Source organism: Eleutherodactylus coqui, chromosome 1, assembly GCF_035609145.1.
Source record: "Eleutherodactylus coqui strain aEleCoq1 chromosome 1, aEleCoq1.hap1, whole genome shotgun sequence".
Lineage (NCBI taxonomy): Eukaryota > Metazoa > Chordata > Amphibia > Anura > Eleutherodactylidae > Eleutherodactylus > Eleutherodactylus coqui.
Window position 1 is genome coordinate 314,401,057 of NC_089837.1, and position 72,089 is coordinate 314,473,145.

Here is a 72,089-nt window from a genome sequence, read left to right on the forward strand (position 1 = left end):
AAAATACAATTTCTTTTCTCTCTGGGTCCACTCAGCGCCTGCCGGATCTTCTTTCCTCAGCATTGCGGATGCTTCTGGGAGCACCGGCCAGTGTTCCCAACGCAAGCTCAGTGCTATCTTTTTATTTTAAACCTCCTGCTCTCCCGCATATCCGCGGCCTAGTACAAAAACAGCTGCGGCTATGCCATGGGTACAATGGGAGCCGTCCGTACGGGAGACCCGCAGGAAAATGAAGCATGCTGCGAATTCTTTCTGTGCGTGCGAGGAGCACGCCGGGAGAAATGACATCTGCATGCTTTTAGCTGCCCTACAGATGCTAATGCATCCCTATGGGAAGCAAGACGCACGGAACTCCCGTGCAGGGGCCACGCGCAGATTTTATAATTAAAATCCTCACATCGACATTGGGCCTTAGGCTGCCTTCACACGGGCAACAAAAATCATGCAAGATTTGTGCATTGCGAGGCACACAAATCTCACACAAATATGAACTCCACTCTTTTGAATAGGGTCATACACATGAGTGATGTTTTCCCGCATGGCTCCACGATGCAATGAAGAAAACAAATGTTCTTTCTTGTGCGTGCCCTCGAAACGCAGCGTCCATTGTTTTCAATGGGGCCAGCGGCAGCATCAAACCATGTGCCAGGTGTTATGTTAGTAACCCACGATCCCTTTGCAGCAGCTGACAGCTGTGGCGGAGGTTCCCTTCATCCCCGAAGTGATGCAAGGCTGTTTTGACATGAAAACGCCTCACATCCACGGGGAAGTCACATGGTGGGTGCGCCCTATGGGGGCGGGGTTGACAGCTCCATATCACGCTTAACAGTGTGAAGTTAGGTTTAAGGATGCGACAATTTGGGGGAGATTTTACTCACTGCTTTTCAACAGCCATAGTTTTTTTTTATTTCTCTAACATCATAGCCATAGGAGGCTTGTTCATTGCGTGGAGGGCTGTACCTTTTATTGGTACCATTTTGGGGTACATACATGTGTATCTTTTATTAATTTATGGGGGGTTACGGTGAAAGCGCACAAATTCTATCATTTTTTCTTCACAGTGTTCAGTATGCGATATAAGTGAATTTTTTTGGCTGCAGGTGGGTATGATTACAATGATAGCAATATGAATACACACATACTATATATATATATATATATATATATATATATATATATATATATATATATATATATATATATATATATATAATGTGTGTGTATGTTCTTCCACTATTGAACAATAAAAAGCCTTTTTTTGGAAAAATAATGTTTGGGCATCAGTGCGTTCAAAGACTAACATAGTAACACAGTGTGTAAATCCAAAAAAAGGAATATGACCGTCCACTTCAGCTTATTACCCCTATTGATCGTGAGAAAGGCAAAAAAAAACCAATTAGGTGGAAGCCAATTTTTCCAATTTAAGGGGAAAAAATTCCTTCTCGACTCCAATACGACAATCGGAATAATCACAGACACTAATGAAGTAATTAGTGACTTTAACATATAATATTGCATGGCTGAAAAAATACGTCCAGGCCCCTCTTACACTATTATTGAATTCCTCATCACCACGTCCTCAGACAAAACAAAGCAGGTTCTAGCAGCACAGCACACAAAACCCCAACCTTCCTAGGAGAGTCTTAGAGGTGCACGCTCCAATGGATCCTGAACTTCACAGATCCTCCAAAGTAATGTCCAAAGCATATAGATAGAGCAGCACACAGGGATTCTTTAAAAATTATTAAATCTCCATAAAAAGCATAGTCAATAGAGATGAGCGAGCACGCTCGTTTAAGGCTGCTGCTCGATCGAGTAGCAGTCTTATCGAGTAACTGTGTACTCGCCGAGCAGCATGCGGGGGGTGGGGGTGGGGGGGGGTGGGAAGGGGCGAGAAAGTATTACTACTGGGGCCACTGTGGGTGGTCACTATTACTACTGGGGCCACTGTTGGTGGTCATTATTACTGCTGGGGTCACTGTGGGTGGTTACTATTACTACTGGAGCCACTGTGGGTAGTCACTATTACTACTGGGGCCACTGTGGGTGGTCAGTACTACCCAGAGGAGCATGGATGGGCTTATAAGTCTCCTCACTCACCTTCTTGGTGTTCGCCCTAATGAGTGATGTTACACCTTCCAACCCATGTCATAGGTCTTTCACTAGCCAAGCCAGGATCTAATGAGGGACAAAAAAACCCAAAACAGCTGTGTGTGTATGGATTTTGACTTGGCTTTCAATTCTCAATCATTGTTCTACACACCTGTATAAATGGTCAAGCATTTATTTGAAGAAATACTGCCACCCAATAGATGGCGCTGCAGAGGTATTGTTCCATCTCCCTTATTTGCATATTACTCAGAGGAGCATGGATGGCCTTATAAGTCTTCTCACTCATTTTCTTGGTGCTCTCCTTAAGGAGTGATGTTACCCCTCCCGCTCTACTGGCTAACATGGTACCAAACTTTTTTTGTTTTACCTAATGAGGGATACCAGAATGTACTGTGCACAAATGGAACTGTAACCTCTTCTAAAGAAATTGGCACAACTGGACAGCAACATTTTCTTTTTAAGCAGATAATTAAGTATTCACAAGTGATCCCTCATCTATCGCGGGGGTTACATTCCAGAGACCTCAGCGATACGTGAAAATACGCAAAATAGTGGCGTTATATTTACACAAATGAATCTGTCGGGTGAACAAAGAGACCGATGCTACGATCGATGAGCCAATCAGTGCCCAGGATACAGAACACATTCCATCAGGCAATAGTGTGCCGTATACAATCTTGCATTTGCAAGCGCTAGTGGCGTACTGTATTTCCTGTATGTACTGCAAAATTCCACGATATAGCAAAACTCAACAAAAACAGAATTATATATGGTCTATCTAAAATCCGCAATGCACTGAAGCCGCAACCATTGAACCACGATATAGCGAGGGATCACTGTATTCCTCTACTCATCCTATTCTAGTATTTTTTAAGCGCAAATTAATCACACCATGTCTGTTCCTTTCCATATGTGTATAGATAGATAGATAGAACCTCTTTGAATTTATTCCATTTACCCTGAAGAAGAACCCTAAGTAGGTTGAAAGCTTGCTATAACATCATGTATTTTTGTTAGTCATTAATAGGTATCATATCTACAAAATTACGTAGTTTCTCTTACTGAGAACAATCACATGCAGAAAACATAACACACGGCATGCAATGTGCACGTGAGTGAAATGCGAGGTTTTCTTTTGTAAACAACCTCCGCCTCGCATCTGCCGATACATCGCATGTGCACTAGCACGAGTTTCACAGCCTGATCGCGCTCGTCCGCAGTACAAAAGTTAAATTGCCGTGTTGACACTTTGCGAAAAATGAGTGGGTTTTGGGTTGCAGTTTTGGCACTCTGTCTCTTTAAGGCTCGCCATCACTGTTCCAGGTGCTCTCCTAAAGGAGAGATGATACCCTTCCTGACCCAATGTGATGTGTAATACGGCTGTACCTTGGGGTGCTGTATAAAGGCCCATTTAGACACAAGCAACTTTTGAGCGATAATCATTATGTCATTCACAGAGCAAGATGATCGCTTAAGATGAGCGATCACCCTGCGCTGCCAGCTGTTCCCCGCTCCGAGCGCCCGACAAGCAGGGTGTCCCCGCTAAAAAACAACGATGAGCGATGGCTTAACGAAAACTGCAGGAAAATGGTAGAAAGAAAAATGACCCCAGCGCTCGCTGGAGAAAAATTCCAATATGTATGGAAATAACTAGTTTATTTTGCAACGGTTTCCATACATATTGGAATTTTTCTCCAGCGAGCGCTGGGGTCATTTTCCTTTCTACCATTTTCCTGAATTTATTGGGTCTCCTCCTTGGGGCACTCAAGGAACCCTGCAGCTCTGCCGGGGCAGAGCCACAGTTCTGTCTCTTCCGTTAGGAGGCTTGCCCCCTCCGGGGACTGGGGCGCAGGAGATGCCTCCCAGGAGTTGGTGTGGGAGTGCAAGTACAGCACGTCCCTCGCTGAACAGCATCCAGTGGGGAAGCGCAAAAAACAGTTACAGCTAGCAGTAGAAGTAAGAGTGTTTGAAAGGCCATGTAATACAGGAGTGGCTGCCCCAAGAAAGTGCCCATCAGATAACAGCCACTGAGGATATGTGTGCCTTGGGAAAAAGAACTCTCTGTTGTCAACTGTGTTTGGAAAGGTACAGTTCAGAAGCATTTATTTTCATGTAGAAAATTACAAGTAATTGACTGTATTGGAAAATCAAAGTCGAATCGTGAGTAAAAAGAAACTGCGTGTGCCTGGTTTTGAAAATCATTATGTTTGTGGATTCATTTATTCATTGCGAGTGACTTGTTGGTTGCCTTGGGACAGTGGCGTCACAACAATAATCTAGGACTGATCTGTGGTAATCAAGTCTGCTGAAACCTTATCTCCCTTGCTAGTGGCTGAGGTGGGCTATACTTCAGCCTTTTGGAAAAGGAGATGGTAGGGCCATCATAAACCTCTGCCATCTTGTACCCCGCTGTCTCCCGGCTGAAGGCCTGGTTTTTGGTTGCTGCAATGTGACCAGAAACCACTCACCACGGCCATTGGTCACTGCTCCAGGCTCTCGGCTACCTTTAGTAGCCAGGAGCATGAATATTTAAAATTTTCTGGACCCTCCCCAGCCTCTGCGCTTGCATCCACTATTTCGCTGACGGGCGCATGCGCAGAAGCTGGGGAAAGGTCCGCGGATAAAGATCCCATCAAAGGCCTTAGGTAAGTAATTTCACCTCTCCTCACGGATCAGATGCATGACGGGAGGTGAAACTTTAACTTTTTTTTTACTTTTACCGCGGCCCCCAGTGAAATCGCCAGATTATCAGACACTTTTGGTAGGCAGGAACAGGAAGATTTTAAATTTCCCTGGCAATCCTCCGCGTTTGCGCATGTGGCCGCCATTCTGCCGATCCGCGCATGCACAGAAGGCGGGGTAAGGTCGGCGGATAAATCCGGGGGCCTTAGGTACGTAATTTCATCTTACCTCACAGAAACTTTTTTTTTTACTTTACATGATCGCCGTTATCCATTGGATAATAGCAATCACGTGATCGGGGACATATCTCTTCTCTGGGGTACCTTTGTGAGCCAGATGATTTTAAATCTCCTGTGTTCCCCGGCCCTCTGCGCATGCGCCTGACATCTTACGTCTGGTACGCATGCGCAGAAGACGACGTTGGGTCCTTGCAGGACAAGAACACTGCGGGGCATCGCAGAGGATGGAGGTGAGTAGTTTCAGCTCCCCTCACAGATCCAATCCGTGAGGAGAGATGAAACTTTGTTTATTTAATTTTTTTTAGCTTTTATGTGATCGCCGTTATCCATTGGATAACGGATATTGCGCCACTGGGTGGCCCACACCACGACCCCCAATGACAGCTCCAGGCTCTCGACTACCTCAGTTCCCTGCTATCGGGTGCCGATCACATGAAGATACCCTGGGCTTTAGTCCACAGGGCGAGTTTGTTTTTATGGCCCTGTGGATTAAAGCCCAAACACGTACGGGTGGTCACTAAGGGGTTAAAATGGTCCTTTTGGGGGGGAAGCTCCCATGCTACTGGGTACTTCAGAGGCTCTGCAATACAACATTGTGTCCAAAAATGTTTCCAGCAAAACTGCGCTCTTTTCCTCTTGAGCCTTGCAGTGCTCCAGTTTGTCTTACATGAGAGGCCTTACTCTGGAGAAATTAAATATTACTTTTTGTGGTACTTTTCCTCATATAGCCCCATGTGAAAATGGCAAAATTGGCACCTTATACTTTAAAAAAATCTCTTTATTTATCATTTATACAAAATCAATGGGTTCTATTCAATGCGTATTGTGCCTGCAAATACAGTAATGTGAATCTGAGTTTAGGCAAGCTTCACACAAGCATAAGCGCAGGGGCGTAACTATAGAGGATGCAGGGGACGCGGTTGCACCTGGGCCCAGGAGCCTTAGGGGGCCCATAAGGCCTCTCTTCTCCATATGGGGAACCCAATACTATGAGTAAAGCATAATAGTTGAAGGCCCCGTTACAGGTTTTGCATTGGGGGCCAGAACCTTCAAGTTACGCCTCTGCATAAGCGTATACCTGAACGCTGTATTTTTATGAAATGAACTATGCTTTTTGCATGCACCTCGGCATACTTTACTGCGCTTTTTGCCACTACATGTTCATTTGTGTATGGCAAATACACCGATTGAAATGGCTAGTTCCAGATGTGTTCTTTTTCCAATGCAATTACTCAGTGGTTCACACCTCCCCTTGTTTATTGCACGCTCATTTGCACATCCTTAATTGACTTTTATGGAAACCTTTGGTGCCCAAACACGCAGAAAAATAAATTATATATATAAATATATTAATGCCTTCATGACGCGGCCCTATTTTTTTCCCCTATTTTTGTTGTTTCCTCTCCCTTTTAAAAAAGCGTAGCTCCTTTATTTATCCATCAACGTCGCTGCATGAGGGCTTGTTTTTTGCATGAGTTGTATTTTTCAATGGTGCTATTTAATGTACCAAATAATGTACTGAAAAACTTTTAATAAATTCTAAGTGGAGTAAAATGAAAAAAAAAAACTGACATTCCGCCATCTTTCAGTGCGTTTTGTTTCTACAGCACACAAACTGCAACAAAAATGACATAACTGTATTCTATGGGTCAGTACGATTGCTATGATACCAAACTTGTATAGTTTTTTTTTTTGCTGTATTTTTTTTTCTCAAAATATTTAATTTTTGAAAATTATTTTCTGCCATCAGCTTTTTTTATATTTCCATCTACATAGTTGTGCGATTACTTTTTTTTTGTAAAACGTCCTGTAGTTTGCATTGGTAACATTTTGGAATACATACGACTTTTTGATCAATTTTTATTGCATTTTTTTCTTGGAGACAAACTGACCAATAAAGGGCATTTCTGGTGTTATTTTTTTTTCGGACGACATTCACTGTGCGGGGTAAATAATGCGTTACTTCGCTAGATCTGACTTTTACGGATGCAGCAATACCAAATATGTTTTTTTGTTTTATTATGTAAAATCTTTTATTACAAACATGGCAAAAGCTTTGTTTCTCTTTTATTACTTTAAAAAAATGATTAGTAAAACTTTATTGTTCTTATTTTTCCTTTTTTTGATGCTTTGATCGCTCCTGCAGTATAATGTAATGCCCCAGCATTACATCATACTGCTATTGGGCAGTCACCCCACAGGGATGGCTTGATAGGCAGGGGCGTAACTATAGAGGATGCAGGGGATGCGGTTGCACCCGGGCCCAGGAGCCTTAGGGGGCCCATAAGGCCTCTCTTCTTTATATAGGGAACCCAGTACTTTAGGTAAAGCATTATAGTTGGGGGCCCGGGAGCTTCAAGTTACGTCTCTGCAGCCGGCTACCATGACACCTGCACAGCTCCCTGCGCTCTCATCAGGATTTGAAGGGTTAACAGCTCTCATAAGCAGTGCAGCTTATTGGAGCTATTGCTGGTGGGTGCCGGGTGTAAGAAACAGCCGGCGCCTGCGTTGTATGGAGGGAGATCGACGCATGATCTGTCTTCATACATACCCTGACGCTGCCGGACATAAACATACATTCTATAGCGTTAGGGAGTTACGCTTTTTTTCCCTGTGCGACTGAAATTTGTGCGCAAAATACATTACAATGAATGAACCCATTGAAATCAATGGGTCCTATTCTCTGCATATTGTGTACGAAAGTACGCCCGTGTGAAGCTGGCCTTAGGATCATGTCGACTAAGGTGCAGCGCACACCATTCATAGCAACTTTCCAGAATGCTCCTTGAACCATTGGGTCTAAGCAAGTCACCTGAGGTTACACCCCGTTATCCCATGACTTTTGGCATGCAAGGTGTGAACATTCATGCGGTATACTGCTTTATGCATTAAGGTCCCCTATAGTGATATGACAGGCGGCATGTCTGCCCACCACCACAGCGGTGCTTGGCTCCACATATGAGGTACCGCAGACGCTAGCGCCCGCCTCTCCCGGGTCACGTGTCCTGCGGCGCCCGTTGCCTGGCGACAGTACCGGCCGCCTCTGAGTAGGAAGTGGCGTAGTGCTCAAACTGGAAGGAGCTGGAAAAAAGCGGATGTGAACGCCGCCTGCGTGTCGCGACACGCGTGACGGGTCTGTCGTGACAGAAGAGGCGCTGAGGGAGCTTCGTGGTATTTGGACGGGAAGCAGCGGTATGTGGGGCCGGAAAGCTATCCGGTGTTGGGGAGTGGCGCCCCCACATGACCCGATAGAGCTGAGAGCGGCTCTTAGCTCGGCGTTGGCTTGCGGGGGTCTCTGCAGCGCACGCTACCCGCACAACTGCGCATGTCCTCCGTATACACTGGGGGGTCCTCCACACAGTAGTCTGCAGCCCCCTCATGTAACACATGGCATAGTGGAGCCGCAGGGGGATTACATCCCACCAAGTCCTCCTGGCACTGTTGAACACACCTCTTCTTGCTGGCAGTGAGTGGAAACCTTCATTGATGCCCATCCTGGCCCGCTGCATCGCATGTAACGGCACCGCATAGAAGTAAATCTCGCCATTGGGTCCGACAATATGAGGTCATCTTTGCGGAGTTGACATCTTTAGGGCTCCTGGCATCAGTCCCTCCCCCGCATCGGTTTACACTTTCCATACGCGCTGCCAGCAGAGACCGCGTGTGGCACTGTGCATGCCTGCAAATCACACGCTCAAAGGCGTGCACAGTGTCATATAGTTTACAATTCCCCGCACGGAATGCGTATAACGCTGCCCGTACGCACTGTAGTATATATCAGCAGCCCATACAAGTGTATACGGCTCCTGCTGCGTACGTCTGTATTTCTCTTGTGCATTGCTGCATTTTCACACGCCGGCGTGCATGGAGCGATCATAGTCCATAGGCTTTCATTGACTATTGACCGCGTATCACGTGGTCATGCAGCGGACGCGTGATGCACGGCCGTGGGCGCGAGTACCAAGCAGTGGTGTACCCTGAACTCTGTTGTGTTGGCAGTGATAATGGCTCGCGGGCAGCAGAAGATCCAGGCTCAGCAGAAGAACGCCAAGAAGCAGGCCGATAAGAAGAAGCATGGCAGTGACCAGAAAGCCGCAGCTAAAGCCGCGCTGGTCTTCACATGTCCTGTGTGCAGGGTAAGGCATCCTCCTTTATTGGATCCCTGTAGGGGGGCTGAATGGCTGGGTGCTTTAGGTACACTGGTGCTTGAAAGTTTGTGAACCCTACAGCATTTTCCATATTCCTGCTTTTTATATTTGACCTAAAACTACATCAAGTTTTCACACAAGTCCTAAATAAAGAGAACCAAATCAAACAAATTGGTCATAAATGTTACTCTGTTAGACCGCTTCCACGTCTGCGTTGGATCCTTCGGCCGGAGGTTCTGTTACAGATCCAACCGAGTAATTGTTCATTAGTAGAGATGAGCGAGCGTACTCGGAAAAGCACTACTCGCTCGAGTAATTTGCTTTATCCGAGTATCGCTGTGCTCAGGTCTGAAGATTCGGGTGCCGCTGCGGCTGACAGGTGAGTCGCAGGGGAGAGCGAGAGGGAGAGAAAGATCTCCCCTCCGTTCCTCCCCGCTCTCCCCTGCAACTCCCCGCTCCGTGCCGGCACCCGAATCTTCAGGGACGAGCACAGCGATACTCGGATAAAGCAAATTACTCGAGCGAGTAGTGCTTTTCCGAGTACGCTCACTCATCTCTATTCATTAGTCCTGTACGTTGGTCTGGAGAAATTTTAGTCCATTCCTCCGTACAAAAAAAAGTTTCAACCCTGTTATGTTGGTGGGTTTTTCCCATTAACTGCTCGCTTCAGGTCCTGCTACAACATTTCAGCAGAATTAACCCCTTAAGGACGCAGCCCTTTTCATCTTTTGAGACGGTGAAGCGCTGAGCGAGAAACCTGCGATCCAGCTGCGAAGTCTGTCTAAACGCTCTGCAAGAGTGCGAACTACCTTAGCGGTGATGACAGCGCTCGTTCAGTCGTTTACCCGACTGTCAGCCTGTGGCTAAGGGCCATTTAGTTCCTTTTGTAACCTTGCAGACTGATATGGCTTACTCTTGGCCTAATCTTTGTTGGTCGACCACTCTCTTGGGGAGGGTAATAAAGGTCATGAATTTCCTCCATTTCTGCACAATTATCTGACTGTGAATTGGTGGAGGTAAAACTCTTCAGAGACTGGATCGTAACCTTTTCCAGCCTTATGAGCATCAGCAATTCTTCTGCGGTCCTCAGAAATCCCCTTTGTTCATGCAATGTGCGCTATGAAAATCAGATTTTGATAGTGTGTTCCCCAGCTTCGGGAAGTAAGCGCTGTGATTGAATCGAGCACCAGCCAATCAGAGCCAGCGCTCGGTCATTTACAGCCATTCAGTGAATGACATTAATGAACGGCTGTGATTGGTTCATCAAGCGCCGGCTGTGATTGGCTGGTGCTCGATTCAATCACAGCGCTCACTTGCTGAAGCTGGGAGAATTCAAAGCCCCGTTTACCAGAGAGAGACTCCTCGGACAGCGGGTAGGATTACAGAGCAGCCTGCCGCAGCGCCTCGGGGATCATCATGGGGACACAGACGCTGGCTGCGAGGGGAGTATACACCTCGCCCCCCTTTCCAAGAAAATAAGACACTGTGCCTCTTTTAGGGCACAATTTAATATAATACAGTGTCTTATTTTCAGGGAAACACGGTAGATCCCTGTTCTACTCACACCCTATTGTCATCCCATTCATTAAAAACACCTGACTGATTTTACCTTCAAATTATCTGCTAATCCTGAAGGTTCACATACTTTTGCCATTCAGACATTTGATATTGGATCATTTTCCTGATGTTCTATTTTTGATTCATTCGTTTGATTTGATTCTCTTTATCCACTTTAAGCGCTGTGGAATGAGTAGGCAGCTATACAAATAAAGATGATTACTATTATTACTTGTGTGAAAATCTGATGTACTTTTAGGTCAAATACAACCCAAAATAAGAAAAATACTAAAGGGTTCATAAACTTTCAAACACCACAGTAATAACTGTGGAATGGGATAAGAATGCGGTCAGACAACCTCCTGGTGCTGCTTATCTCTTGGGAACAAAGGATCCAGGAAACGATTGTAGAATGGTGGTTTATGTCCTAACATGGACAAGCGTCATGATAATGGTACAACACTAGCATATCAGTGTACACACAGCATATTGGAGTAGATAAGGTTGGAATGGTTATCAGGGAGCTCCACAAAGTCTACAAGAGGATTGTTCTCCAGGATGAGCGAGAACTCGTCGCCGGCAGGACTCCAGTTTGTGATAGTGGGTGTGATTCCCAGGTACATTTTAAATGCTACCTAATAAAACACAAGGAAGATATTAAGTAACAATTTTACTCTATTTAATCCGCAGACCTTTCATTTTTTGATTTAAAAGAAAAAAAATTCTGTATTTACCACTACAGGTTGTTCAAGCACACCAAAAAATACAATGCTGTTAAACATTTTTCACACCTTATGTGATTTCTTCTATTTTTGTCACATTTATGTTTCAGATGATCCAACTCTGTGTTTCCCGAACTCCAGTCTTCACAACCTCCCAACAGGTCCTGGTTTGAGGATGTCCTGTAGTAAGAACACCTGTGGTAATGGCTGAGGCACTGACAATAATGGCATCACCTCTGTAATACTATGGAGATCCTGAAAACATGACCTGTTGGGGAACACGAGGACTGGAGTTTGGGGCAACCCTAATCCAACACTCAACTATGCAAATACAGTAGACATGAAATAAAGCAATTGATGCAGCAGGGGAAAGGAAACTGGCCATAGGATACGTCATGAATATCACATCTACGGGGGGGGGGCGTAACCTTGCTGATCAGCTATTTTTCTGAGCTGCTCTGCTGTTGCTGGAAGTGATGTACAAGTGACTGACCCCATGCCAATCTGATATTCATCCCCTATCCTAAGGATAGATCATCGTTAGTTCAGTCCTGGAAAAAAAAACTTTAGACCCCATTTACACTGACAGATGATCGATCAAAAGTCGCTCAAATGACCGTTTGAGTGACAGTTTTGAGCGATCATCTTTGCATAGTCTATAGTAGCTAAGTAGCTACTTAAGAGCTATGCAGGCATAGTGCAACATTGCCGCTATCACTCAGCGAACAATACAGCTCTTCTGCATAAGCAAACAGCTGTATTCTCCGCGCTTACAGCTCACGTCCCGCTGTGAACTACCAGCGGAATGCAAACTGAAAGAATCTTTTCAGCGCTGCCAACTGTGATAATAGCCCGCACCGCTGATAAGAGTTCACCCCTCAGTTCTTGAAAACTAGAATTGACATGGAACGAATCATGCATGAGAACTGCACAATTTCCATGCATTTAGACGCAATGGTCATCGCTCAAAAGACGGCTTTGAGCGAGAACTGTTGTGTCTAAATGGGCCTTTACTCACATTCATGTGCTTCATTTACACCTGATGATTGTCGGCTAAATGACTGCATGAGCGTTGATGTCACCACTAGTTGTTAGCGGTTGTGTGGAGCGTTTAGACAGGCAGATCACCGCTGTAGTATCACTCAATTCTCTCTCAGCACTTCACATTCTATGCAAAACACTGGAGAATAGAAAGGTCTGAAGGAGGTCAAAAGGGGGTGTCCTTAAGGAGAGCACCCAGGGTGTGTGTGGGGGCATGGCCTCTTGGGGGGTGAGTGGGTCGTGGGATGGCATTGTCTGTCCTCAAGAAGGGCACCCAGAAGGGGTGCTATTCTCAATCATTGTTTTACAGACTCAGTAAAAACTCATACATTAATTTGAAGGAATGTTGCAATCCAATAGGTGGTGCTGCAGAGGTATTGTTCTATCTCCCCTGTCTGTAGGAGAGATTTTACATTCTTTGCCACTGGAATTATTATTAACTGTTATGGTCATTCTTCCCTGGTATTTATCTATTAATCCCAACATGTCTGTGCCCTCTCACCCGCTCTCTGGTATTTATCTAGTGCAAATTAAGTTCACAATGTTCGTGCCCTTCCATGTGATCATATGTTATAGTAAATACGTCTTTAGTAGTGATGAGCGAGCATACTCGCTAAGGGCAATTGCTCGAGCAAACCTTGCCCTTAGCGAGTACCTGCCCGTTCGAGAGACAATGTTCGGGTGCCGGGGGAGAGCGGTGAGGAACGGAGGGGAGATCTCTCTCTCTCCCGCTCCCCCCTGCTGACTGCCGCTACTCACTGCTCCCCCGCGCCGGCACCTGAACCTTGTCTCTCGAGCGGGCAGGTACTCGCTAAGGGCAATGCTCGCTCGAGCAATTGCCCTTAGCGAGTATGCTCGCTCAACTCTAGTCTTTAGATTTGTTCTATTATGCCTGAGGAAGGACCCTGAGAGGTCAAAGCTTGCTAGAACATCATGTGTTTTTGTTGGCCATTAAAAGGTATCTACAAGATTATCTACAAGGATCTACAAGATTACTTGGTTTGTTTTACTCAGAACAATCCACAATTGAAATAAGCTACGGATTCTAAATCCACAACGTGTCTATTTATGCATTGGATTTTACAGGAGATTTCAGCTTCTGATATGCAAAGGTTTGTTATTGTCACAACCACAGTGACTAACATAATAAGGATAATGGCACCTCCAGCCCCTTTACCTTCTGCATCACCCCATTATTTGTAGTATGTAAGCTTGTTGGAATAGGCCCCTCATCCCTACTGTCTCCATTGACTGATCACTACATGTAACTGTGTTTTTGTTTCTGTTCCCCCTGTTTTGTATGCGCTGCAGAATAAGGGCTCATGTCCACGGGCAAAATAAGAATTAAAATCCGCAGTGGATTTTAACTCTTCTCCTGCCCGCGGATCCGCATCCCATAGGGATGCATTGACCACCCGCGGGTAGATAAATACCCGCGGATGGTCAATAAAAGGGATTTAAAAAAAAATGGAGCATGAAAAAATCCGGATTTACTCACACGCTCCGTTGCTTCTCTTCGCGCGGCGCCATCTTCTCTCCGTCGCGGCCGGATCTTTTTTCTTCGGGACGGCGCATGCGCGGGCACGTCACCGACGTCATCATGCGCATCCGCCGAGCCGAAGAAAGAAGATCCGGCCGCGACGCAGAGAAGATGACGCCGCAGCGAAGAGAAGAAACGGAGCGGATGGGAGGTGAGTTTATTCTCATTTATTGCTATTTTCAGCGCTCATGTCCGCGGGGCAGGAGGGACCCAGATTCTCCATGGAGAATCTGCAGCGGATCTGATTTTCCCCGTGGACATGAGGCCTAAAGATTATTAATATAATGCTCCTACATTATAGACATACCAGTAAGACTTCAAACAAAACTACTACTGCTGATACCCCTGGATGCATACACTTAAAATGGGGTTCCACTGCACTGGATAATGGGAACTTTGAAAATGTGACGCGGTGTCCAAAAAGTATTCCAGCATAATCTGCGCTCTTTTTCTTCGGAGTGCTACAGTGTGTCAAAACAGCAGTTTGTATCCCCATTGGGGCATTTTTCTTATGCTCTAGAGAAATAGGGTAGCAAAGTTTATGGTGGTTTTTTCACATAAGACCCCTTGTGAAAATAACATAATTGGTGTTAAACCTGGATGTTCTTGAAAAAATTGCAATTTTTAATTGTCATGGCCCAATGTTAATAAATGCCACCAAACACTTGTGGAGTCAGAACACTAACTACACCTCTTGATGAATTTTGAGCAGTCTGGTTTCCAAAATAGAAGTCCTTTTTGGGATGGTAAAATGTTCTGGATACTTCAGGGGCTTGCAAATTAGAGATGAGGTCCAAAAGTTATTCCACCAAAATTGGCGCTCCAAAAGCCAAATAGTGCTTCTTCCCCTTTGAGCACTTCCATGTGCCAAAACCGCGCTTTACATCCACATATGGGGCATCTCTGTACTCTGGAGAAATTGGTTTTCTTTTGTCTTGGCATCTCAAGGCCTCTGCAAACCTGAACTAGTGCCTGGAAAATGGCCCAATACGAGGGAGGCCGCAGAATCCACAAGACGCTTCTTAATTTCTGTGTTTTACACTAGGGCTACATGTGGGATATTTCTAAAAACTGTAGATTCAGGCTAATTTCATACAGATTGGTGCGATGTCGAGCCGTGAAACATGGCCCAATATCGCGCTCGTGAATATGCGATGTCCCCATAGATGTGAGGCGTTTGTCTAAAAACTCATCACTTTAGTACAGTAGCGATCCTCCACCAATGCAAAGTGCTTTCATTATTTTCAATGAGAAACCTTGCATTGCATATCACACACTGTGCAATGCTTTGCTGGCCCTATTGAAAACAATGGGCAAAGAATTCCAAAGGAATTCTTAAAGATGGGACATGCCACAATTTTTCTTTTCAATGCAGGAACAAATCGCTCAGGTGTATGATCTCATTTAGAAGAATGGGGTTCATATTCGTCTTACATACATGCACATCTTGCGCGATTTTCTTGGCTGTGTGAGAGAGGCTTCAGGGTAATGCATATTGAGTTTTGTGTATCTAACTCCTATTGTTTTAAAAAAAAAATTAAATTGAAAATTTTTAGGAAAAATTTTGAGTATATTCTCTACTTTTTCCTTTAGTTTTTTTGAAAAACCCGAAGAGTTCACAGTATTTGTAAATGCCACTTTTGAGGGGTGTGGTTTTTAAGATGGAGTGTTTTGGGGTTATTTTGTTTGTTTTGTTTTTACATACAGACTTTTCAAAGTCGCTTCAGAACTAAATTGGTCCCTTTTAAAAATTTGGTTTTAGATATTTTTTCAAAACTAGAAGAATTTCTACTATATTTACATGCTTTCTGACATCCAAAATAAATTAAGAGATCCTCTCAAAATTATGCCAACAAAGAATGCACATATGATAAATGTTAACTATCTTAGTGGTATCTGTCTTAGACCGCCTGCACACGGCCAGGTCGGATCCGGCTGCGAGAATTCTCACAGCGTGACCCGACTCGGACGTCTGCAGAGAGCAGCGTGACACACACCTGCTCCCGCGAGCCCCGCACAGAAATATAGCATGCCGCAATTTGTTTGCCACGCGAGATTTCACGCTTCCAAATCGCGGCCGTCTGCATAGGATTGCATTTGTTAACGCAAACCTATGGCAACTTCCAGGGGCGGAAATCCCGCCGTGGAATTTCCGCCCGTCTGCAGGCAGCCTTACAAGCAAAAAAACTGTAAGTTTGAAAACTGCTAATTTTGGGATATTCTTTTTTTGTTTTGTTTGTTTGCTTGTTTATAAATAAAGATAAGTAACACAAAATTCATCACTAACATAAAGCACAATGTGTTCTTGGAAAAAACATGGAAGCAGTCTGAGGGGTCTGGCACTATTGGATTCCCCTGGCTGTAGATTAAGATTTTTTTTTCTTGGTAAAGTGCGGTAAGGCCCCCTGCACACGGGCGGAAATTCCTCGTCGAGATTTCCCGCAGAATTTCTGCCCCTGCACGCCTGCATAGGATTGCATTATAAAATGAAATCCTATACAGACGGCCGCGATTTGTCCACGTGAAAATACACGTGGAAAAGAAATCGCGGCATGCTCTATTTCTGTGCGGGTCACTTCCGGGCCGTCGACTCCGCTCAACGCATAGTAACATAGTAACATAGTATGTAAGGCCGAATGAAGACAATGTCCATCTAGTCCAGCCTGTCTATCCTACTGTGTTGATCCAGAGGAAGGCAAAAAACCCCAAGGCCAGAAGCCAATTAGCCCTTTTGGGGGAAAAATTCCTTCCCGACTCCCTAATGGCAATCAGACTGTTCCCTGGATCAACCCCTAATATTTCCTACCTGCCTATATAGCAGCGCCGGCAGATCACACAGCCAGAGCGTCAGGAGAGGTGAGCGTCGCACTGGTCCCTGCATGGGCTCGGGTCGCGTCCTGCTGTGAGAATTCTCGCAGCGGGATCCGACCCGGCTGTCTGCAGGCAGCCTAACGCTAGCCATACCTTTTTATTATAGTCCAGTGATGTACATGATATGAAGTCTAGCAATTTTTTTGCACGATTGACTTTTAAATGTGTTTTTTTATGTTTCAGACACAGATGCCAGACCCAAAAACTTTCAAGCAGCATTTTGAAAGCAAACACCCCAAGTCTCCAATGCCTCCAGAGCTAGTAGATGTGCAGGCATAACAGGAAATAATGGTTAGTCACACTGTTTCTTAATGAGACATGTGAATATTTTAATTGAAACAGTTGCTTTATTTGTAATGTGCACTTTTTTTCTATGCTTTGTAAAAATGTTTGTCATGGTCCAGCTGTACTGTGCTAAATAGCCAGTCTTATCTTTAGCACATGGGGCAGCCAGAGATACACTGGATTTAATAAGTGGTGTGCACCTTTTAACAAAATAGAAGGATTTCACACAGATGATGTCGAGACTGGTGTAGGAAACTCCTGTCTTGATATATTTGCCGCATAGTATTGGGTGCGGCTGCACAAGGAATACCTGCAGCTCCATATATGCCACAGTACAGCCTCTTGCATACCGCTTTGTAATGTGCCCGAGGCCTGAAAGGGGTTGTTCTATTGTAAGCCATCCTCAGAATAGGCTGTCAGTAGTAGATTGTCAGGGGGCAGCTGTGTAGGACCCCTTATGATCAACTATTCATTCGGCTGGTGTACAAACGCACCAATAATAGTTTACAGCTGAACAGTCCCCTTTAAAGGGAGATTGTCACCAGGTTCATGCTACTCGAATCACAGGCAGCACGAACCGTGGACGGATCTGCATAGTGCCCTCGTATAGGTTTTATTTCTAAATAAACACACTTCGAAGTTTGCATTCTTGACTCTGGAATAGAATTCTGGAGTCAAGAGGCTTGCTGCACCAGGCTCTCATGGTGAGTGACAGCTTTTTACCTTTATCAAATAGGGAGAGGAGCTGTCAGTCAGCATGCTGTGGCGTGGAGAGACCAGCACTGCCCACCTCTGTGACTTAAAGGGGTTTTGTCATGGGGGAAAAAAATTCAGTACTTGCCTATTCCTCCCCTATGTCTTCTTACGTATCTTCTCCTCCTTGATCTTCTCCAGTCCCTTGGGTCACCTCACCTCCAGCTAGCCGGATCCTCTTCTTGTTATGGGGCATCCATTCTTGGCATTTTTCTTTCTGTAGGTCTGTGTCGGTTATGTCACTAGTGACGTAACGTTCACTGCCTAGCAAGGAATGCCAATCTACTGCCATAAGTGCTCATGCACGCTGTTTCGCCGCAGGTGTTCATATATGATTGCAGAGAGACAGCACGCATGCACAGTCTTGGCAGTAGCTCATTACTCTCTAGGCTGTGAATGCTACATCATTAGTGACGTAGTGTACATTGTCCTGCAGAAAGGTGAATGCCGGCAATGAATGCTTCGTCACTGGAAGATGAAGAATCAGACGGCTGGAGGCGAAGTGATCCGAAGGAGGGGGGGTTGCAGGAGAAGATTCGGTAAAAAGTCTGATGCAGAGGAATCAGTAAGTATTCAAATTTTAATTTTTTTTCTAATGACAGAACCCCGTTAAGATCTCTGCTTCAAAATGAAGCAGGCAAACTTCAAACATTGCAACACTTAAGAACAACCCTTACATTTGGGCACTGTGCAGATCTGTTCTGCAGTTCATGCTGCCTGTTGTTCGGTAGCAGTTTCCCTCTAAACTTAGTGTTTTTATTTCTGTTCTGCTTTGAAACTTGGTGCATATAATAGATCTAAAAATGTAGAAAACAAAAGTCCAACCTGATTAATCCTTGTTTTCCCATGGCATCTGTATCAAAAAGTGGCCCCATAGGGCTCCCACACACTTGCGATTGCGCTTTTTGTTAACACGATTGTCAATGGGACTTTCTAATGTTAAAAACGCAATGCAATTCACCAAAAACGCAGTTGCGTGTGTTGCTTTTTTTTTTTACAATAGAAAGTCCCATTGACAATCGCGTTAACAAAAAACGCAATCGCAAGTTTGTGGGAGCCCTTACTCTGTCCTGGCCCACCTGATGCCTGAAGTGGCCAGGATTACGGAAACAGATGAATTGGCTGTTCTACAGTTTGTCGTTTTGGACAAACAGTATCTCGAGGATGCGAGAATAAATAGATTTACACACAAAGGCCAAGTAAGCATTAATAAAGTTTACTTAATGATAAAGTGGAAAAACATACAAGATATCAAAGGCATAATATCAAATGATACAAAGAGGATATACAAATAGCATATCAACAAGATAGGAAAAGCAATAAAGTAATATATTTGTCAGCATAACCTAGTTTGCAATTTGGGGAGAGCACAGAATTAAAAGTAGATTTAGGGTGACTACCCACTAACGTTTTTTTACTGCGTAATTCGCAGCGTTTTTTTTTTTCTGCAGGGGTCTTTGGGCTATGGGACTTGTAAAGCTAAAATCGCGATTTCGCGCGATCACGATTTTAACATTACAAGTCCCATAGACCCCCTGCAGAATAAAAACATGCTGCGAATTTCGCAGTGAAAAAAAACGCTAGTGGGTAGTCACCCTTAAGGTCGTTTTACATAAGCCGACAGTTGTTTCAGCGACCGCACGAGCGCTGACGGCGATGCTAAGGTCGTTATCGCTCGTGCAGAGCTTTCAAACTGAAAGTCCTGCCGGCGGCTCGACTTCTTCTCGTGCGCTTCTCGTTCCCTGCTCATCGCTTCCTACGGGAAGTGCTGTGCAGGGAGTTTTCACACAGCACTTGCTGGCTTCTTGTACTAATGAGGTTGTTTAAACTGACAGAAAAGTCAGCTTGAACAACTGCTAACGATAAGTGACTTTCGCTCGTTTGAATGAATTTTCAGCGATAATCGTTGTGTGTAAAAGGGCGATTAGTTCTGCATCGGTATAGTTTGGTGGGCTCTACCCTTTGTCCTAAACAACCTATTATGCCAAGTGTGATGCCATATGTTGTTTTTTCCAAAATATCCAATGAGACGTTACACAGCTGTCCGTGTTTATTTTGTCTGGGATACATAATAAAGATACGCTGTTTTTCTTCAAAATCTTCTCGTGGTGGATATCCTCTTCACATCAAGCCATTTGCCAGGTGCTGCTGGTCTACAACTTTTTTGCTGTTACACAGCTTTTCTCTCCCGTTTTGTGAAGCCACTACTGATCTGTTAGAGAAGCTCTGCAGATGTCCAAGTATCTTCCCTAAAGAATGCTCAGCTATGTGTTAATTGGTTTTAACATTCATTTAGTCTAGATTCACACAAGCGTGTTTGCGTGCACAATATACAGAAGATAAAACCCGTTTATTACAATGGGTTTGTTTACATGAGCACATTTGGTATTCCTTCGCCATAAAAAATAAAGTATGCTCTATTTCTCTGCGCATTTGTTCAGGGAGAGAATGCATCTTGAACCCAAACTATTTGGCCATATCAATGTCTGAGAGCATTGTTGCGTGTTTTTTGCACGTACAATTATGCACAACTTGCACAAGCAAAAATCACAGTAAAAAAGCAGAGTGTATATGCAACGCTAATGTTCAAAACGCAGCGCAAATGTGTGCATGTTCGTATGAATCCAGCCTTACTATACATTCTGTAACTCCTATAGAAATGAGTGGGAGTTGCATAAACAGTGTTGCACAGCAAGCTATGTTGTTTCCCCATCTCAGAAGTTATGGAGACCATGTTGCTCACTGTTCTACAATATTTACTTAATTCCCTTCCACTTATGTGGGAATTACAAAAATGGCATAAAAACGATCAGTTCGGCAGTTTCCATAATCCCAACGCCCAATGGCTGCTGTATTCAGACGAGCATTCCCATCTCAACCATAATTGTGTGAGATAATCTATTAAATTATGTATAGGATCTACTTTCTGTTTATTATAGATATAACATATTTGATGGCAGCTAAATGCAGTCCGCTTTGGTGAAATCTGCGAACCGTCCGTAGCTGCCGAATTGCATGTTTTAACAAACGGCTGTCTCCCCGAACACCCACATGCACGCTCACATGACCTTGTCACCAGAGGTGTAACTTGAAGCTCCCGGGCCCCGATGCAAAACTTGTAACAGGGCCCCCAACTATAATGCTTTATTCATAGTACTGGGTTCCCTATATGGAGAAGTGGGGCCTCATGGGCCCCCTAAGGCTCCTGGGCCCGGGTGCAACCGCATCCCCTGCACCCTCTATAGTTACGCCCCTGCTTGTCACCTCACTTGTAGCTGGGTGCACTAGTTTTACATTCCAGCTCATAGAGGCAGCTCTCTTGACTATATAAAGACCTCACGGGCTATGTTTTTTGTTAACGTGTTCACAAGCAGGTCCTCATTAACTGTATTCGATGTTCTTCACAATGTAAAGTGCCCCATTTTGCTCAGCATGGTGGGTTATGTGCAGGCTTAGGTTTATTAGCATTTCTATAATGATAATGCTGGCAAAACTAGAATTCATTCACTTATTTTTTTTTTTTCTTTCCTCTTTTAGGTATATCCTCGGCTAATGAATACACTGAATGGAGTGGGTTGACCGTTCTTAATAAATGAACCCTACCGATTTTATGTTAAGTTGGAGATAAGTAACATGAGAGTATCCAGACTTAAACTGCAGCAACTGATTAATCACGGTGTGGATTGTATATCCTGATATACATGAGCTTATGCGTCAGATTATTATTCTTCACCAAAAAAGAGCATTTCTGACTTTGGTTTACCGTTCAGTAGATGGTTCCCTGCCGTGTAGATGGGCCACAGCTGAAGGATAAATTGGTTCTGTATTTCATGTAGCATCCTAAACACTAAGTAACCCGTCTTTAGAATAACCTAAAGCAATGTAAACCTTTACTTCCCCTTTTATTGTTTTAATTGCATTCCAGTGCAGACCTCCATGGTTACCCTTTAATCGGTTTATATCTCTGACCTAATATGGCATCCTATGTATAAATAATTGTGAAATATTACTTGCTATACTGTGCCAATGCCAAACACTTTGCACATTACCTTGTTCTCACCAGCCTTACCTGAGGTGAAAACCACTAGATAAAAAATCTGTCCTTGTCCTCATTAGTATTATCATTTTTTTATTTATTTTTTTTTCCTTTTTTCTTTGCGTTATGTATTATATACAGAACTTTCGTTCTTGAGATCTTCAGATGTGATTTATACAATATTATGCAGGTATTGATAACAACATAATAGTTAAACCAGATTGGTGCTTTTACACTAGTTATCAGGATCTCATATTTTTATTTTTTTTATTCCCAGTTCTAAACATTCTTCTTTATAATACTACTAAATAAATCTAAAGCAGCAATGAATGTGAGATATTGACATCCTTGCTCCAGATAATGTAACTTTAGAATGGATTTTCCCCCTCTTGCTTGTTTAAAGGAATACTAAACACAGAAAATGCACACAAAAAATAAAACCATATCCAAGCTCTTCTGCTAATCTCTTCATTTCCTTTGATCCTATTCTCTCTGATATGACAAATGAAACTGAGAAACATGTGAAGAAACTTGTGGTCCAGGAGCTCAGCCATGTTTTCTCAATCCTATGAGTGGTTGTAAGATATCCGCGTGGAGGAGGAGCCCCTCCCCTGTCTATAGCGGGACAAAAACTTCTTTAAGGGCTTGTCCTCTCCCAAGCCCCATCCCTTCAGACAACAACCAGCTGAATATGGAACTGATCAGCAGGCCATTAGTCCGTATGGACTTCTGCACGATTTCAACAGGACTGTTGTACATTGATAAACACAACATGTTAATTTGGATTTACGTTCATCATTCGCTTACTTTAGTGTTCCTTTAACTTTGGAGGAAAATGTAAAGCATTAAAAGCCATTTGCTGAAAAATATGATTGGGCCAACCTGCCCTTGTATACACGCCTACCAGTTAAGATATTGGACTTAACATACAATTTCCTATATATGCTTAAGTTCAGAAAGTATTTTGTGTAACAATCTTTAATAAATATTTTTCATTTGGAATTTGTTTTTGCTATTTGTAAGCATTTTTACATGTGATTTGTCTATTTAAAGGTAAGCGGCACTCCAAATACAAAGACCTTCCTGTGCTTTGCTCACACAGTGTAATTTTCACGTTGACTATGACACTCTTCTTAATACTTTTTACTCCCTTTTGGATCCACCTGCCTTTTGGCAGAAAAAAAAGTCCTACGTGACTTTGACCTTTTTTAGTTGTGTTTTGATTAGCGGGAATTAAATGTTTATGTTGGCCAGAAACTCATCGGGTTACTACATATATAAACAATTGGACCTTATGTGGAAGATAATGACTTGTAGGTCTCCAGTCTTTGGCAGTTTTAATATCCACTCCTGGTGTTGAGGCATCACAGCCTGCATTAAACTTACACTGTGGGAGCAAAGCCTGTGTTTTCATGTGAAAACCAGCCTCACATCTCTGTGGGGATGAGGAGAACCTTCTGCTGTGGCTGTCACAGCCACAGTAGAGGATCGCAAGGTTCTCCTATTGCTTTCAATGGGGTTAGCTCTGCTGCTGGCCCCATTGAAAACAATGGGCGATCTCGCAGAAAGATATGACATGCTGCAATGTCTGTTCTGCATGGCATCATGGTGCCATGCTGGAAAACATCACTGATGTGTATGAACCTATTAAAAAGAATGGTTTGATATGTGTCTCTCACGAGATTTTCTTGCCAGTGTGAAGGCAGCCTTAGGCCTCATGTCCACGAGCGGGTCGGTTTCCCTAAGCGGGAGCCCCGCTTCGGGATCGCAACTTGCCCGCGGCATAAGGACATGACTTACTAGTCCGGATGCGTGCAAGTCGTCTGGCGTCTCCTCTGTGCATGTGGGCAGGTGCACCAGCCGGCACATTCCCCGAACATGCGCAGTGAAGATTTTTTTATTTTTTCAAGTCTCCTGCTTTCCCGCGGGACTAGCAGCACACCAGGAGTGACAGTTCTGGGTGTGCCGCAGATTGGATGGCTTCCATTGACTCTAATGGAAGTGCGCCATTGATATATTTGGTGGATAATATGTATATATAGGTTTATGGGCTCTTCCAGGAACATCAGGGCCGGAGACCAATTACAGGACTAACTTCCTTATGAAAGTGATTTCCTTTTGAGGTTACCATTGCTAAAGTATAATACGGAGAAGAATTTCTTTTTCTCCATGAACCCGAAAAGTATAACACACAGTAGATTCTATTCATTTGCTTGCACACATTGAATCTGAACGCTGCTTGTTGATGATGAGGATCAGTGTAGAGTCCATAGAGAAGCTGTAGGCTCACTTGCTGCTTGTTTCACTCAGAACGGTTTCTGCTCAGTTGCGGCTGGTTGAAGGGGACCAAATCCTGTGTAGGGTCGATGTGGTTCCTTTTCACCAGCTGCAACCAGGCAGCTCTTACACACTGTAAATGAATACTCTCCGAAATCTAAGGAACATACATATTTTCTATACAAATATAGGGGTCTTCTGAGATTTAAACAAAATTCCAGAGGGTAGATAACAGCATAAAGAAAGAATAAAACTGCACTCTGCTTTTAAATGTTCTTTTGGTCCAGCAGTCCCAGAATTTCCTGCAGAAGTCACATGCCATTCACATGACTGTTTAGCCAAAATCTGTTCGCCTTATGAGCCCTTGTATAATCGCTATTAGGATGCAAAGTTATAGGCAAAGGGTCACATTGATTTTTATGTCAAGCTAACCGCACACTTTTGTGTTGGTTGATTAAAATTTGCTATTTAATGAGAAAGGAAATAAGCTGTCCCTAGAGAAAGGTGGTGTGGTTAGCTCGCTGCCTTATAAATCAGCATGACACTTCTTGGCTGGGTGACTATTTACTGATTTGCATGTGGCATAAGAAAACATTGGATCCTAATTGTGGAGGCACATGAGGGCATTAAGGCCCGTTTACACAAAGCGATGATCGCTTAAACGACAGTTTGAGTGACAGCTTTGAGCGATCATTTTGCATAAACTATTAAGTAGCTACTCAGCTACTTAATAGCTTATTAGCATGCAAATGAAGCCTTTAGCTGTATGCAGTTAATAGCCGGAGGGCTCCTATCTGCATTCAGCTCCTTTGTTCTCCGACGGATTAAATAGCTGAAACAATGCCATCAGCACTACCAGCTGAGAACGCTGTGTGCGGCCCTGATAAGACTGCACAATGATTTTCAGGCTGGCTTGAATTTAACGATCAACTAGCAGTGCACGAAAAGTGCACGACGGCCGCGCATTTAGTCACAGGAGCGTATATCGGCCGCTGTTTTCAAGGCCAGCCGATATACCCTACCATCTGAGCTGTCTTCCCCTTTCCCTCCCCCTCGTCGACTCTGTCTCTCTTCTCCTCTCCGGCTGTTTGTAATGGGACGGCGCGGAGCTAAGCCCTTGCCCACAGCCAGCAATAAGAGGGGCAGAGCTAAGCTCCCACCCGCCCCCTTCCATTGCAAACAGCCAGAGGGAAGGAGAGAGACAAAGTGTCGGCGAGGGAAAGGGGAAGACCGCTCCGATGGTAGCGTATATCGGTAGCCGATATACGCTCATGTAAATAAGCCCTCAAATTGATAAAAATGGACAACTTCGACCAAAACGATCACTGGTCGGGTGAAATTTATGAATGAACAATAGCTTTAGCCGATCAATGAAACTGTCACTCTGTGGAAAGAAGTCAATTGAGTTTAAATTTCTTGACCGATAGTCGGATGAAAGATCTTTAGTTGAAGGATGAGTTGTCCAATGTCCTTGAATGTACATAGCCAGTCTGAATGAATACCTGTAGCATAGGCCATGGGCTATCTGTGGCATGGTTTAAAAGCAAAATCCCCTTGATACTATGGTTTAGAAAACAGATTATATTGCTAAATTCTGCACTACAATTGTTTTCTTGTGAAACTGGAGATACACTTTAATATATTTTTATTGCTGTTGGAGGTTTTTTTTCCTCATTCAAACCTTCAAATAATCACACAGATTTAAATAGTCTGGTCTCAGGCACAGATCTTCTACTGAGAATTAGACAACAGTGTCAATATACAGTGATATGTAGGAGCTGCAGAAGACAAACTACAAAATATTTAAGTACTCATTCAGACGAATGTAGTGGTCATGCTGCTAGCAGCTCAAAAAGATTGCTTGGACGGGCTGCTTCCAACTACTTGAAGTAGCCCGTTTGCACGATCCTAGGTGTGAGCTGTGTGCTTTCAAGGCTCCCATAGGAGCTGATGGAAAGCACACAGCAAAGATAGGGCATGGTATCTTTGCGCGCACCTCAGAGTCAACATTCGAGTTTGCACTCGCATGTCCTATCTTTTTTAGGTGCATGCAGTTTCATGTGCTTAACAATCATCCATGTAAACGCTTCTCTAGGAACCTATTGGTTCCTCATAGAAGCAGGTTCTGTGCGCTGGTGGCAGTGTGAAAACTAAGTTCGTATGAACGAGCCCTCAACTGGATTGCAAAAATGATTGTCCGTCCAAAATACATACACGTACGTGGCCTTTAATCACTTATCATTAATTAAAAATAATTATTTTTATGGTGCTTAAATCAATGAACATAGATAAAAAATTTTGTAAACACATCTATCTAGCTATCCAGTAATGCAGCATAATTATAGAGCTGCAACAACCTGCCAGCTCTGCTGCTGTATATACTTTCATTTCTTACTAGCCATCCTGTTCTTTCCAGCATAAATGCCATGAAGTCTATAGTTCTATCTCAGGGTTCTATCCAAATCCTGCTTTCAGATGTAGCTCGGGGACAGAGTCTAAAGGCCCATTTAGACACAACAATTATCGCTCAAAATTCGCTCAAAAGCCGTATTTTGAACGATAATCGTTGTGTCTAACCACTTATATCATGCAGTTTTCGTTAAGCCGTCGCTCATCGTTGTCTTTCAGCGTGCTGAACGATGAGCCTTATCAGGGATTCACAGCGGGATACAGCTGATACCTTTGTTTCAGCTGTATCCCGTTCCCTGATAACGGGTTGAGTATGAATAACAGAGCGATCCAGCTCTGTTCTTCATACCTGGCACGGATCACTCAGCTGTATAACAGCTGGGTGCTCAATGCAGAAAACATCTGGATGCAGAAGACAAGCAGGGACATCCCTCTTGTCTTCTGCATCCTCCGCACCAAGTGCCAGGCTGTAAAACAGCCGGGCGCTCGAAGTGGAGGAACAGCTGGATGCAGAAGACAAGCGGGCTCCCCCCTTGTCTTCTGCATCCTCCGCTGGCAGCGCAAGGTGATCGCTCATCTTGAGCGATCACCTTGCACTCTAAATGACACAGTGATGATCGCTCAAAAGTCTCTTGAGCGACATCTTTTGAGCGATTATCATTGCGTCTAAACCAGCCTTAAAACATGGTGTGAATGCTTAGGTACATGCTGTTGTATGCATGCATGATGTACAAACATAGAGGTGAATAGTAAATGCGCACACAGAAAGAGTCAAGCTGTTGCTGCACCCGAACTTCGCGGGGACACAGCACTGGAACAGGGCACCCAGTGAGTATGAAAGATGCCTCCCTGGATCCTTGTTCCCTTCGTTTATGGGTTTAAAGGTGATCACTGTGTCTCTTTAAATCTTGTAATACTTTTCTCTGAAGAAAAGAAAATTCCACTACAGCTTACCTTTGAATTTATGATTTATTCCATGTGGCATAGTGCGGTATGAAAATGCAAAGACACAATGTGCTCAAGAAAATGGCTGCATATTCCTATATAGTTACCTTATATTTTTGTAGCCCGTATGAAACAGGCCTTAGACTACTTTCTACATGAAGATACAATCATGTCATAGAAAACAGTATATTTTCTGTCATTTGCTACTCTTAGGCTTCCTGCCCACGGGCAGGTCAAACCCCGCATGTGGAATGCCCACAGCTGAGTTCGACCCGGTGACCCCTGCGTACCTGTCTGTTCAGCGCTGCGGATGAGCTGGACGGCACTCCGTCACCCATGTACATTAGCCACTGGCGCTCTGCGATGACGTGAATCCCACGATACTTCTGCAGTGCTCACTGCGCAAGTGCTGCCAGGTGGACTGCTTCCATTGACTTCAATGGAAGCTGGCCATACGCAGCCCGCGCAAAGTCACAGCATGCTGCAATTTCTTCTCTGCGAGCAGAAAATTACAATTTTTGCTCGTGGAGATAAAATGGCGTTTTGCCATTGCATGCTATGGGGCGGTATTTGCTGCGGAGCCGCGGACTCTGCAATGCAAATCCGCCCAAGTGCCAGAGGCCTTAGGCTACCCAAGGCAAAAACGCCTCGCATCAGTGAATTTCCGATCCTCTCATGCAGGTTTTAATGGGAAACTTCAGATCGCACTCGCATGCAAGAGCATGTGAGGTATTAAAGCTCCAATTGAAATCAATCAGCGATGCGATCTCAGGAACGCTAAAAATTTGAACACACCACTATCGCTCAAAAGAATGGGGTTCATATTCGTGTGAGATTTGTGCGACGCGCTACGCACAAATCTCGCATGATTTTCTCAGCCGTGTGAAAGCAGACTTAGAGGAGCATAGGAGACCTGACATTTGCGTTTGATTAGCCCTACTTCACACGGGCTGTAAATGCTACGGAATTTCCACAGTGAAATTTGCTGTAGAAATTCCGCAACATCTACAGTACAAGCCATATAGAGATTTCTAAAAGCTTCACATGGAGCAGAAGATTTTTGAAAAACACTGTAAATTCTAAACCCACAGCATGCCTATTTATGCTACAGATTTCAACCCTTGAAATAGAAGGCTGAAAATCCATGGCAGACCCGCACGTAAATCTGCAGCAAAGTCTATAAGAATTAGCTATAAATTTGGCCATTGCATATTTGCAGTTTTTTTTTCCACTGCAGGAAACCTGCAGCAAAGTTGGCTTCTGTGAAGGCAGACTTAATATTTCTTGAAAACCTTGGGACACATCAACACATGGTATGATTTTCACATGTAGTAAGTAAACAGGATATAGAATTTTTATGTCCAGCTGGGATCCCACCTTCAGGTTACATACTTCTTAACATTCCATAGCCACGTGATTCAATATGGGCATATAAAGAAGTATGTTTCCTAAAGGTGAAAATGGCAGGTAGTCCACAATAAATTATTCTTCATACTAGGTTAATTCTGTGAAGAAGAGCAGAAAATATCTGTAAAGAGAGCAATTTCTGTATGAAACATATCCAATTGTGGTGGCCTTACTTTTCATGGTAATAGAATTAGATCAAAAACTTAATTCTTTATGGACACTTATACCAACGGGAAAGGGTCATGCATCACTGTCAGACATGTCTGGCATCACTTTATCCTGAGAGAAGAAATACATGCATACCCAATAATCTGCTATTAAGGGACAGTGAACCTGCTCCAATACACAAGAGATTTACAGTAGGGCTAGGTGATTTGGCTGAAAACTAAAATCTCCATTTTGTTTCAATCTCTTCTTGATTTTTTAAATGTTTTTCTTGCTAAGCAAGCTAAAAAAATACCAATACATTTTTTTCTACTGAAGGGAATCTCATACACAGCAATTCATTAATATAAACTGATTATCAGATTAGAATGTTACTTATCAAAGAATTGTTGTGTACGTGATTCCCTCATATAAAAGAATGGAGTATGAACTTTAGTTCTATACGCATGAAGGTTGGGGTTCCACATCCTGCAGTCCTCCCAGCCCTTCATGTACAATGTATACACCCTTAGTAATTCCAGCCCCCATGTACTATGCACACCTCCTATTACAGTTTGCATATACTGTCCTTTCCTCCACCATCACAGTCTCCATATACTGTCTTCTCACCACTCATTACAGCTCCGCTCCCTAGTGTCCTGCACACCCCACTTTCCCTCCAGCGTATTAGCCCAACCCACAGAGGGCAGGGATAATCTTGATTTCATGATTTTGGTGAAAGTTAGAATTGTGCTTCAGCAAAATGACGATTAATCAAACTTAATTAACCCTTTGCAATCCAATTTTGGATTCAGGGTTTCCTAGGGGGCTTTCTCTTTCTGCCATTATACAATGGCGCCATCTGCTGGCTAGATCCAGTACTGCGGTATGGGACATGCTGGAGAGGCCCCCGACAACAGAGTGGCTAGTAATCAACAGTAAGAATACCCTGCCGGACGTCTTCCAACATTGGAGCTGTATAGGCTTCAATCAGAATGTCTTTAGACGTCAGACAATGGATTGGAAAGTGTTAATTGCCTTGCTCTAATTTAAAGGGTTCCTCCAGTTCTAAATGGGAAGAGGAAAGCTGTTGCATTTTGTGTAATCTTCAAGTTAGCCATTAAATGTGTTAGCAAAAGACTCCCATACAATTCTATGAAAAACTTCAACTGGAGACTGAGCTGTGCACTCTCTATCCCAGGAGTCTGTACTATGCAGGAGGCCTCGCTGTGCAGCAACTATCCGTATTATATTATAAGAAATTAGAGCCTTGCAGTTGAGGCTTCTTGGTGGTTGTATTTTTTTTATTTAACATAAAAGGATTTTCTGATCTAATACATTTATGGCATATCCACAGATTATCTTTGATCCTTGTTATGCCAGGAAAAGAAGGCTGAATGTAGAAGACTGCACGAACCCTCCTGCTCTTGATAAGGGTGCTTTTACAGAAGACGGAATGTTCCGCAACAGCATTGCAGAATATGCCCTGCTAGAGAATATTCAGTACCAAAATCTGTAGATTTTGATGCAGAATTGAAAATGGCAGAATTCTGCTAGCAATTCTGCATTAAAATCCATGGTTAGATGTGCAAATTTTGATGTGGAATCCTAGGATGGCATATTATGCCACACTGTTAAGAGAGATTCTGTCCAATGTGAAAAACCCCTGAGGGCTCTTTTACACAATGTCATTTTGATGCAGAGTAGACGCATCACAAAAAACGCATCTAAAAGAACCAATGGTTTCTTATGGGTTCTTTCAGACTAATGATTTTTTGACGTGCCTAAAAAATTGCCTGCAAAAGACATTTTTTTGCCGCTGATATTTCACTCCGACTTGTCCTATCTTTTAATAGCAAAACATTGGCGGCTCCAATAGACTCCTATGGCAGTCTATGCGAGCCAGCCGGCAAAGGGAGGGGGGAGAGAGTTTAGCAGTGAGGCATTTCATGTCATTTATTGTTCCTTCACAATGGTGAAGGCGATATCAGACCATGTGAAAGCCCCGTGGATGCAAGGTATGCGCTATTTTCAATCTTATGCACTGGAAAATTGCGTATCAGAACAAATGCATTGGAATCCAGTGCTTCAGATGGTTGCGAGTTTCGGCCAGCGATAAAACGCTTGTGAGAAACTAGCATTAGGGCTTTTTCACATGGGCGCGTTTTAGTCTCGTTATGTGACCGTGATAATCATGGTATTCTCGCCCATTGATAGTATGGGCGAGAAAAGATAGGACTTGCCCTATTAACTACGTATACATTTCTTTTTAAAACTCCGTTCATGCACAACTATGCTCTGTAGCATCGAGTGCAATTTGGCAGTCAAAGAAGTCTCTATTAAACCACAAAGGGACTGCCTACATGCCTAGCTATCTATAAACATATATTATATAGTGGAGCATCCCTAAACCTAATCTAAAAACATATAACACATGCCCTCCCAACATGGTCCACCACAAGGCTTTAACAAGGCAGCTCAGATAGGCTATATTTAGGCATCTAGGCAGTACCTTTGTGGTTTAATAGAGACTTCTCTAACTGCCAAAAGTCATGCCATTTCTCAAAACACTGCATGCTCTGTGTGTATACTAGAGACCACTCTGACATTGCTAATCTCTATCACAACTGTGTTCAATGCATAATCAGCATAGCAGTTTACTGGATAACACAGCAGCTCATATGCTATATGAATATACACAAATCTCTCTGAAACTTACAGCCTATGTCACAATTGTGTTTAAGACATAATTATCTTATATTTTGGCTGCTTCTTATAGCACCTCTATCAACTAACACCCTTTGCGTTCCTGTATTGTCTGCCTGCATTTATGTTGGACAGCATGCTGTGTGAATATGATAGTGGCTATAAATGACTGCCTTTTCAGCTTACCTAGGAAACTTATAATCAGGCTGCTTGCATAGTACCTCTATTAACTCACACTGTTGTATTTTACCCTATCCGCTTGCTTAGCTAACATACACTTAGGTCCTCTATAGACATACTCCAGATCTAGTTCAGCCACCTACTCATTTTTTTAAAAAGTGTCTTTGTCTTTTTTTGAGCGCATATATGTTAATAAAGTATACAATTCATTATTTTGTGTTTGGGAGGGTATAACCATTATGCTATGATCTTGCTTCTGGCCATTTTCTTGGTAATTGTTTGTTTGTTTAGCCAGGTATACCCTAGGGCTGTCTCCTTTCCTTACAAGTTTCAGTAGCGTGTCCTGGTAATACAGAAGATTGCCCTGGCCTGTAATATGGATGAGTGTCCTGGGCCGTAATACGGATGGCTATCCTGGAGCGAACTCAGAGCATCATAGTTTCCCATGGTGTAATGAGTTTGGACATTTCTCCATATTGCTGGTGCATAATTGTGCCCAAAATACACTCATGTGAAACTAGTTTATATGTAAGTTGATGCACCTGGACCAAGGAAACAAAATATGCAATTAGGTACTAAATAGTAAAATACTGGGTAAAAGTGGCACTTAAAAAAACATGAGGATATTGGTGTACAGTTTTGGGCACTTGTATGTAAGAAAGATATAGCTGAACTAAAGTGGGTGCAGAAGAGGGTTACCCAGGTAAAATAGGTTATCAAAAGAACATCCTCATCATCAGAAGACATGTCTCGAACCTCAGCTACTCTCACAAACCCAGAAAGTACCAGAAGCACCGCAGGATAGCGTCACGCCGCACGTGTTGAATATTTATGGGTGATTGCAGTGGGCTGGGTCAATAATGACAGCATGATGTAGAGCTAGCATGTTATTCTGCACACACAAATGCGCAGCTATTGTGAACGCAAAAAAAGATAAATATACACCATTGCAAGGAAAAGAAAAGACATTCATTCAGATGAACGATTTTTGGAGTGTGTTAAAAAAAAAAAAAGATCACAACTGAAAAAAATTGCACATCGGCGAACGAAAACGGTTACTAATTTTATACGTTGCAACAAAAAATAGGCCTTTTGTTGAGATACGCAGGAAGCTGTGATAGACTTCCATGGAAGCTGAAAAAAAATGGAGAATGAGGGAGTTTAGCTGCATCCAACGCTGGAAAAAGAAGACAGCTGGCCAATAATAAGCTAATTAAGCTCAGGACTTGTTCGTGGCTATTCTTCATTCATACCATTTTTACGGCGCCTTCAGGCGAATGTGAAAATGCATACGGTCGTGTGAAAGAGGCCTAAGGGTGAAATCCAATGTCAAAATAAATACATGGTGCAGATTTTAAATTTGCATTATGTTAATTTATGCTGCAGGTTTAAAATCTGCACCAGAGGTTAGTACCACCGCATATATTTTCTATGCAGCATGTGGCTGAGATTTGGTAAAATCACATCCACCTTGCTGCTACTGTAAACACTGCAGATTTCACCCCCTCCACTTCCGCAGCAGAAGCTCCTCAGTATATCTGCCCCATGTCGCTGTACCTTAATAAGGGTGCATTCAGATGACCGTATAACAGCTGGGTTTTCACGCCCAGCCAATATACGGTGTCCCTCTCTGCAGGGGGAGGAGGCTGTAAGAGCTGGGAGCAGTGCTCTGAGCTGCCGCCCCCTCTCTGCCTCCTCTCCACCCCTCTACACTATTTTCAATGAGGAGAGGCGGGATGGGGCGGAGCTAATTCCCAAAACTCAGCCCTGCCTCCTCTCATTGCAAATAGTGCAGAGGGCCGGAGAGGGGGCAGAGAGTGGGTGGAGAGGGGGCGGGAGCTCAGGGCACTGCAACCAGATATTCCAGTCTCCTCCCCCTGCAGAGAGAGACGCCGTATATCGGCCGGCGTGAATACCCGGCCGATATACGGTCGTCTGAATGCGTCCTAATAGTGTGACTATGAAGATCTGCTACAACATGTTGTGATGGCTGATTCATTGTACACATTCAAGAGGGGTCTGGATGCCTTTCTAGTAAGCAATAATGTTGCAACTTCTAGTTACGAAATTACAGGAGAAGGGACACTGACTCAGGGATTTATTGTAATTGTCATATTTGGATTAGGTAAGGATTATTTCCCATATTATAGGACAATTGACATACATTTTATGAGTTTTTGCCTTCTTCTAGATGAACATGGTAAGATTATGGGTTGGACTAGATGGACTTTTGTCTTTTTTCAACTTTATCAACTATGTAACTATATGAACAGCCCACTGATTTAAATTACTGCAGTCAAAGGCGTAACATTGAAGCTCTTGGGCCCCGATGCAAAATCTGTAACAGAGCCCCTTGTCTACCATGTGCGGTTTAGAATACAGGTGTCTTCTTATGTGATAAAGGCCCCATGGCCCAGAAGCAACTGCTAGCCCTGCACCCCCTATAGCTATGCCCCTGACTGCAGTATAGGAGTGCCCATACATGTTCCGGTTTTTAATGCCATTTTTTAAGGGAAAACCAAGAGTGCAACATGCAAGGAAAGGAAATACAAGTCCGTGTTCACACGGAGCAGACTGGCTGTGGATTCTCTGCACAGAAAATGCATAGCAATACCAGTAGCGGCAAATTGGATAACATTTTCCAAGCTTCATTCTCACATTGCAGACAAAATCTGCATGGAAATTAACCAGTGGTGTGGATTATAAATCTGCAGCATGTCAATTTAGGCCTAATTCTTATGGCCATATTTTTGGGTTGTGTGCAGTCTATGCTGTTGCAAGGGAGGCTATTCACGTTAACGATTTTTTTTATACAGACCGATGGCCAGTGTGAAAAAAAACTATCGCTGGGTGTCCTATTCGCATCCTTTTTCAGGCCCAAGTCGCATACAGTCATGTGAATTTGGCCTTAGCGCTCCTTTACACAATGCTCATGCAAACCTCTGACAATAGAACCCATTGATTTCACATTCAACGTTTTTGCGTGATATCTTTACGCGTGAGAAAATATTTGCGATATGCCCTTTTTTGTAATTTTGTGGTGTTAATTGAGGCCCGCACAGATATTGAACATGCGGCAGTTTGTTTTCCACACGTATTTTCACGCGGACAAATCGTGGCCGGCTGCATAGGATTGCCTTTTTGTAATGCAATCCTATGCAGGCGAGCACGGGTGGAAATTCTGTGGGAAATCCCGCTGTGGAATTTCCACCCGTGTACAGGGGGCCATAGTCATGAATACCTTGATGCAGATCCGCAGCATATTGTGAGTTTTCCTGGCTTTTTGATGCAAATCATTGACGTAGCATACTCCATGTGCTGGAAAAAAAACATGTCTACTTATGTGGAAATGGTAAGGGCTCCTACACATGAGCATATGCGTAGATACATTTTGTGCATGGGCCAGCACATTTTACTGTACGTTTTTGCGCTGCCAGGCCCATTTTGATGTGGCTCAGCAGCCTAATTAGTCCTCAGTGTTAGCAATTAACACCGCAAAACCACACAGTTATGCGCACGATTTCGTACAGACGAGGTGCGCATTTGAGCACCCCATAGACTCCTCTTGAGCCTCAGGTGTGCAAATGTGCACAAAAACAGAACATGTCATGTATTCTTTCCCGCAACGGAAATCCGTGTGCAAAAATGCTGAATGTGAGAGAACCCATTGAAATTGATGAGTTCCTTTGTCAGCGCTTTTACGTGTGCAAAAATGTTCCTAAAAGTCGCCCGTGTGAAAGAGCCCTAAGAGTAGGTTCCAATGCAATTTTTTGCTGAACTGATGCTCCCTTAAAAGGCCAGGCATTGGGGAATGATGTGAGAAGGCACTTGTAGGCCTAGTTCAGCCCCTCCTACACATCGCACTTGTGCAGCTCCTATGATACAGCTGTCAGGGTGACTTTATCACACATGCCATACAAATGCCAGACATAGCTGATGTATACAGTCCTGCTGCACATAACCCCCTATTTACGCTGTTCAGACCCACTTTACATAGGTTATCTATAACGGACTCTAGCTAGTTGCCTATAACATTTACATCGACCTGTACGTAGAAAGCGGATCTGCGCGTAAAGTACATCTACAGCAACAGGCTCACAAAGGCAATTTTGGTGCAGCTGAACCCCCCACCATCTGTTGCGCTTGTTTTCTTAGAGAAAATGTGCATGGAGTTTTCGGTGCAACAGTGGTGTGTTCTGTATTATTTACAAATAGTTAGTACATGTGTAATAAACATGCATTGATGTATTTGCTGTTACCTGGTGAATGAGCAGTATTTACAGTAACTGTAAAGTATTAGAAAACTTCAATGCAAATGTTGTGCATCCACCCAACTTTTACATGTGGGCATCCCTGAAATGAGAGCTGTAATTCACCAATAAACTTAAAGAAGTTTCAGGCAAATTTACATCTAGTTGTATGAGAATTAGTATACATGTAATTCTATGCACTGACCTTACAATTCTGGCCTTCCGCTATATGCAATATACAAGCATTTACCTCCTGCTGAAGAAGATGGGTCTCACTCCAGTTACCTAAAGTCACAAGTGTCCTGTCCTGTACCCAGAGTATGTGCTGGTGTCACCCCCCAACGTCCTATCTCCTCCTCAGCCCTCCTCTGTCTCTCCCCTCCCTGCTATTTTTGGCAGCTCCCCTGAGCTCCTCCTGGCTATTAATATTAGAAGTGAGAAATTCATCTGCACCCTGCTATATAAGGTAAAGGAAGATGCTATAGAGAGATCTGTGTGTACAGGATGCCAGGAGCCACAAGGTTGGCACCACAAGTGGAAAGAGGAGATTTGTTTTTAACAATTGAAATAGAAGCAGAATAGTAGGCAAAATGAGCAGTGGGTGTGACCACCAACGTAACGCTCCCCCTGTGATATCCTGCAGAGATTTTGTATTGTTACTATGTGACATTAGTAAAACACTGGTTTTCGTCCACATTATGCACACATGTATATAATTTGACTGTGCAAGTGCTTCTCTGATATATAGTTCTGTAGAACTGTTAGGGACCTATCAGACGGGACGGAATATGACGCACCACAAGCCGCAGTAAATTCTGCACCAACATTCACAGGCTATATGCAGATTTCGATGCAGAATTGAACATGGCTTAAAACCTGCCTGCAATTCAACACCAAAATCTGCAGTTAGGTCACCTTCACACGGGTGTATATCTGCACGCAAAATTTGCATGCAATGGGTTCACATGCGCGTATTTTTCCTGCACAGTTTGTTCGCAGAAAGAGGTAGCAAGCTCTATTTTCCTACACATTTTCACATCCAAAGCCCCCATATTAGTCAGTAAGGCCTCATGTCAACGGGGAAAATTAGATCCGCTGCGGATTTGTAGCGCGGATTTGGGCTACGGATGCTGTGCGGATGCACTGTAATTGTCTTTTATTTTTCATGCGGGAAATCAATTGAGCTATGTGCTCTATCCGCACTAAAATGGAGCATGTCCACTTTTTTTCATGCTCCAGAAATTTTTAAATTCACTTTTATTGACCATCCGCGGGTATTTGTCTACCCGCGGGTGGTCAATGCATTCCTATGGGGCGCTGATCCGCGTGCGGGAAAAACGCTGCGGATTTTAATTCTTAATGAGGACATGAGGCCTAAGGATGTGCAAATGCAAGTGCAATACACAAGGAGATGCGTAATTGCGCAGGAAAAATAACACATCTGCAACTCATTAGACTAATTAGCCATTTCTATGAATTCAATGAATCCCATTTCAATGAATACTGCTAGTGAAAATGAAACTATTGAAATCATGCAGCCATGATAATCAGAATGGGACAAATACACACCCATGTGAAGAAGCCGTTAAAGGTGGTTTCAGATGGGCAAAAAAAATCGTGCGATTTTTCGGCGTGATGCAAGACTCAGTAAAAAAGAAGATTTTGAAACCAATGGTTTCCAAGGGCTTATTCAGATGGACGTATATCGGTCGGGTTTTCATGCCCGGCTGATATATGTTGCCCCTCTCTACAAGGGGAGGAGTTGGGACGCCTGTATGCAATGGGAGGGACGGGGTGGAACTTTAGCTCTGCCCCTCTCATTGCAAACAGTGGAGGAGGGGGGGAGCTCAGTGCACTAGCTCCTGGCCAGTCCCGCCTCCTCCCCTTGCAGAGAGGGGCAGCGTATATTGGCTGGACATGAAAACACGACCGATATATGCCCGTCTGAATAAGCTCTTAGCCATGTTTTTACTCATACGATTTTGCGAGAGCTAAAAATCACGGCATGCTCTATGTTTGTGATGTGCGATTTTTTTTATCTCCCATGTTTCCCCTGGAGCCTCCTTTTTATCGCTTCGAAATGCACAAAATTGTGTTGTGATGCGATTTTAACATTAGAAAGTCCTATTGACTTCTGCAAAAAAAATGTGGTAAAATCACAAGCAAGAAAATCACAAGCGACAGCGATGGTTTTGCGAGAAAAAGCAGCACTGATGTTGAAAAATTGCAGGAAAAAAGATGCAATTATGCCGTGAGTTTTGGCAAAGGGATAGGCAGGAGATTAGCATACTAGCTCCCTCCCCCTCCCTTTACCGACAGCTGGCAAGGGGCGGAGAGGGGGAGGGAAGGGGGAGCGCGTTTAGCAGACCTAAACTCTCTTCCCACCCCTGATGGTATCCTGCTCTGCAGCGTATATGAACAGGCGACAACACGGGAGATGCAGTCGTGACTTGGTAATGGCTGACTCTCATTCATGCAATTTTTGCTGCTGTGGCCGTGACGTGGGCGGCCAAAAATCGCAGCGCCCGTGTGAAGAAGCCCTAATTGCACTAGATTTGTGCATCGTGAGATACACACGAATATGAACGCCACGGTAAAAAAAAAAATCGCTACATGTCCTATTTACTAGCATTCCCTCGAAACCCTCGTCCATTGTTTTAAATGTGTCCAGAAAACACATGACACCGCATGCGAGGTGCACACAAATTCCATGTGAGGTTTTCCCAATGAAAACAATGGGAAACACTTGCCGATTGCTACTCTGCTGAAGTAATGGTAGGCGTTTTTGACACAGAAGTTCCTCACATTCACAGGTACATCACACATTCCCAGTGTAATATCAGGTCAAGTTTCACGGCCCGATATCGCGCTCGCCTGTGTGAAATTAGCCTAAGGGCTTATTTAGACGGCCATATATATGCCGGGTATTCATGCTCGGCCTATACACGGTGTCCCTCTCTGCAGGGGGAGGAGGCTGGAAGAGCTGGGAGCAGTGCACTAAGCTCCTGCCCCCTCTCCACTATTTGCAATGGGAGGGGGCAGAGTTCCGCCCCATTCCACGCCTCCCATCGCAAACAGGGCTTAAACAGAGTAACGTAATTTTGTCAGGTTTTGCTATCATGAAAGTCACGGCCGCAGAACGTGAGGTGACGAAACCATTGCTTTCAACTGATTATGGGGATTGTCGTGCGATATTACTACTAACTACTGCCATTACTAGAGTGCAAATCAACAGCTAGGATTTTGTGGTGGAACCTGTGTGTAAAAATCCAACATGGATACTCCTGTGTGAACATGGCCTTACAGTAACTAACCTGTTTATGTATTGTGTTGCACTTCTTTAATACAATATTCTAATGAATTATTAACAAAATATAAGAATAATTTTTCTACACCAACAAATTCTATGTTATGAATTAGAATAGTATTTTGATGAGCAGTGTATTCATAATAATGTGAAATAAGAGAGGCCACTTTGATGCGTACACAACACATTTATTTTCTGGTTTGTCCATTGATTGATTTCATCATATAGGGGTCTAGTAATGGGTTAATAGTTCAGTTGTGTCTTTGTGTCTGTAGGAATGCTGTAGGAGCCTCTCCCTGTATGAGAATCTGAGGCAGGGTCTGAAAGGTCCCTCCCACGGATGGAATCCTCTCTGGATCTGATTTCTGAGGATATGTGATTACTTAGGGAAAATTGGTGTAAAAAGCTGATTTATTGATATCTTGATATCATCATTATTAATTCGTTATTTTTACCTCTTAAGGGTTTAAACAGACAAATGTGTTTGCGGAGCTTTTGTGCACGCGTGAAAATCACACGTGCAAAACACGGCGAAGCAAATCCATTGATTTCAATGAATTTGTTCTCACAAGAAAAAAATAGGTCCTGCCATATTTGCTTTTTTTTGCGCACACAATATTGTGAAGTTTGAGCTGTACAAATAAAAAAGACTTGACTTCATGAGCAAATATGCTTCATAGGGGTGAGCGAATTTGCGCGTGCGTTTGTCTAAGCTCTAATACTCACTATAAGGCCTCTTTCACACGCGTGTTGTTTTAGCGCAGTATAGGCATGTGAAAAAATCGTGGCTATACAAGACTAAAAATCAGGGGAACGAGCAATTGTTCACGCGCAGAAGGCCTGAGTTTCATGTGCTTGAAAATCACCCATTCACTAGAGCAGCGTGTTATGTGGAGGGCTTGGGATTTCCCCATAGCAGGGAGAGCGGGGCTACGGGGGATTAAGGCCTCCTTCACACGGGCGACAGCGATATCGCTGCTACCATATCGCTGCTGTGTACATACGATGTTGTAGCGTCAGTAATGTTTTGTTCTTGGGAAAAATGTAGCATTGCATCGCTGCGATGAAAGATTTTTTTCTCCTGCGAAAAAATTACACGATTTTATTGCGAGAGAGTTAATAGGACTTTCTAGTGTTAAAATTGCACATTCGTGCTATGCGATGCAATAAACTAGGAGGGAAACATGGGTTACAAAACATAGCAAATTGCGGCTGCATTAAGAATGCCGCAATTTTGTACTTTCATGATGTAGTTGCCTACAAAGCATTGCTCATGTGAAGGAACCCATTGGAAAGCATGGGCTCCACATATATGCGTTTTGTAGCACTGTTGCATCGCTACAAAATCATGCAAATTTGTAGCCCGTGTGGAACCAGCTTAACCCATATCCCCCCTCTCTCTCCCACCCTGCTATGGGGATCCCTGAGGGATATCCCCATAGTGCAGAGAGAGGGGGTGGGGCTACAGGGCATCCCTGAGGGATATCCCCAGAGTGCAGAGGGAGGGGTGGGGCTAGAGAGAGGGCAGGGCTAGAGGTCTCCTCCCTGGGTTTTTCCCTATGCAAATTGAGAGGGAGTGGGGTTAAATGGGCCGGGCCAGAGGGTGAATCCTTCTAGCCCCACCTCTGCTCTTGGGGAAGTCCTCTAACCCTACCCCCCCTCTCCCCCTGCTATAGGGAAATCCCTTGGAAAACCTTATGCTGGGGAGAGAGGTGGAGGGAGTTTCCTACTGCCCCTGCTGCTAGGGAATTGCTAGCAGCAGGGTTGGAGGAATTCCCCACTGCTTACAGCGGGACATTTAAAACTTACAGCCCAGAAGCACATTTTAAATGTCCCGCTGTAAACTTCTGTTAGTCCCCATGTGGATTAAGGGAACACCCCAAGAGATGAACAGAACCCTCTGGGCTTCCTCTCATTTAAAACATGCTTCAAGGTTTAGCGGCATTTGGAATTCCCTCGGTCGGCAGAAATCCTCCTAATGACTTTTAATCTTCTTTTCGGACCGTCAAACACAGATAAACTCCTGCAACATAGGAGTCTATGGAGCCTCCTGCCCATCACATACTAAAGAGAGTCAGGTCAGGTCTAGAGATGAGCGAGCATACTCGCTAAGGACAAATACTTGAGTGAGTATTGTCCTTTTCCAGTACCTGCCAGCTTGTGAGAAAAGATTCGGAAGTTTGGGGGGTGGAAGCTGGGGAGCCAGCCCGTCACCACTGACATTTCTGTGCGGGCTCCTGCAAGACCCGCACAGAAATAGAACATGCCGGGATTTGTTTTCCGCGTGCGATTTCACGCGGACAAATCGCGGCCGTCTGCCTAGGATTGTGTTTCCTAATGCAATCCTATGGCAGTGGCCACGGGGGGCAATTCTGCGTGAATTTCCGCCCGTGTGCAGGGGGCCATATTTACTATTTTTATTAGTTCCCATAGGGTATGTGTATGATATTGCATTATATTGTTTTACTGCTTAACAGGCTGCCTATTAACCCCTTAATGACGCGGTCCCCTTTTTTTCCCATTTTCATTGTTTTCTCCCCCCTTTTAAAAAATCGTAACTCCTTTAATTATCCATCGACGTCGCTGTATGAGGGCTTGTTTTTTGCGGGATGAGTTATATTTTTTAATGGTGCTATTTAATGTACCATATAATGTACTAAAAAAACTTTAAAAAATGACATTCCGCCGTCTCTCAGTGCGTCTTGTTTCTACGGCGCACAAACTGCAACAAAAATGACATGATAACTTTATTCTATGGGTCAGTACAATTTCTACGATGACAAACATAGTTTTTTTTTGCTGTACTACTTTTATTTTTTTTCAAAGATATTTAATTTTTTCAAATTATTTTCTGTCGCCATCTTCTGCGTGCAATAACTTTTTTATTTTTCCATCAACATAGTTGTGCGAGGGCTCATTTTTTGCAGGAAATCCTGTAGTTTACGTTAGTACCAATTCCGAATACATGTGACTTTTTAATTGCTTTTTATTGAATTTTTTCTGGGAGACAGGGTGACTGAAAAAGTGCATTCCTGGAGTTCTTAATTGTTTTCGGACGACGCATACCATGCGGGGTAAATAATGCGCTACTTTGATAGATCGGACTTTTACCGACGCGTCAATACTAAAAATGTATTTTTCTTTTATGATTTAGCTTTTTTTATTAAAGCTATGGCAGCCTCTCTTCATACAGTGCGGGCGTCAGCTGTTTATAACAGCTGACACCTGCGGGCAATAGCCGCTATCGGCCGTTCGATCGATCGCGGCTATCAACCATTTAAATGCCACTGTCAATTCTGACAGTGGCATTTAAATCCCCCGGTGAGATCGGGGGAGCCGTGCAGGTGTCATGGCAGCCGGGGGCCTGATGAAAGGCCCCAGGGCTGCCTTCCCAGACTGCCTATCAAGCCATCCCCATGCGGTGGCTTGATAGACTGCCTGTTAAATTGCAGTATGACGTAATGCTATAGCATTACGTCATACTGCAGGAGCGATCAAAGCATTGCATGTTAAGTCCCCCAGGGGGACTTCAAAGTAAAGTTAAAAAAAATCAATAAAGTTTTTTTTAATCGTAAAAAAAAAAAAGTTATAAAACTTTAAATCACCCCCCTTTTGCCATATCTATAATTAAAAATTTAAAAAGTAGCACATTATTTACCCCGCACGGTGAACGTCGTCCGAAAAAAAAAAGAACGCCAGAAATGCACTTTTTTAGTTACCCTGTCTCCCAGAAAAAACGCAATGAAAAGTGATCAAAAAGTCGTATGTACTCCAAATTGATACTATCGGAAACTACAGGACATCCCGCAAAAATGAGCCCTTGCTCAACTAAGTTGACGGCAAAATAAAGAAGTTATTGTGCGCACAAAATGACCGCAGAAAATAATTAAAAAAAAATAAATGTCTTTGAAAAAAAAAGAGTAGTATAGTAAGAAAAAAACTATACAAGTTTGGTATCGTAGTAATCGTACTGACCCATAGAATAAAGTTGTTATGTCGCTTTTGTTACTGTTTGTGCACCGTAGAAATAAGACGCACTAAAAGATGTCGAAATGTCGCCAGGCTCACCAGGCCATTTGAACAGGCGCACAAACGTTTGATTTGTGCGTCCCATTCACCAGATTTTCCTCTCCCAACGTAGTGTACATCGGCCGCCTGTGAAAACGGCAGCTGATATGCGCTCATGGGAAGAAAGCCTTAGGGAGCATTCCCACGAATGTACATCGGCTTGGTTTTCACACCGAGCCGACATACGTTGTCCTCGTGTGCAGGGGGGGGGGGGATGGAAGAGCCAGGAGCAGGAACTGAGCTCCCGCCCCCTCTCTGCCTCCTCTCCGCCCCTCTGCACTATTTGCAATGGGGAGAGGTGGAATGGGGGCGGGGCTAATTCACGGAACTTAGCCCTGCCCTGTCCCGCCTCCTTTCATTGCAAATAGTGCAGAGGGGCGGAGAGGAGGTAGAGAGGGGGCGGGAGCTCAGTTCCTGCTCCTGGCTCTTCCATCCTCCCCCCCCCCCTGCAGATGAGGATGACATATATCGGCTCGGCGTGAAAACCGTGCCGATATACGTTCGTGGGAATGCAGCCCACGGCTCATGATTTGTTGCCAACTGATGAGCTTTGATTGGATTTGCGATCTCATTGAAGAAGCAGCTCCCTTTCAATTCAATGAGAACTGTGCTGAAATACTAACCTAGGCTGCTGCGCCATGGTCAGCACCTTTTGCTACCTCTGCTGACCATAGTGATAGGGGCATCAGGAATCAGCTGATTGGTGGGAATCTAAGCAGCTGGTCCTGGACGATCATCCATTGAGGACCTGTCCGTCATCAACAAAACAAGTTAATAATGTCGTGCAATACCCCTTTAATTATGTAAAGGGAATCTGTCCCCCGGTTGATACTGTCCCATGTGAGGGCAATAGTATTGATTCAAGTGACTAGCATCGGTCAACCAGAAAAATATTCCTGCTATATTTATGCATACCATGATAGGCCACTATACTCTTTGTCTACTTGCACTATAAATAAAGTAAAACTGGGCTGAACTCTTTGGAAAGAGTACAGCAGCAATTTTACATAGTTGCTGTCTCTTGTGTTTTCTCTAATGATCAACATTAATTAATTTGGACACATGAGAAAACTGAGATCCCTGTAACCTTATTACCAAATTTATGTTTCAAAAGGTTTTATTGGGTTTAAACTTAAAGTTGGCAATTCTCTGCCTCGGTAACCCCACGCAGAGGGATATAGAAATTTTTCAATCATGGAGTACAGAGATCTCGTTTTTCAAACGGTTATGCCTCATTAGTATTGATGAAGTAAGAGGAGAGGGATAGGAAAGGAAAAGAAGAGAAAGCTTCTGCGAGATTTAGTGATTCTGATTGGGGGGGGGGGGTGGAGGGAAAAAAGGGGAAGCAATCAACAATAAACAGGGTACAGTTTTCAATTGCATGTTTAAGAATATCACCATCTCATTTTGCCTCACTTTTGCAATGAGGGTACTGATCTCGATGTCTCCCACCCATCATTGTACTATAGGTTAGGGGCTGAGTTGGGGTGCGGGGTAGTTCTAAAGTCTGACTTGTTGTTTTTGGGGGTGTCTTGTTCGTTTTTCCACCTATAAGTTTACAAAGTAGATTAGATTCGGTACATTGGTGTAGGCTATCCAGGGGCTCCACACCTTTTCGAATTGCTGGACTTTGTCTTGACGCATGGCGATGAGTTTCTCATTTGAAAGGGTTTTATTGATGCGGGTTTCTAGGAGTTCAAAAGGGAGTGTCGGTTTGTGCCACTGCTGCGCTATTAAAATTCATGCTGCCATTGTAATATATTGTAGAAGTTTAAAAGGGGCGTTACGCATTCCGGCTGGTTTGTTTCCCAGCAGTAGCACAAAGGGGTCGGGCCTGAGGGTCGTCCCACTCACTGAGGTTATAAGGTGGGAGGCTCTTTTCCAAAAGGTCTGCGCCACTGGGCATGACCACCAAATGTGGAGTTGAGAGCCTACATCATTACATCCACGGAAGCACTGGCTGGAGACCTCCGGGTAGATTGCATTTAATCTCTCAGGTACTAGGTATGCCCTATGTAGAACCCTTGTGGACGTCTCTGTTAAGGAGACCTGCCAGCTATTCTTGCTTATGGTCTCGCAGCAGTGGTGCCACCATTCTAGTGATAGGCATGAGTGAAGGTCAGACTCCCACTGTAGCATAAAGGGGTGTTTGGAGTCTTGTAAAGATTTATTCAGCATGTTGTAGAAGTGGGAGAGAGTGCCTGGGTGAGTGGGTCAGAATTTACACACTGCCTCCATATGGGTCATTTCAATTTTGGTTGAGGCGGGTAAAATAGAGGACCAGTAGCGAAAGACTTGTATTTTTCTCCATCATTCTTGTGGAGGTGGCCTATGTTGATTAGTGAAGGTAGACATCGAGATCAGTTTGTCATGTATTAAGAAATTGTATAAAGATGTCAAGTTGTTTGTTTTCCACCACTAAATTGAGTCACATCTAGTCCGGGAGGGAACTCTGGATTGTGTAGTAGGGGGGTGAGCGGAGAAGGAGTATTTGTGGGTTTGAGTTTGAATCTAACTTGTCTCCATAGTAAAATGGAGAAGAAGGTGAAGGGTGTATTCTTTCTGAGACCTGACGGGAGAGGAGCAGTAGGGCTGGCCAGGTGTGCGGGGAGAATTGGGTTTCTTCAATAGAGGTCCACAATGGGGATTGGCGACCAGCGTAGACAGGTGGGATCTGCGCCAGGCGTGCAGCTTTGTAATATTTTAGAATACAAGGTACTGACAGGCCACCGTATTTCTTGTGTAGACACAATGGATTTGGGGATTCTGAGTCGTTTATGTGCCCATATGAAGGTGAATATTTTTTTTTGGAACGCTCGGAGGTCCGCGGCTGGGACAGGGATGGGAAGGGTTCCAAACAGGTACAGAAGTTTTGGTAGTAGGGTCATCTTGATGCTATGAATACGGCAAATCCATGAGAGATATGGGCAGTCCCATCTCTCTAGATCTAGTCCTAGTTGGCGAAAGAGCGGATCATAGTTACACTTGTAAAGTGAGTCTAGTGTATTGGTAAGCTTGATCCCCAGATGGGGTAGATATTGGCGCAGGGTTTAAATTGAAAATTGATTTCAATTAGTTTTTGTGTGCTGAGGGGGGTATTGCAGTGGAGGATTTCTGATTTTGTCTCATTGATTTTAAGTCCTGAGATGTGGCTGAATTATTTAAAAAATTCAGCAACAGGTTAGGTAGGGATGTCAATGGGCTAGTTAAAGTTAGGAGTAGATCGTTGGCAAATAGACTCAGCTTATTGTTGGTGGTGCCTACTTGAATTCCTGTTATGTTGGGATTTTCTAGGATAGCAATTGCCAGTAGTTCCATAGCCAGCGCTAATAGAGCTGGTGAGAGTGGGCATCCTTGTCGGATGCCTCTCAGGATTTGTATTGGGACTGGCTGAGTCGATGGAATTTTAAGGTATGCCGTAGGTTTCGAGTATAGCGCTGAGATTATTTTTAAGAATTGGCCTGTAAATCCCATTTTATTAAGGACTAATTTGAGGTAGGACCATGAGAGGGAATCGAAGACTTTCTCTATGTCTAATGCTAATACCGACATCGGGGTTTTAGTGTTGCTTGCAATGTGAATGAGATTAAGAATTTTTCTTACATTGTCAGGGGCTTGTCTACCTGGGATGAAGCCCACCTGATCCCGGTGCACTAGTGAGGGGAGTAGCCTGTTAATCCTATTAGCTATTATTAAGGTAAACAGCTTTAGGTCTACATTGAGAAGAGAAATGGGCCTATAATTAGATGGAAGAGTATGGTCTTTTCCTGGTTTTGGCATGGTTGTAATCAGGGCTTGTAAAAAATCTGGATGGATGTGGCCTTTTCGGAGAATGTAGTTAAAGAGTGCGGTTAGGTGGGGTTTTAATATCGGGGCGAATTTTTTATAATATAGGGGCGTAAATCCGTCCGGTCCTGGGGGCCTTGCCTCGTTTGAGGCGTTTAATTGCCCAATGAATATCCTCTTCAGTTATGTTGACGTTAAGGTCTGATAGGCCGGATTCTCATAGATGGGGTAATTTAAGTTGGGAGAAGAAGTCAGTGATGTGGTTTTCCGCTGGGGTATGCTGGTCCCTATACAATTTTTGATAGTACTGGTGGAAGGTTTTGTAGATCTTATCGGGATTGGACGTGAACTGGCCTTGTTTTGTCTGAATTTTATGGATTGTATTAATGATTTGTTTTTCCCTAAGTTTTTTCGCTAAGAGTCTGTCCGGTTTGTTCGCGTATTGAAAATACGTTGCCTGCGTCCAGGCCAATGCTCTTTCTGTTTTGTGGGACAGTAATATGTTTAGTTCCAGTCTGGTATCTTGAATGGCTTTGCTTAGGTAAGGAGAAGGGTGTTGTGTGTAGGCTATTTCTAATTTTCTGGATTTTGTGTTCGAGGGTTTATTACCAAATTTAAAGGGTTACTCCAATAGTTTTTGGTAAAGAATAGTGAACATACTACGAAATCTAGTGAATTTCCAAATACAGGTGGAAGCTAGTCACCAGTAAATTAAAAGCCGTGGTAACTAAGTAAATTTACTTTGTTACAGCTATTTACTGCTGCTTTCCTTTCTGTCATTGCGCAATTTATGGATTCACAAGTGATTTCTCCTATTTATGAATCAAATCCTATTTATATTATTCTGAGTGTCTTTGTTCTATTAAGATGGAGCCCTGTTAAGCCTTATTGTTCTCTATGGGTGTGTACAAAAACACTATACATATGCAATTATCTGGCAACTGTGCTGTATTTTTATACAACATTGCTTAGAGACAATAGAAGGAAAATTTTTAAAAAGTAAGAAACCAGGAGGCCAGTGCATGACAGCGCGGTGATACGCAGCTCCACATACTGGTAAAACAGTATGATTTTTACGAAACATTTTAGCATACGGTCGTGTGAGACCGGCCTTAGTGACATGGCCTATTTTGGGTCTGAGGTTTTATTCAAACAGGCATTTTATTGTGGCGATTTTGCTGCAATAAAACGCCGGCCAAAAAACGTCACCATATGAAGCATTGGATTCCAATGCATTTGTTTAGATTTTAGCCGGCCAGAAAAAGTAACGCACATGGTTCGCACTCCAGCCAGCCGCTTTTCTGACGGACCAGAAAAGATAGGTTTGGACTTATCTTTGGCCGTAATACGGTGGCTGGTCCCATAGACTCCTGTCGGAGCTCCTGGAAAAGGGAGGTGTGAGGGAGTTTAGCAGTGCCTCTGCTAAAGTCCCTCCCCCTTCCCTCCACCTCTCCACCCCTTGCCGTCTGCCAGCAAAGAGAGGGTGTGGGACGGGGCGGGAAAATAGCACACTAGCTCCTGCACATCCCACCTCCTCTCTTTGCCGGCAGCTGGCAAGGGGCAGAGAGGGGGAGGGAGTTTAGCAAAGCCAAACTCTTTTCCCCCGTTTGACAGTATTTCGGGCTGTGGCATATATGCGCCGCAGCCCCGGCCGTCTGAACGGGCGACAAAACGAGAGATGCAGCAGTGACTTGGTCTTGGCTGCCTCTCGTTCATGCAATTTTTCAGCCGCAATGCGGACGCGACATGTGTGGACGAAGATCGCATTACCCATGTAAAGGAGCCCGGAGGACACATATTAGTCGGATTTTTATATCCACTTTTTAAAATCTGTAACTTATATTTTTCCATCGACATGGCTGTATGAGGACTTTTTCTTTCCATGGCAAGATGTAGTTTTTATTGCCACCACTTTTTGGGTACATATAATGTCATGTATAAATGTTATTAATGGTTTTTCTAGGGCATCGAGAAAAAAACACCTCAATTCTGTCCGTTTTTTTTAGCTTTAATTATACAGCATAAGGACTTATATACACGAGCATATATTGGCCGGCCCTGAAAACGGCCGAACAATATATGCTACCGTGTGATGCACGAAGCGGCGTATACTACATCAGGCTGTCTACCTCTTCCCCCTCCCCTCGCTGGCTCACTGCAAGGGGAGGAGGCGGAATGGGGCAGGAGCTAGTGTGCTGAGCTCTTGCCCCTCTCCGCCCCTTGCCGCTGTTTGCAATGGGGGGGCAGGACATAGGAGGGGCTTGGCTCCACCCCTGTTCTGCCCCTCCCATTGCAAACAGCGGCAAGGGTCGGAGAGGAAAAGAGCAGGGGGACTGAGTTTAGCAGTCATGCTGCTAAACTCCCTCCCACCTCCCTTCTCCTGCAGCTGTCATTGACTCCAATAGGAGTCAATGCAGCTGCCGCCGCAACGTAGCAGCACCCGACCGGGCGCTTTTACACTGTGGAGATACACCCCTGTGCAATGATGCATTGTAAATCAATGCATCAGGGGGGTGTGAAAACCTGTCCGATATACACCCATGTTGAATAAGCCCTAAGTGACAAAATAACTTTTTTGTGAACTGATATAATTATGAGGACATCAAAATTAATATGTTTTTTCTGGTTTTCCTACTTTTACACTTTTTTTAAATATTTTTTTTCTTTGCAGTAAAAGTTCCATAACTTCTTCATTTTTCCAGTGAGGGAGTTCTGCGAGGGCTTCTTTTTTGTCTGACGAGCTGTAGTTTTTATTGGTACCCTTTTGGGATACATATGGATTTTTTGATCACTTTTATTGCATTTTTCTGGCAGACAAAATGAATAAAGACAGCATTTTGGGTCGTTTTTTGTTGTTTTTTTTTACAGGAAAAAAGTGTGTTCAATTTAATGTCAAATGTGTTTTTTTATGTTTTTTTTTTTTAACAGAGTGGAAAAATGGTTCTATTTTGTTATTTTTTTTACATTTTATTTATTTATTTAACATTTTTTATGTTCCTGTAGAGGACTTGAACCTGTGGTGCTATGATAATACATTGCAGTACTCCTTTTTACCTCAAGCACACATATTAAAGCAATTTATTTCAACTACACATAATGCGACCCAGTTAACCCCTTAACGCTACAGGACATAAATGTACGCCCTGGTTGCGGGTTACTTATTGCAACAGGACATACACTTACGCCCTGTGGATAGCGCAAAATCAGAAAAGATCCTGCACTATCTGGCAGCGGGAGCCAGCTGTCACCGATAGCCGGTCTCCCCCTGCAACAGTGGAGGTGCACCTGGACAGCGTCCTCCGCTGTTAACCCCCTCCCAGATCGCGGCATGTAAAGGGCTCACAGTGGGACCACCTATAGCATTCATATCTTTTAAAAAATGGAGATGAAAATCCGTCAAAAATCGTTGCGTCCTTATGCCCAAAATAAGCCATGTCCTTAAAGGGGTTAAAGGGGTTGTCCAGTTACTGAAGAACATTGTTTCAATAGTACTCACTATGGTAAAATAACAAACTGAAGATACTTACCCTACATCCTAGATCCCAGCAAGAGACGTAAGTACTGCTCAGTTTATTTTACTACAGTGAGCACTATTGATGGGATGTCGTCCGGTAACCAGACAACCCCTTTATTGCAGCTCAATCTGATTTTACGTTTCTGGAACATCTACAGGGTGAATATAATTATACATTTTACAATCGGCTGATAGCTCTACCATGAGAACTGTAAATAGCGGCCAAAGTGACAATGTCATCGTCCATTCTAAAACCTTAGCAGCTGAGGGTTATTGAAAGAAAGTCTTAAAGGAGACATCTGGTGGCTGTTTTGTGATATGCAATGCTAACAAGTACTACTGGGCATGTAAACCTCATTAAAATCTTGTTTTCACCCTTTCATTTTCAGAGTGCACAGGTTAGGTGGGACACTGGGGGACCAGGAGCGCAGACCAATGAAGTACTGTGTAATAGAAAAAACACTGAATCACTAGTATTGAAGCAAACTCACTTGATCATCATGAAAGAGGAACCACTACCGTATACAGAACTTAACACTAACTGACTTATTTTACTGACTTCAAGGGACTGGAAAACTACAGTGGTCCCTCAAGTTACAATGGCCTCAACATGCAGTATTTTAACCCTTTATGGACACAGCCCTTTGTTTTGCTTTTATTTTTGTTTCTCCTCCCCACTTTCAAAAAATTATAACTATTTTTTATTTTTCCGTAAACGTAGCTGCTGGCTGCTTGTATTTTATGAGACAAGGTGTCTTTTTCAATTGCAATATTTAACCCTTTCCACTCCAATTTTGGATTCAGGGTTTCCTAAAAGGCTTTCTCTTTTTGCTGTTATACAATGTGCCATCTTCTGGCTAAAGCCAGTGTGTGTGCGCCAGAGAGGCTCCGACAGCAGAGTGGCTGGCAATAGACGGTAAGAATACCCTGTCAGATGTCTGACATTTAAGCTGTATAAAAATCAGAATGTAGGAAGAGGTCAGACAGTGGATTGGAAAGAGTTAAGGTACCATATAAAGTAATGGAAAACGCTAAAAAAAAATTCTAAATGGACTGAAATAGAAAAAAAAAATCTAGTTTCACCATTTTTGCAGAGGTATTGTTTTTACATCATACCCACTGCAGTAAAAGTGACAGGATGACTTTAATCTGTGGGTCAGTACAATTACACAAATACTAAATTTATTTAGTTTTTTTGTACTAGTTTTAGGAAATGTATATCTTTGGAAATTTTGTATTTTTTTTCTGTCGCCTTCTGATGGCCATAACTTTTTTTATCTTTACGTCAATGTTTTTTTTTTCTTTTGACTTTTAGTACCCTGTAGTTTTTTATAACAACAAAAACTTCATTTTTCACTTCGTTTTACTTTTAGTTTATAGCAATAGTTTAATTGCTTACGTCATTTAATGCATTACTCCTTCAACATTGCAATATATGATATTTTTGCTGGCGTTTTATTAGAACAGGCCACAGGCTGATCTGGGCATTTAAATGCCACAGTGGGAATTGACAACCGCATTTAAAGGATTAACACCCACGATCATCATGAGCACTGATCAAGGTTGTTGCTGACAGGTATGAGCTGTCAGAAATCCCAAATCGGTTTGCTCCATATAAACCCCAAAGCTGGAGGGGGGGAAATGGGAACAATGGTCTTTCTTTGCTTATTGTAACTTAAAGCCACATTCAACAAATGATGCCACAGACACTGGTGTCCAGCCAATCAACATAGGAATAATACTGGCATGGACAGATCCAGCGTTTTATTTTAGGAAGGGTGAAAAGCTTTAGCTATCGTCAGGTATACTGGACAATGTCAGTCTCTAGGGAAAAGAAGCCCCCAACCTTTCCTGAATACAATCCATTCATATCAATGAGTTTCTACACATTTTCCGTTTTTGTGTGCGCACTAAAAATAGGACTTGCTCTATTTTGTGCGAATTTGCACACCAAAGGTGCCCACAGAAGACTATGAGAGGTGCGCAAATGTACATGCAATGCGTACACAGATGTGCAAAACGCTGTGCAATTCAGTGAAAAGAACACATCTGGAACTCATTAGGCTAAATAGCCATTTAAATCAGGGTATGTTCGTCTGCTACGTGCAAATAAACATGCCCTGTGAGCACAAAAAGTACAGGAAAATGCGCCAATACACACACAAAAAAGCCTTGTTCATAGTCCAAATATGTTGCGCTGAGGCACGTGCAAAGACGTATATGCCTGTGTGAAGCAGACCTTAAGGCTCACTCACATGGGCATACAGTATGCACTTATTTTTCGCCCACATAATATGCGGTGCTAAAAGCCCATTGATTTCAATTGGGCTACTCACACCTGCATCTTTTTACATGAATGAAAAAATAAACACAGCATGCCCTATTTTGGTGTAAATTACACACCTAATACACCCTAATAAAGGCTATGGGGATTTAACATATCCCACAAATTTGCATATACATGCACTGTTGCCTGGTAGCACTGGGATTAGGTTCACGTATGGAAAACATCTGTATGGAGTTTGTATGTTCTCTTTGTGTTTATTCTTTTTCTTCTCTATATTCTTCTCTGGACAATAGAGTAAGCAATAGGAAAAAGATGTATGGTGACGCCTTGCAATGTTGGAGTCCAAAGTTCAATTCTGACGGAGGCCAACATATGTATGGAATTTTTATGTTCTCTTTGTGTTTACTGTTCTCTTTCTCCTCTTTTGGTAGAAGAATGAACAAATGTGTTGCTCTATTGTTAGTGCTGCTGCCTTGCCGTGCTGGAGTTCTAGGTGCAAACCTGTAGAAAGGACAACATCTATATGCAAGATTTATGTTCTGTTTGTGTTTATTCTTCCTGTTGTTCTGCCCCTCATCTAGGGATGAAAGAACAAGTGTGGTGGCGCAGTTGTTAGCACTGCTGCTTTGCAGTGCTAGAGTTCTAGGTTCAAAACTTTCCAAGAGCAACCTCTCTATGGAGATTTTAAAAGTTCATGCAGATGTTGTCCTTGATGGGATTACAACGTAGGATCCCAGCACTACAAGACAACAGTGTTAACCACTGAGCCACATTCATTCAAGAGGAACCATCACCACCCCTAACTTTAGGAAACTTCTGGTGGTGAGTAAACCCAATTTTTACTCCCATTGACTTTAATGAGAGTCGGATTTGGGCCGTCTCGATTCATGAAACTTTTTTGAAAATTGGGTTGGGCTCTCCTGACTCAAATTATCCAATAATTGTGCAAACAGTAGTCATGAGGACTGGAATTTGGGAAACATTAATGTAGACCTTTGAACATCTACCAACATCCAATTTTGGCTAATTCTAAATGGATATTTAGGCCTAAGAGATAGAAGAAATTTTAACAGAATTTCTTCAGGCAAGGAGGAGATGTAAGGCTGCTGGTAGGGCCTGAAGTTCTCCCACGCTTTTAGCAAATGTTACAGCCAATAGAAATACAGTTTTAAATGTTAGAAATTTCAACTCCATTTCCTGCAGGGGTTTGAAGGGAGAATACAACTGCTTCAGCATGATAGGTAAGTCCCACTGTGCCAGTGGTCATATAATATTTGGTCTTAGGCCGGCTTCACATTAGTGTAAGCAGACTTGCATGTGTCTGAGCATTGCTTTTTTTGTGGAATAAATTAAGCCTTTAAGCCTTTTTGCACGTGTTTCAGGGTTTTTGAGTTCAAAAGATTTTTATTCAAACAATTTTGACACAGTTAAACATGTATACTTGCAGGCTCATTTCGGTTATAAATCAACTGTTCGTAAATTCTGTGAGCACAATATTGGCCTTTCGGCTGTATAGTCAAACAACAGAAAAAAGCCTAAACAAAATTACACAAAAAAATTATAGAACACTTACACAAATAGAGACGCAACAAAGACACAAGACGAAATCACAATATAGCGTAAATGTGATCGACAGGGAACTTTAGGAGAGTGGGGGATAGAGGGGAGAAAGGGGAAAGGTTGGGACAACAGGGTGGACCTCTCGGGAGGATTCATGGACCCCTCTCAGATTGTTTCAGGGTTTTTCACTGTAATAGAACATGTTTTTTTTTTGTGCAACCTGAATGTGCACACAAAATAACGAAATTGGAAGGAACCCATTGAAATCAATGGGTTCTATTCTCTGTATATTGTGCAAGCAAATACACGTGCAAATACACCTGTGTGAAGCTGGCATTAATATGAAATTGCTTTAACGAAATTTTTGACTGATAGGTCATGACAGAGTAGCATCTGAAGAAATGCTGATACAGCTGAAATCTGGATCCCTATTTAACTAGAGCTAAGGTGCTTGTCAAAACCATCATACAAAAATTCCAAGTTTTTTGGAACTGAGGGGCTAAAGCATTGGCTCTTCTGAACAAACACCATGTGGAGAAGATTTTTTTTCTACTCTGAGATATGATCTATTGGTTTCTTCATTTCTAGAGTGAGGTATTCAGGGATCCTTTTATATAGACTGCAGATAGCCTAGCTATCTTCGGTTCTGCCCAATCTAAGATCATCCCCACATCTCTCAGAAGGGTTTCTGATGTGGTCCCCTCCCTGTCTGTATAGTAAGCACAAAGGTATTGTTGTCCATCCTGACCCTCATTGCCTTTCCCACCAGGTAAGAAGAAAAAAACCGAAGAGCTTTGAAGATTGGACCCCATCGGAGACAACAATGTCCTCAAATGTAAAGGAATCCAGCTGTTCTGTCCTTGAAATTGGCTCTTCATCCTGACAGGGATGCATTTATGGTGATAGTCACCTAATTAAGTTTTGAAATTACTTGTAATCTCTTCAATTTCTCCACAAATTTTGGGACTTCCCGATGCTGTGGTAGAGGGAATGGAGTTCCTCCAGATCTCCAAGGGTTCGGCTCCAATTCCTCAGAACTTTGTTTTGGAGTTGCCTGACAAGCCGCATTCCCCCAAGAGACTGCATCTACTATGAATGTCAACAGCCCCAGAAAGCTCATCAAAGTTCTCAAAGAGACTAACTAATTAGTCCATTGACAAGGAATATGAATATCTACATCAGACCTACAAATAATGAGAATGGAACAATACACCCCCCCCCCCCCCAAGTGTCTCCCCCATCCCTCCTGGGGCTCTCTCCTTACGGATACCCGGACACCCCTATTGACCTCCTTCAGACTTTTCATATTCTCCACTGATGCAAGAACCCGGCTCTGAGGTTCATTCCATTCTTGATTGTATAAAAAATGGCCTAAATTTATACTCCTAAATTTTTGGTACCCTCAAGAATGGAATGAACTTTGGAGCGGGATTCTTGTATTATTGGAGAACAATCACATTTTGCTCTACTGGCTAACACGGTACTCCCCCCTCCTTTTCCATTTTATATATATATTGAGACAGGAGGGGGGGGATAAAGAGAGAAAAGAGGCTTTGTATATTTAATGAGTGGTATATAGAATGATACAATTATAGGCGTCAATCAACATGCAGTTTCTACTGTTTAATTTAGTCCCATCAGGAATAGTGTATTTATATATCAAAAAAAGATTTGCGCTCCTGCAATTTCTGAAATTTATTAAGTTCACGTACCGTTAAGATAGGGGATACCCGCAATAGCGTGTGATCAGAATTATGCGTAGCAGAAAAATGTCTGGAAACACTGAAGCAAAAATTTGTTGGAAATATTTAATCAGTGCTTGTTAATCCTATTATTCTATACTGTAATATATTACAAGGACATTGGCTAACGTAGATTACATATTCAGATCTATAGTTTAAGGCCTCTTTCACACAGGCTACAAAATCTCGCTACAAAATCATCGCTACAGAACGCATGTATGTGAAGCCCAGGGCTTCCAATGGGTTCTTCCCCGTGAGAGATGTTTTGTAGCCTGAAAGAACCCATTGGAAACCATGGGCTTCACATACATGCGTTCTGTAGCGATGATTTTGTAGCCCGTGTCAGAGAGGCCTAATACCCTTTTTATAGGAAAAGATTCAGGAGGAATCGAAAAGCTTTTTTCTATACATGATATTATTACAGCAGAAACAATATTTTCCACCGCATCTAAAAGAACCTACAAGAGAGGGAAACAGGTTTATTTGATTTCTGTTTCCTCTATTTATATGACTGGGTGCCAGGATATTTCGTAAAGTGATAAATCTCCTAAAGATCAGTTTGGGGTTATCAGTGATCTGATTCTTGAGTAAAGGGTCACCTTGTAGAATATGCCTGTGTATTTTAAATACTACTCTAATACACTGAGAACTTCTATTAAAAGTGGTGATAAAGTTATGTCTGATTGTTTTTCGTCATAGTTTTTATTTCCTGAGACTCAGTTTGTGTTGTGGCCTTCATTCTATTAAGAACATCCTTAATTGACTTCCTAGGATAACCCTTTTGTTAAAATCTGGTACAGGATATCTGAGCCTGTTTAGTAAACATTACATCTTCAGAATGGTACTTTCTAAGGCCCCCTGAACACAAGCGGAAATTCCGCGGCGGGATTTCCCGCAGAATTTCCGCCCATGGAAGCTGCCATAGGATTGCGTTAGAAAACGCAATCCTAGGCAGACGGCCGTGATTTGTCTGTGCGAAATCATGCACAGAAAACAAATCGTGGCATGCTGTATTTCTGTGCGGGGCTGCCCCGCACAGAAATGTCACTCCCCGGCCGCCAGCTCCAATCAGCACATGTGCCGGCTGCCCGGCAGCCGAAAAAAATATCTAGTAAAGCAGCATCATCTGGAGCTTTTCAGAAAAACATCCTGGAGTCATAAAGGATTAAAAATCCAATTTCTATCTTTATTAGTAAAGGGACTCCATTGACATAACAGGAGTTCGTCCTACATGGAGGATGTGATCACAAATTGGACCACGGGAGTGTGGTAGGGAAATTGCAACGTGTAACGGAACTATGTTGTGTGGTGATGATTTGAGTTTTGTCGGTTTTGAATTCTTCTCTAATTAGAGTAAAAGGCTGTGAAATGAGTGGTTAATTTATGACAGAGCCCAGAGGGTTGGGTGTGGAAGAAAGCCTAGGCCACTAAGGTAAAAAGTAAAGCGCGCTGGGCAGTAATCCACCTAGTCGTGATGGCGGTACGCCTGCAGCTGTCACTCTACCCCCCAGTGGGTACTCATTGCACCGACCTCGGAAGGATAGAAGGCTGAGTCGACCCTGAGCCAGCTACCTGACCCATGCGGGGAATTGAACCCGCACACTGTACCGCTGCCCTAATGCTCTGCGCCACACGAGGCTCACGATTTAACTAGGTGCCTGTTTACATCTATAACCCTGGTCCAGTGTCTAGCTTGGAAACCAGATGCCATATAGACAAGCGTGGAGGCTCTAGTACCCTGCTGTACCGCCTCTAGCTTGGATACAAGATGTGCTACGGTGTGGTGGGCATGGATGCTGTAGTGCCAAGTTGGGCCACCTCTTGCTTGGATACAGGATGTGATACGGGCGGGCATGGAATCTCTAGTGCCCGTTTGGGACACCTTCAGCTTGCATATAAGATGTGATACGGGGGTGGGAGAAGGGGAAGGTAGCTGTAGCAGCCTGTTTCACCGCCTTTAGCGTGGATACGAGATGTGATACCGGGGGGGCATGGATGCTCTAGTGCTAAGCAGGGCCACCTTTTGCTTGGATGCAAGATATGATACGGGCTGCCATGGACTCTAGTGCCCTGTTGCTCCAGCTTTCATAGAAGATGTGATACGGTTGGGCATGGAGGCTGCAGTTCACTGCTGTACCACCTCTGACAGATGAGCCGTCATCAGCTCCCTTCCGACAATGGTTGGCTCTTTCAGGGTTTTCAGCACACGGAGCTAATATTTCGGCAGGAATTTTCCGTTCTGTTGTGATAAGTAAAATGCGCGCGTCTGCTAAGGACAAAGACTCTGCGGTTGGCGGCATAGGAATAGTGCTCAGGTTTACAGTCACGATTGGGCGGTACTATGGGTCGACCGTCACAACGGCAAGGGGGTGCGGCAGTGGAGCTGTGAGGCCCGGCGAGCCAAGCCAGGTCAGGGTCAGCGTCACCCATAGCCACCTACGTTTTTGGTGGCTAACAGCTTGGTGGGCAGTGCAGCGTTCGGGTTCTGGGTAGAAATGGTGCCTTGGCGACGTGCAGAATGTAAGACGCCTGTTATGATTCTCTCTGGTCTTCTGTATGTCCAAACTGTTTGGCTTAAATGGACGTCCACGGGAGTGTGGTAGGGAAATTGCAATGTGTAACGGAACTATGTTGTGTGGTGATGATTTGAGTTTTGTCGGTTTTGAATTCTTCTCTAATTAGAGTAAAAGGCTGTGAAATGAGACATTTTGACAATTTCTATCTTTATTAGTAAAAGGACTCCATTGACATAACAGGAGCCTGCAACGTTTCGTCCTACATGGAGGACTTTTTCAAGCGTAAGAGCCGGAGCCACGGGAGCAGGTGTGTGCCGCGCTGCTCTCTGCAGGCGCTCAGGTCTGGTCCTGCTGCAGGAATTCTCGCAGCTGCATCTGACCCGGCCGTCTGCAGGCAGCCTATAGGTCCATTTACACAGGATGACTGTCTGGCAAATGATGCCGACACTCGTCCCAGTGTGTCCGCGGTCCCGTGCTCCTTCACGGGAGCTAGCAGAGCTGTCTTGCTTAGGGAGCAGCCAGCAGGGGCGCGGGGCAGTGCAGGAGATTTCTCTCCTTTCGCTTCTCTCTATTGAGATAACACAGCGGCCGTTCACTACTGAACGGCCGCTGTTTAAACTGAACGATGAGCTCATCGGTGATCTTTTATGCTGCATAAACGATGAACGATGAGTAGTGAACGGACGCTATGTTATTTCAATGGAGAGGGGCGGGAGAGTGAGAGGAGAGAAATCTTCTGCACTGCCCTGCCCCCCTGTTGGCCACTCCATGAGCGAGACAGCTCTGCTTGTTCCCATGCAGGAGCACGGGAGCGAGGAAACTCAGGGACGAGTGTCGGGCATCGTTTGCCCGACATTCGTCCCATGTAAATGGACCTTAATACGTCTGAGCTGTCTGTAGGGAATGTTTCTAAGCAAGAAAGAATGAAGATAACTATTAACATCCATCTGTTTGAAGTGTATATTTATTTGTAGCTTTCCTTTAATAAAATCAATTGCCTCAGTTGAAAACTGACTGGTAAACGATAACCCAAACGTATTATTATTAAGCCATTGCATAAATTCAGTGGCTTGGTGTTCGTCGCCAGTCCAAAGGAAGAAGAGTTCATCAGTGTAACAACTAAAGTACAGGATATTTTGTTGAAAATAGAGTTCTAGAATGTACATTTAAATATATGCATTACAAATAAACAATAGATGAAAAAGAAGCAGTGCTCCAGGGGATTAACCATAAGCAAACAGCGAGTAAAAGTAAGGAGAGATCACTCACCTCATAGGGGGGCCTCCGATGAGAACACCCCTTAAAGGGGTTGTCTCGCGGCGAAAGCGAATTTTTTTTTTTAAATGGACCCCTGCATTATGCCCTGTGAAAAAGAAAGCATGTGTTAGTTTTTAACAAGCACATTGCACTTACCTGCATCAGCGTTCTGCAGCTTCTTCATTTCTTCTTTTAAAGATGGCGCCGCTGGTCTTCTCCCACGGTGCACCGCCGGTCTTCCCATGGTGCACCATGGAGTTTCTACTTCTGTCTTCCGCGTTACACTGCCGATACAGCCACCTCATTGGCTGATCGGCACCACGTGACGGAGGCGGAGCTTCGATGACGACGCGCAGACCAGCTCTCCGGCGCACGCGGCCCCATTCACCAGGCAGAAGACCGCACAGCGCAAGCGCGTCTAAAAACGCCAGAAGACAGCGAAATTAGACGGAGCCATGGAGACGTGGACGCTAGCAACGGAGCAGGTAAGTGAATAACTTCTGTATGGCTCATATTTAATGCACGATGTACATTACAAAGTGCATTAATATGGCCATACAGAAGTGTATAACCCCACTTGCTGCCGCGAGACAACCCCTTTAATCCTGGTTTGCAGTATGTCACAATGGTGTCTCCAAAGGATTTGAGGAAGGGTATCCAGCAGAGTGTAAATTAACAGTGTTTCTATAAAAGTAATTTCTGAACTTTCCAGTTCTAGCACATTAGAACAATAAAAAAGCCAAAAAATGTTGGCAAGTGAAAGTGTGCAAAGCATTTTATGGGATATAGCTTCACCCCCTTTTTGATGGGGTACATTGCCAGCAGTGTATTTATCATGTTTGAATCAGTGTCCTGTCAGTGTCTTAATTGTAGTGTGCATTTGGTATGTGTATTGCATCCCTGCAGCACTGAATGGGTTAATGTCTGGGTTATAGCTGAAAAATATATCTTGTGTGTCATGTGACCTTGTGATAGAGATTATATATATATATATAAAAATAATGAGAGGTATTAGTGTCAGGGTAAGGGTGCGTTCACACGAACGTATATCGGCTCGGTTTTCACGCCGAGCCGATATACATTGTCCTCGTGTGCAGGGGGGGAGGATGGAAGAGCCTCAGAGCAGGAACTGAGCTCCCGCCCCCTCTCCGCCCCTCTGCACTATTTGCAATTGGGAGAGGTGGGACGGGGGTGGGGCTAATTCGCGGACCTTAGCCCCGCCCCATCCCGCCTCCTCTCATTGCAAATAGTGCAGAGGGGCGGAGAGGAGGCAGAGAGGGGGCGGGAGCTCAGTTCCTGCTCTGATGCTCTTCCATCCTCCCCCCCCCTGCACACGAGGACAACGTATATCGGCTCGGCGTGAAAACCGAGCCGATATACGTTCGTGTGAACACACCCTAAGGTAGCGGCCGGGGCGTCCACAGCCAGAGACAGGGACACCACGCAATAAAGTTCTTTAGTCCAGGCTTTGTCTGGGTTTATTGCAGCAAACAAAGTAAAAACAGAAATAAACACTCACTACACATAGCTCGGTCCTGACTACTCACTTGTCAGAATACTTCTTGCTGCGCACAGCCAGTCTGTTCCCCAGACCTGCCGAGGTCTCACCATACACTTCTCCTAGGTGTGGAGGTTAGGGGCGTCTCCCTGTAAACCTCTGGCCTTCTCAGCCACACCCCTCCAAGACCTGCAGGCCCAGGCTTTATAAGGCCTTGTACCAGCCTCACCTGGTACGTGGGAGTGGCCATCCCACCCTTAGCTTTGACTGTGATAGACATGATGATTAGTTAGTATAAAATGTCTATCGATTTGTATAAACCAAATGTATTATGCTGTTGTAATGACTTTTAACTTAGTGGAGGGTAATGAACACACAATCTAATCATGGTATTTGCTCTGATTACACAAATTGCACACTGGAGAGGCGAGAGACGACACCCTCGCTGACAGCGCAGCAAAGGCAGCGGCCCTCAAGCCGTGGAAGAAAGAAGAAAAAGATACTGACGGCATGAGTCAGTGGTAAAAACTTTGGACATTGACAAAAATTTGGACTTTGATATGCTAAAGACTTTTACAGTTACAAGCCAGCAAGGAAGGAAAGAATAAATGGACTAATATGGGATCAGCAGAAACAGGACAGCGTGTGGTGAACAGTCAACAGCACTTGCCCACCACAGTTCCTGTATCCCATGATGGCCCAGCTGATGGACGGAAAGACCCACCTAGTAAAGCAGCAATGATGTCGACGCTTGAAAGAGGACAGGCGACTTCTAGGTTCTCTGTAGCTGCTGCATCATTTGTCCAGTTTAGCGTGATCTATGCCATGGGTAAGTCAGGGCAGAAGTAAATTTGCCACATCACGCTTGCCGGGACCACTCTACCCATTTCAGGGATTGCAAATTGACTACGTTCAGCTCCCACTTGTTGGGAAGTATGACTACGTGCTTGTTGTTGTTGATGTCTTTGCAAGTTGGAGGCCGACCCTGTTACCAAGGCAAACAAGTAGGTAACCGCAAAGAAGCTCATGAACGAGGTAAACTGTGAATATGGGGTACCAGAAGTGATTCAGAGTCAGACAGAGGTATAAACTTCGCAGGTGAATGTAACATATCATGTCTGCTCTGGGTGTATCCCAGGCCTTTTACATACTGTACCATCTTTAGAGTAGTGGAAAGGTGGAGAGACGTAGTGGCACGCTAAAAAGTAAGATACTTAAAAATGACGCCACTTTGGAAAGACTGTCATCCAATAGCCTTATACAGTGTTAGATATGAACCCAGGGGGGATTATACATTATCTCCCTACGAGATTGTTTGGGCTAGCCCCAAGGCTAGGTCGTTACTATCCTCAGTAGTTACAATTACAATCTGATGTGTTGACTGAGTATGTGATTTCCGTTGTTAAAGAACTAACCAAAGCCTATGCACAGGTGTTCTCTTCCAGACTCAGAGGCAGACACTGGGACACATATCTTGCAGCCTGGGGATTGGGTGTGCGTCAAGAAGTTCCTCAGGAAGCACCCTCTTGAGCCCCGATTTGATGGCCCCTACCAGGTGCTTCTGACTACTGCCACAGCTGTGAAACTAGCCGAAAGACTTACATGGATCCATGCTTCATACTGTAAGAAAGCTTCAGATCCGGGAGACCAGTCTTAGTTGTGCCAAAGACATTACTCTGGTTAGGGCTAGTGAGAGAGGAGGGTGGCAACTGGAATCCTTAGTCGGAAGAATATGAGGGTATGGTTACCTTCTAGTATAACTCGTTCAATGCTTAAGTAGCCGCATATTTCTTCGACTATTGTATTGTGGTCCCATGTCTAGGCGCAAGATCCCACCGCAGGCCAGATTTAGCTCAGTCCAGCTGGTTATATGACTTATATACCCGGGGAATACAATATGTTCGCGCCACTGATAACGTCTGGGGAGAAGACTGCCGTTATTGGGGATTAGTGGGATGTAACACAGGAATAGACTGGTCCTATAAACCGCGAAGTGCCTTAAATAAGAAAGATAGGAGCGGGAAATCCCTAATTAGTCGTATAACCCTCCTTGAGAATAATAAGGACAGCAGGTATTGGAAGGCTGAACTTAGTATGTTGCTTGGTTTTAATGCGGTTTTTACATTAACCATGGGAGATCCAAGCCCGGGGGACGGAGGGACTTATAGTCTGGGGACATACCGGTACGGGAGGACAGATCCCTTAGGGAAGTTTAAAATAAGGGGTATGGTAGATGCACCCGAATGGAAGCCTTCACTCAGTCCCGTGCCCATAATTAACCCCCTCCGCCGTAAGATAAAGACCTTGACGAACATGATGATCATAGCCGACCCTACCTTTTGAGGACACCTTGACAGTAGCGACTGGCTACTCTGACCAGAATCTCTGGTTGGAGTTGATGAGGTACAATGCTAACAGGAGCAACAAGTCTAACTGTTGCATGTGCAGTAGTGCCCAACTACACTCGGGGATGGTCCCCCTAAATCTCCCTGTAGATGCTGAAGAGTGGTTTATCAGTCTCTTCACGAACATTTCCACTAATTACACTGCTTGTGAGAAGTGGAAGAAGGAATACTCTATAACTACTTAAAGGGGTGGTCTCGCGAAACCAAGTGGGGTTATACACTTCCGTATGGCCATATTAATGCACTTTGTAATGTACATTGTGCATTAAATATGAGCCATACAGAAGTTATTCCACTTACCTGCTCCGTTGCTAGCGTCCTCGTCTCCATGGTTCCGTCTAAATTCGCTGGCAGCTTGCTTTTTTAGACGCGCTTGCGCAGTCCGGTCTTCTCCATTCAGCACGAGCCGCTTCAGTGTGCTCCCCGCTACAGCTCTTCTGCGCATGCGCAGACGAGCTGTCACTGCTCGGGAGCGCGCTGAAGTGGCCATTCTGCACCATCCTCTGTTAGAGGAAGGTGCAGAAACTGGAGCTGCCCAGCGGAGAAGCCCAGCCCAGCCCAGCAGCCCCGAGAAGCCTCCCAGGTAAGTGATGGGTCGGGGGGGGCTGTCGCTGCGCCGGGGGGGCTGTCGCTGCGCCGGGGGGGCTGTCGCTGCGTCGGGGGGGCTGTCGCTAGGCCGGGGGGGGCTGCCGCTGTGATGGGGGGGCTGTCGCTAGGCCGGGGGGGGGCTGCCGCTGCGCCGGGGGGGCTGTCGCTAGGCCGGGGGGGCTGCCGCTGCGATGGGGGGGCTGTCGCTAGGCCGGGGGGGGCTGCCGCTGCGCCGGGGGGGCTGTCGCTAGGCCGGGGGGGGCTGCCGCTGTGATGGGGGGGCTGTCGCTAGGCCGGGGGGGCTGCCGCTGCGCCGGGGGGGCTGTCGCTAGGCCGGGGGGGGGCTGCCGCTGCGCCGGGCTGCGCCGGGGGGGCTGTCGCTAGGCCGGGGGGGGCTGCCGCTAGGCCGGGGGAACTAGCGCTGGGCTCCGGAACCTAGCGCTGGGCTCCGGGGCCTTCACCTGGGCTGAGGGTCTAGCGCTGGGGAGCCGGGGGCTAGCGCCGGTTACCTGCTGTCTGGTCGGCGGCTGCGGGGCGTCTGGTCGGCGGCTGCGATGCGTCCGGTTGCCATGGAGACACAGCTGGCGGCGTCTCGGGAGCGCGCACGTCGGGCTGCAGCGAGCGACGGGGAAAGAGCCGGCGGCCATCTTGAGGAAACTTTTATAAGTTGCTGAAACGCTGGAACGGTAAGTACGAACCAGCTAGAAATGTCATTTACAGGGGGGCTTTGTAATGTATGTTTAATGGGGGGGACTGGGCAAAAAAAAAAATTAACTGCTTCCTCGAGACATCTCCTTTAAGTGTTTGCACCGGAGAGAGTATTACTGACTACCCTGGAAACTACACCTGCCAGGCAAATAGGCAGGGTGGAGGGAGATTTTTTGGGGAACTCACCAACGGGTATTGCTCCTCCTACGGTACGATAGGAGGGGAATGGACACAGAATCAGGTCCAGTCCTTAGGAGACGTTTACTGGCTTTGTGGAGACATGAGGTAGAGGACCCACCTGGAGGGTAATTGGACAGGGGAGTGTGCCTTAGTAAAGCCCTTATGCTCCTCCACATCCTGTCAGACAGCATTGAGGATAATGAGGTTACCCCCAATAGTTAATTTATCTCGATCCAACTCAGTCTGTGTTTTGTGGTTATCCTGTCATGTTGGTCTATCCTTGTTTTCCACATAGGTACGGCGGTTCCTTCCAGTCTTGTCACTAGGCAGTGTAGGGTCAGGGTGAGGCGACCTGGACGTGTTCACCATTAGGACTATCTCCAGGAGGGACATTGTTGTGGGTGAAGATTAGGGAGTCCCACACCGTGCGTACCTGTGCACGCTACTAGTATTGTAACATTATACTAGAGCGAGTAGAGAGACCCCTGGTGGTAGTTTTGATCTACACGTATACATTGATGTCATAGGATAGCCAAGGGGGGTACCTGACAAGTTTTAAAAATTAGAGACCAAGTTAAAACTAGATTCGAGTCCATTTTCCTGATCATTATGGTAAATAAATGTTGACTGGATTAATTATGTTTATTATAATTAACAGTGGTTTATAAATTATACTAGAGACGCCTTATAGGGACTAGTCGACCAATAGGACCTACCTCGACTATGACTTTTTAAAATAGAATGACCTTAGATATGACTTTAGCTAAAAAGGGGAGTGTCTGTAAGACGATAGAGGAGACTTGTTGTACCTACATCCTAGATGACACGTGACCCGCGGGTAAAGACGCAGTTGCCATTAAGAAGCTGACCGCACTAACTAAAAAGAGCTAACTTTTGGGACCAGTACTCGCCATGGATGAGCGGGTGGTAAAGGATCCTGGCACAGACGGGCGTCGCTGTTGTATGTGAACTGATGATTACATTTTCTGTTCTAGTCTGCTGTGTTATCCCCTGTGTCAGAGAGAGACCTGTGAAACTGATGCTTGAAAAGCCGCTCCCACCATGAGTTTGCTGGATGCATCCCCAGAAGGAGTGGACAAGTCCTACACCCCCTTGAAGACTCTAAAACGAACCTTCAACGTGCTCCGGTTATAGGCTCATGCGCAGAGAACTGTGAAAATCAGATAGAGAGTTAGAGGATAGACATTTTAAGGGGGGATTGTGATAGACATGATGATTAGTTAGTATAAAATGTCTATCGATTTGTATAAACCAAATGTATTATGCTGTTGTAATGACTTTTAACTTAGTGGAGGGTAATGAACACACAATCTAATCATGGTATTTGCTCAGATTACACAAATTGCACAAGAAGCCTCTAAGAGTTAAAGGTCATAGGATTATATGTATATACTTGTCCAACACTGAGTGTTTTCCTAGCCATATTACCCCCCACACAGAGACCTCTCAAAACAATGGGTTGCCACGCACACAGAAATGACTGGAGCTAGGACAGAGTCCATGCCACATCACCACTTGGAGAGGGTGGGCAGAGAGGTGGGAGATTCTATATGATCCGACAAATGAGAATCTTATATGTTACTGATGTAATCTGTTGCACGCCCATTGAAGGGCGGTTATCATGTGTTATAATAAAAAGCCTGAGCCTCTATACATTGTAGAGACTCTCCCAGTTTTAGACCAGCATTTGTGTCTGATCTGGTCGACGATGTGTGCACACGATACAATTCGGAAGCTACAAAATACCCCAAAACCTGCTGGAGAAAACTATAATCCAGAACATTGACCACTCTAGGAAAAGCCTGCCTGGACTATGCGGCTTGGAGCCACTTACAAACTACACCGTGTCAGTAACTTAGTGTTACTGACACACAAATGCTGGCTTCCTCCACCGAGCCCAGGCCGCTCGGTGGCACGTATCCTCCCTCCAGCACTTTGTCAGTCACTGTCTCACTATATATATATATATATATATATATATATATATATACACCCTTCTGCTTGGCCTGGGCCACTGAGTGAGAGAGAAAGAAGAACTGCTGCTTGAGAGAGGGGAAGGCACCAGAAGCGTGAGTGTTGACCAGTAGAGTGTTGGAGGGAAAAAGAGAGTCACCAGAAGCGGGATCACATAGATAACTGGGACTGTGGACTGTCCGGATTACCCTGAGAATTCCTCCCTGCCACACCACCTTCTAGAAGTGTAATTTGTGCCAAACTACTGTTATACTTTGAAACTTTGCTAAAGTTACAGTAAACGGACATTACCAACTATTTCTGGTTTGTCCAGAAAGTATCCCTGTGTGTGGACTAAGTTATTTACTTCACTGAGATTCACCACAGAGGACGGAACGGTGGCGTCATGAGTGACAAGAAGATTGCAGGTAACCTCCCGTTACATTTTCCCTGTGACCTCCCCCAGCCTAAACTTGGACAGGTCCCAAGCTACCCCGAGGGGAGGAGATGGCAGCACCACTGTGACAAGGCCCTTATCTACCCTGCCATCTCCTCGGCTGTGGGCCCACTCCTCAGTTGCTGCATATCTTTATGATAGAACAGTATTTTTCAGCACTACATCTCATTCTTGTATACAATGCTCTCAAGCATTAATAGTATTCTCCCTATTTAACCATCATGCATGGCATTGATAGCACGGGCCAAGGGAGACAGCAGGTGTGGTGCTTGTTTTAAAAACCAGGTCATAAAGTTTCTTGCGCTTTAGAAAAGTTTCATTTTAGGTGAAGCAGAAGAGCAGTTATGTAACCCCCTCCCCTATATTATCCTACTCATGTATATTATCCCCTTCTTCTTCCTGCTCTTCCTCCTCTATACGTCTTCTATGGGTGGAGACACCCTTTTTCTTGCCCAAAGTCACCTTTCCAGTGGTGTTGAGTAATGGCGGACTGCGCAGACACTTGAGTGATTGGCATCCTTTCCTCCCTCCTGTGACAACACGTCATTGTCCCTGAGGCCTTGTAGTGTTTGTTTCAGCAGGCAGACAACACGGATGTTCATGCTGATCACTGACCATTTTGGTAGCTTCCTCAAAGCAGGCTAAAACAGCACAAACCTCTTTGATCTGCAGGCACTCCACAGGCATCAAGTGACTGACCTCCATTCAGTGCATGCTAACGGCATACACCATCTGTACTCCATGAATGCTCTCTGCTGCTGGTTTAGCCTCTGCAACATATGCAACATGTAGGCATGTCACAGATGAGGCGGTTCAGTGGTAGCCCAAACTGTTATTGTACCTCTACCAGACGAGAAGCGGCTGGCTGTGATCGTCGAAAGTGCGAGCACACTTTCCTGGCCTTTTCCAGCACTGGATGTAAACCTGGAAAATTATTTAGGAAGCACTGTACTACCAGGCAAGGAACATGTGTGAGGTTACCAAGGCAAAACTGTGCCAGCTGGTTGGCCCCATTATCATACACAATTTTGCTTCGCTTCAGATGTCATCCATGTGTCAGCCTCTGCCTACAGAGTTGTCGACAGCTTTTCGGCGGTGTGGCTACACTCGCCTAAACATTTTAATATTAAGACCGCTTTTTGGCATTTACCTCGTGCACTGCTGTATGGAGGCTCAAATCCGCATCTAGGTATAAGCCTATGTTCACATTATTGACAAGTGATTATGCGTTGCTTTGAATTATCAATAGACGGTCAGTGAGAAATGAGTGTTCTGTTATAACCCTATATGTGAGCACATTTGCATATGACAAGTGACCTTGCTATTACAAGTGTGGCAACCATAGGTCTCAGTACCCTGAGTAATAACAGCAATTACCATCTGCCTACAAAAATATTTGTTTGGGTTGCATTGTTTTTTGTAATTTAGGCTGTGGTCTTAGGCCTCACGCCCACGGCTGGGTCAGATTCCACCTGCGAAATATTGCAGCAGAATCAGACCCGGCGACCCCAGAGACCCTATACTCACCTGTCCTGATTCGCCTTGAGTGTCTCACCCGGTGAGCCGGCACACATGCGCAGTGCAGGGCATGACGCTTCGGTGCTGGGCTATGATGCGGATTCCTGCAGTACCCGCTGGATGGAATATCGCTGGACGGACGGCTTCTGTTGACTACAATGGAAGCCATTCATGCAAGTTTTCGCACAGAATAGAACATGCTGTGATTCTCCCCCGCAAAGAGAGAATCTTTTAAAATTGCATGTCTATGGACGATCATTGCTGTGGAATTCGCGTCGGGTGTCTTACCATGACTTCCGCAGCAATAATCTGTCCATGGGCATTAGCCCTCATACAGAGCCATAGTAGTCACTCTCTGGCTACAAAGCCAGATGTTTTGCTCTGTTTTGAATTCTTATATAATAAAGGAATTATTTTTAGATTCTGTTCTGTGAGTAAATCTTGCTCCTTGTAGCAAAACACTCTTGACGCCTATTACGTGTCCTGCCTTTGACACCCACCCACTGTCGCCTCTGTTTGCAGAGTGATTAGTGCCGCCGTTTCCTCACTCATTTCTTTCACACTAAAACGGGACACACTTTTATTCCTCACATAAAACATAAATTATTATTTCAATTCATATAATCTTAAAGACGACAAAGAGGAGAGGAACAATACTAATAAGACCCTTCTTTTGTTGAACTAAGCTAACACCTTGAACACTCCATTCTGCCTCCTTGAGGTGGATGCGGAGGAGGCCTTTGATCGTGTACATTGGATTGGGTTTTGACATGGCTCAATATTAACACTCTACTGTGGGTACTCTCTAAAGACAGGCCGATCACTATTCTATACATGTCCCTCTCCAGTACCTGCCTATATATGTGGGATAGACTTACTACTAGAGATGAGCGAACCTACTCGGCCACGCCCCTTTTTCGCCCGAGCGCCGCGATTTTCGAGTACTTCCGTACTCGGCCGAAAACATTCGGGGGGCGCCGTGGGTGAGTGGGGGGGGGGGGGTTTGCAGCGGGGAGTGGGGGGGAGAGGGAGAGAGAGAGGGCTCCCCCCTGTTCCCCGCTGCTACCCCCCCGCTCCGCCACGCCTCCCCCCACCCCCCGGCGCCCCCCGAATCTTTTCACCCGAGTACAGAAGTACTCGAAAATCGCGGTGCTTAATCGAGTAATTACTCGAAACGACTGTATTCGCTCAACTCTACTTACTACCAATGACAACCTTCCAATTTGTAAAGGAGCTCTATCCCCTCTCTTCAACAATCCGCTTTTTCCCTGGGATGAACAAACTCACATTTTCATGCTGGCAGGAACCAGGCAAAATCCATTTGTGCAATATAACTACCAGCACTTTTTTACCGCCATTCTCTACATTTTAAGGTTGCTGCCCTCACATAAAGCTCTACTGGCTAGAATACCTTCAGCTGTCCCTCTTAAAGGCTAACTCTGGGACCTACCAGTTGCAATTCTTACCAGCTCCAAAAGAAAAAATGTCTCTGCAGAAAAATCCTCTCACTTACACAATCTCCAAAATGTACAACATTCTTTTGCACAAATTACACCAGGCTATCCTCACTACACCAGATATTAGGAAAGAGAGTTGCCTGCGGTGGTCTCGGACTCAGATTGAAATAGAGTTTTTGGGTTCTCTCACAAATTGCCAATGGCTTTTGCCATACAGGAAAAAAACTACAAACTGCTCACTAGTTGACATAGATTTCCAGGCCTCATTTATTACATTTAGCCAACAGTCACAGACTTCTGCTGGCACTATGGCTCTGGGTTCGGGCCCATGCTACATATTTAGTGGGAGCGCCTGGCTCTTCGACACTTCTGGATAGTGGTTTTCCAGATATACGAGTTTTACCAGTTACACATTGCTCAGTAGATAAATCTCCCAAACTAGCTCTATTATCCATTATCCAAGGCTCTTTTGTCCAGATAAAAAAGGTCATAGTACGACATTTTCTGACCGCAGAAGGCACTGTAATCCCTCGCCACTGGCAAAGTCCTCTTCTTCCAACAGTGCTGGAGTTTAGCCAATAATTAAATTACTTAATGCATATGGAAGAACTGGTGGCTGAGGATACGCCTAATGCTTGCACAAACATGGGCCTTTGGACCCTCAGATTCCTCAGATTTTTTCAACTTCCTGGAGTGATTTGATGCAGTATTTTGCTCCCATTTCCTTAGTTTTCGTAGTTACGCTATTTTGATCTATAGTTCCTAGTGTAATATTAGACCTTATTTAGCAAATAATTACATGAATTACAATAGAATGTTTTCTATTTTAAGCTTTTAATTAATTTCACCTCATCACTTATGTACATGGTCGCAAACCCAAACTCTTTAATACTCCAGACATCGTCTACATGCTGCTAATTTCCAGCGAGGACCACACTGGACTTCGAAAGATCTCTTCTAAAC

At 44.3% G+C, this 72,089-nt stretch overlaps 1 protein-coding gene and 1 long non-coding RNA gene across 2 annotated transcripts; one reads left to right on the plus strand and one right to left on the minus strand.

The window, feature by feature from the left end:
- Positions 1-8,067: 8,067 nt before the first annotated feature.
- LOC136574295 (zinc finger protein 706-like) lies at positions 8,068-22,988 on the plus strand. Its single transcript, XM_066575005.1, has 4 exons — positions 8,068-8,225; positions 9,033-9,169; positions 17,096-17,203; positions 21,488-22,988. The coding sequence occupies exons 2-3, from the start codon at positions 9,038-9,040 to the stop codon at positions 17,189-17,191; spliced, it is 228 nt and encodes a 75-aa protein (XP_066431102.1). The 5' UTR covers positions 8,068-8,225; positions 9,033-9,037; the 3' UTR covers positions 17,192-17,203; positions 21,488-22,988.
- On the minus strand, positions 11,144-36,603 carry LOC136574311 (uncharacterized). The gene is made up of 2 exons (XR_010786292.1): positions 36,510-36,603; positions 11,144-11,373 (listed from the first exon to the last, which is right to left on the minus strand). It is a non-coding gene; the product is annotated as an uncharacterized lncRNA (long non-coding RNA).
- Positions 36,604-72,089: the final 35,486 nt, after the last annotated feature.

What these genes read in the sequence shown, in the direction of transcription:
- LOC136574295 (XM_066575005.1), top strand. Translation starts at nt 9,038, where the DNA reads ATGGCTCGCGGGCAGCAGAAGATCCAGGCTCAGCAGAAGAACGCCAAG. An exon ending in TCACATGTCCTGTGTGCAGG is followed by an intron (nt 9,170 to 17,095) that starts GTAAGGCATCCT and finishes TTTATGTTTCAG; the next exon opens with ACACAGATGCCAGACCCAAA.